Source organism: Solanum stenotomum, chromosome 6, assembly GCF_019186545.1.
Source record: "Solanum stenotomum isolate F172 chromosome 6, ASM1918654v1, whole genome shotgun sequence".
NCBI lineage: Eukaryota > Viridiplantae > Streptophyta > Magnoliopsida > Solanales > Solanaceae > Solanum > Solanum stenotomum.
The window spans coordinates 22,737,619-22,809,707 of NC_064287.1; positions in this window are offsets into that span (position 1 = coordinate 22,737,619).

Consider the following 72,089-nt stretch of genomic DNA (forward strand, 5'->3'; position numbering starts at 1 on the left):
CCACTTGATGATCTCCTTTTTAACTACCTCTTGCATATAAGGATTTAATCCTCTCTGGTGCTCAATATTGGGCTTATGATCTGGCATGAGTTGGATTTTGTGAGAATAAATACCGGGGGAATCCCAATAATATCTACAATAGTCCACCCAATAGCTCGCTTGAACCTCTTTAACATCGTCACCAAGCACTCTACTTGCCTTGCATTCAAATCTACTACAATGATGACCGGCAAAGTACTCTTTTCGCCCAAGTATACATACTTCAAGTGTGGTGGTAGAGCCTTAAGCTCCAATTTCGGTGCCTCCACAATAGATGGTCTTGTGGGTGGGGACTCGCGATTCTTCATGTCTAACTTATACTTCTTTGGTTTGGACCGATATTCACACTTGTTGAGTGCTGCTACCAACTCATTATACTCTTCAATACCATCACTGTCGAAATTCATCATAATTGCTGCTAGTGCCTCAACACCTAGTCGCTCTTCAATTTGCACTTCTGACCCACTCTCCACTCTGTAAGTTATAGCAGATACTATTTGGAGCTCACCATTCTGCTTCATGGACCTACAGATGTTGAAAGTTACTTCTTCATTGTTCAGTCTGAACTTCATCTGCCCCTTTTCCACATCAACCAACACATGCCCTGTGGCAAGAAATGGTCTCCCAAGGATGATGGGAACCTCAAAATCGACCTCACAGTCAAGAATCACAAAATCCGCCGAAAAGATGAAAGACTCTACTTTTACTAGCACGTCATGGAGTACACCAATGGGCCTTTTCACAGTTCGATCGGCCATTAGTAACCGCATTGCAGTGGGTTTTGGGTCCCCTAGACCCAATTTCTTGTAAATAGACTAGGGCATGAGGTTAATTCTAGCACCAAGATCACACAATGCCTTAGCAAAGTGTAACAACCCTATAGTACATGGGATCGTGAAAGCACCAGGGTCTTTTTTTTTCTGCACCAGAGATCTTGTAGCAATAGCGCTACAATGCTGCAATCTATCATCATCTTCAAAACTCACAGACCTTTTCTTTGTCACCATATCTTTCATAAACTTTGCATACCCAGGCATTTGCTCCAAGGCTTCTATCAAAGGGACATTGATAGAAAGCTATTTCAACATAGTAATAAACCTACGATATTTACCATATTCAGTCTTCTTCACTAACCTTTATGGAAAAGGTGGTGGAGGTCTAGGTATGAGGACCACTTTCTGAGATATCTCCGTTTCTTGCTCTGTCGCAGTCTCAGACTCTTCTCTAACTTCCACCACATCATCTTCTTTTCTAATCTCAGTATCCACCACAGATGGCATAGGTGGATCTATGGTTTGCTTACTCCCTCGAGTAGTTATTGCCATACAATGACCATCATTCTTTGGATTCTGGATGGTGTTGCTAGGAAGAGTGCCAGGTTGACGTGGGTTCACTGTAGTAGACAACTGAGTCATCTGCTGCTCTAGATGCTTAATTTACACTGCATGGACATCAACCTTTTGACCAATACCAAACAAGTCGTTTCTCATCTCCTTCACATTCTGATCAGTTGCATCAAAGCTTCTTATTATCTTCTGTATCATAGCTTCAATACGCGCCATATTACCCTAAGCTTCCCTAGCACCAACTTTTTTATCTTGAGGGGGAACATAGGGTCCAACCCGATCATTTCTTTTGCCATAGTTGTTCTTGTTGTAGTTGTTGTCGCGATTGAAGTTCCCATCCCGGACGTAGTGACCTTCTCAGTTGTAATTTCCATAGTTTCGACCTTGATTCCCTTGACCTTGGCACCAATTTTCCATGTTGGATCCTTGGGCATTTGGTCGGAAACCCCTCGTCTGATCATTCACAACATAAGTATCCTCTTCATAGTAACACTCCTCAACTGGTGGTGGCGTTCTAGTTAAGTAGTTCACAACATTTACCTTATCTGCTCCTCCGCTCACATGCTTCGGTACCAACCCCAACTCTGTCCTCATCTGGGCCACGTCCTCACGAATATCATCTGCAGAATTGGTAGTTGTATTATGAACAACAAATGTCTTTCTCGCAGTATCTGACCTCCTAGTGCTCCATGCCTTATTGTTGCGAGAGATCCTCTCTAGTTTTTCAGCAATCTGTGCATATGTACAATCACCATATGAACCTCCAGCAATAGTGTCAAGTACTGCTTTATTGTTATCATCCTGTCCTCGATAGAAATATTCCTTCAGCGACTCATCATCAATACGGTGATTTGGAACACCCCTTACGAATGCTGTGAATCTGTCCCAAGAGCTGCTCACAGACTCTCCAGGTAATGCTACACAGTTGTTGACCCTATCCTTGTGATTACGCTTCTTGGACACTGGATAGTACTTCGCTCGGAACACCTCTGCTAGTTGGTCCCATGTAAATATTGAGTTATAAGGAAGCTCAGTGAACCATATTGCAACATCGCCTGTGAGTGACAGAGGAAACACTTATAATCCAATGACATCCAGATCCAAGTCTGGTCTACCTACACAACATTTGCAAACCACCCTTAGCTTGGCTAAGTGAGCATGTGGATCTTCCGATGGCGATCCTGAGAATAAGCCTCTTGCTGTAAGCATCTGCATCAAACTACTAGTCACCACAAATGTGTGCCCTGGAGGTAGAGGGGGTAAAACAATAGGCCCATCAGAGTCTTCAATATTCATGTTGCCCCGATAGTTGTCATGTTGTCGTGGGCCTAGTGGATCTTGCGCCCTCAACGCATCCCCCACTTGATTTTCAGGTGGAACCTGGTTGTCCCTACCAACTACCCTCTGTTGTTGTAACTCAACTGCATCATCTACATTTCCTTCGATAGGATCAATTGGACATCTTGGATTGTTCATTCTTCGCAAAGTGCGGTTCAACTTTGGATCGTAAGGAGTAAGTGGTTCACGCTGGCTCCGTGTACTTGGCATACACTAGAGTGAGAACCTAAGAGAGACAAAAACAAAGAGAAAAAGTAAAATTAGGAAATATTTGACTAACATTCAATAATGTAGTTAAAATAAATCTAAAAGCCAAATTCCTCGGCAGCGGCGCCAAAATTTGATACGCTCAAATTACACCTCATACAGAAGTATAAGCGATCGTTATCAAGTAAAGAACCCAACTTGTAGGTTGGGGTCGATCCCACGAGGAAAATGGTTTAGACTTTACTTTAACCTATAATTATATTTAATTAGTCAAATTACTTCGAGAAACAGGTAATTAAAGGGGGGGGGGTTTGTTTGTGTGAAACAAATAGTAAGAATTTAATAAGTAATCAATAATCAAAACTCAACTTTGGTTGTTATCAAGATAAGATAAATAACTAGGGTATACGTGTTCCCCACAAGCTCATAACGTAGTAATCCTAGTAACAACAATCCTTTCCTAGTGTATTACATGCAAAGTGATTAGGTATCTCTAAATCCTTGGTCCGACATCTAGAGAATTTCACCCCGCACCTTGGTCCGGCTACGTGTGTATAATTTACTAACCCTTACCTTTACCTCATATTAGACATCATAATCGATGTTTGACTTAGTTATTACTTCGCACCAATCGACACTAGCCTTTTAGATAGTATCACACTAAATCTATGTTGATAATTCTTTTCTTGTTGATTACCTCCTTGGTCCGGAAAGTAGCAACAAGGCGAGTTCTAACATGTGCACTCATTAAAAAGACTTCTAAACGAAAGAATTATCAATGCATGCAAAACACTATTCAAGAATTGCTTATGTACTATTCATACTTTGTTAATCGCTCATGGTTCCCACAAACCTAGTTGTGGATTTAGTTACCCATATTAGCAAGAACACACTTCATATTTTTAGATGAAGAAATCATGAACTTACGTAAAAAGAATAATAAACCCAGAAATTCAACTTGAATTGCAAAACCAAAATCTTCAAAACGCACTTAGGAAATCAATAATTGCTAGAGTTGCAAATTAATCTCCAAAACGACAAAGTAAAACTAGAATAATAATGTCTAACCCCAAAAAATGAGGTTTACATGCCATATTTATAGAAAACAAATCCTAAATTAAAAGGGAAACAAATTAAGGAAAGTTTGTTCAGGCACGCGTCTTCATTCCACGAGACTGACTTATGGACCGTCGATGGATCTACGGTCCGTAAGTCCCTTCCGTCAGCCAGGACTTAGAAAATATTTTAGCTTCCAAAAATTAGATTCTCTGAAGCAAACGACGGACTTACAGTACAGACCGTAGATCGATCTATGGTCCGTCAATCCCCTCAGTAGCTTCACACTTGGAATCTTCAAAAATCAGGTACTGGAACCCTCGTAGTTTCATTCTACGGATCAATCAGGACGGTCCGTAGATTAATTTATGGACCGTCAATGGCCACCGTGGTTCCACACTTGGTCAGATTTCCTTGATTTGTCATCCATGCCTTGCCTGCTGATCTACGACCATCACCCATAGACCGTCAATGGACCTACGGTCCATAAATCACCTCCGTGAATGCCCTTTTTCTGCATTTCTTTCAGCTATCTCGATACCTCCGCGCCTGAACATCTTTCCTGCAAAATACAATTAAAACACATAAAAACCAATACAAAAAGGCCCTAGCACACACAACTTGTAAGTAAAATGTATTAGAAATACCGTAAACTCACGGTATATCATGATGTCACTCCCTCATGGATAGAGGCAGGGGTTGTGATTGAGAAGGACTTAAATGTTGCTTCTTGATATTGGTTTGGGTTCATCTCTAGCACCTTGATGCCTTCACAAAATGAGTCTATGATCCGGCATCCAAAGGATACATTACTGGTGTGTATTATTGATCAGGAGTGGCTAAATCTCAAGGTTATAATTTCACAAGAGATGGCGATGAGGGCGAAACAAAACCAAACCTCATTGTCATTTCCAGTTCTTATCAGCGATTTGTGCCGTCCAGATGACGTGCCTTTTGTGGAGAAGAGTAATGCTGAGGTGAGTCCTACCTCGTCCACTAATATTTGGAGAATAGAAGCTGAATATACAAAGTATGAGGCTGAGCGGAGAAAGAAAGCCCTGGTAAACACATCCTCAGCTGTGGATGTAGATTCCATAGAGGCCGGCACTACTCAGCCCACTCAAGCAGACGAGCATTTAGGTATACCTACGCTCTCACCTTCTATTTCTCCTTCTGCTACTTCTACTTCCAGTCCCCCATTGATGCCGGTGTGCCATCTATGATTGACCGAGCGATAACTGCGACATTGGGTCCCATTTAGAAGGAGTTGAGAGTACATCGAAAGATGATCATGGCCCATGGGTTGGCATTGGATGCCCTCACTGCTCAGGTTGAGGTATGTAAGACATCTGACTATGGATCTGCAGATGTGACAGCTTTGAAGGTTGATATTATCGGTTTGTGTCGAGATATGGATGAGCTGAAATCCACCAACATATCGATGTTGTGGGGCAATGTAGATGTTCCCAAGGACCCTAGTTTAGATATACTAGCTGTTTCTGAGATCCCTTCGACTACTATGACCGGAGATGCTGCTATAGTTGATGATGATGGAAAGTCCGATGTAGTTGAGACATATAAAGAGGAGCTAGGGGCTCGTGATGAGGAAGTGTTCGAGAATTTAGAGGATCTAGAAAGTGACTTAGTATAGGTGGCTACAAGGGCCTCACTGCGCGACACATCCAAATTGGCCCACAAAGGAGATAGTTGCACAAATCTCCATAGCTGGAGTCGAGCCTGGCACTGGTGCCCAGGTTGAGGCCACCTTAGATGCACAGAGTTCACCTCAGGCCTAGCTTGATAGGGGTATTTTTACTCTCCATCCATTATATTGACTGTTGATACATTTAGTTTGTGTTTTACATTGAGGAAACTGTTTAGTATTTTGGTGGGGTGAGGGTATTTTTATATATCCTCTTAGGTGTATTTTATTTTTATTTCGTTATTTTGGATATTTGGTGTTTTGTTGTCTTTGTTCACTCCATGAATGCTTTAATTGTAAATGTTGACTTTGAATCATTAGTCTCTCTCTTGATTTCTTGATCGTGTAGTGATTGTTGTTATCTTATGCATTTGTGTGTCGGTTACGATCAATACTGATGACTTGAATAGTGCTCATGATGAACGATATGTTTGCGCAAGTCCAACGGGGCAATTTGAGTTGCATAAATCTTATGTGAACTCTTAGCATCTCATTGTGACTAGTTGGATTGTCGATGTGGGTCATGCAATGACCGTTGCACGCGAGCTTAACTTGTAGAGTCATGATCGATGATTGTGTTGAATGCCTTGTATGGTAAGGTTTAATTGAACTATGTACATGGTAATACCTAGAATTTACGTCGTTGGTCCAATCGACTAACTTTGGTGAATGACGGAAATGATCTTAGGCATAAATTTTTGAGAGTGAACCTAATAGTTTTACCTTTGTGTGACCACCTTGTGAGTGTGTGAACCCAGCTAGGCACCATTTGAGCCGAACATTTTCTTTGGACACAAATGGCCTTGTCCTCCCCACCTAAAACCTTCGTGAATCATTGGTTTGTTTGAATAGCCAACTTAGGCCAAATGCCTAAGTTGGGGTGTGGTAAGAATGAGGAAAGAAATCGATCAAGAAGTTTGTGAAATTCATCCTTGGGAACTTGTGGTTAAGAAAAAGATGGAATCCCTCCATATAAAAAAAAGGAAAAGGTTGAAAAGAGAAAATGAAAACATGAATTTATGTCGATTGTGCAATGTTGTGGAAATAAAATGGGTGTCCGATGAGCTATAATTTTTTTGTGTGCTATGAATAGGCCAAGGATGAGTTTTGAAGATGAAAGAATAAAATAAAAAGAAGAGAAGTGAAATTTGAGCCATGCTTCATGAATGTAGAAGTCACTAAGCCAAATTGATCATACATGTACACTCAGCCCTATTACAAGCCTTGAAAGACCTTTGTGATCTTGCATGAGCCTAGTGATGTGTTGGTTGGAAAATATAGGCAAGCCTATGAGTAAAATCACGCATGTTTTTCTTATAGGGAGTGTGAGAATTGATTTCAATTCCTTATTTGTGATTCTTGATTGGATTTTTAAGAGCATGAAATCATTCTTTATGTGAGGGCATTCGAATACTCTTGTTGAGCATAAATTTACATTTTGAAGTGAGCATTGTGAGCTTGAACTCTATTTGATGATGGCTAGTCATAGTTTGAAACTTTTAGTGCACAATTGAACATTGCATGTGTGGATTGAACCTTGTGTGCATTCATGTTGAGTCTCCAGGAGCACTATTTGTAGACATCACTTTTGGCCTGATTGATCTTGTATTTTACTTGAGGACAAGCAAAAGTTTAAGTTGCGGGTGTTGATGAGTCAGAAATTCCGACTCATTTAAAGCTTATTATTCAATGAATTGGTGTCCTCAATTCCTATTTTGTTTTCATAACTGATATTAATGTTTTGATATGGAGCAACTCGGTGGATCGCAGAGTCGATTGGTGATCCTGAATAATTTTCCGAGTGGACTCCGTGCTGAGATTTTGGGAAGTTTTTGGGATCGTATAAATTCTATTTTTGAAAGGAGAAAAGGGGATCCTAGACAATGTATTCCCCAGTTTTTGAGAGCTTTTACATATTTTACTTTTTTTTGAATATTCTTGGAGGAGATTTGGATCTTGGATTTTAGCTTTAATTTTGGCATTGAGTACTGCAGATTGTCGACAATTCGGATGGATAATTTTTTGGTAACGATTTCTTACTTTTTGCCATGGTTGGCTAAAACCCCTTACCTTGGGGGTGTGATCATGTAATCTAATACCTAAATAAGCTTGTGGGTATTGTTAATTAATGAATTTAATGTTGTTTTGAAATGGGATTAATTATTTGTTCATGTTTTAATTGATGAACTGAAGTTGCAAATTCGGTTCTAGCTTAGCTCTCTATTCTTGCTTGAGAAAGAGGTATGTGGTAGAATGAATGATTGATAATTGTATTGATTTGCATATTTACATCCAGCTTGAGAAAGTGGGTTAATTAAGGAATTGAGTTGTTTGGAATTGTTAAGCTTGTTGAGGTTCGAGAGAACTCACTCGAAACATGATATGTGTCTATTATATTCAAAACTTTTCCTACCCATTGAGACTCAACAACTTAAAGCAATTAATAATTATCCATAAGCAAAATTAGTATTCGATTGATCACATTCCTAAGATCCTCCCTCTAATTGTTCAAATCCCGTGTTAATTACATTTTGTTAAAAATTGGTTACTACATCCCCCTTTGATATTGATAATTAAAACTTTGTGATTTGTTTTGTGTTTCGTACCCTTTTACTTCTACAAAAGATTAGAACACGTTTTAACTTCATAATTGAATTCTTTACCATATAACTCCTTGTGGGATCGACCCCAACTCATCGTTGGGTTTATACTTATTAGAGACCACCTACACTATGAATCGGAAGAAGTTTAGTTGAGCATTATCAAAAAATTAGAAACAAAATCCTCCATTGAAGTTTGTGATGCTCAACAACAAGTTGCAATAGATGAAAAAATACATGTTCTAATTTCTTCCCCTACAACAGCACGAAATGATAAATCTATGTAGAATGGCCATGATGAGGTAATGTAGTTTTAGACAGTGTAAAAATATTTTTCATTTTTCATTATCTATATTATGGGAGCATCATAATAATAGTTGAAATCAATTATGCCAAAAACTACCAAAGGAATAAAAGAGCTATATACTTGAGCAATCAGGTGCAAAATTCAAAGAAAGAAGCTCCCAAGATTTCAAATATTACACGTCAAATAAAAATATGAACCTAAGCAGAGAATCAACATAATTCAACTAAGCAAAGCATCCCAATTCTTGTCAGACAACAATAAAATGAAGTACTAAAAGAAACAAAATTAGCTAGTTCTGACTATCAGTCACTTCAATTAAATAAATATATCGTATAATAATACCTCAAGACTTAAAACATATCATAAACAAAAATACAATTAAGAAGATATGAACTCTTAATTTCAAATACTTTCATGAAGCAAATTATTATACCAAATCAAATTGATATGTATATTGGATTTTGCAAATGATGTTTGCCCATATCTCCCATTTGAATCTCACTACCTTCGGTATACATGGCATGAAGGAATATCATTTTTACTATTATGTCATGTGTGCACTCATGTTTCATGCCGTAAAAGAACATTCATAAGAACATACTAAGCAGAGGCAAAAAAAAAAAGTTGAGGTGAACCAACCCAGCCATAAGCCATTCTTTTTTTAAAAAAATAATTTGACAGCATATGCTTCCTCTTTCCAACAATCAAAAATTAATTAGTGAACGTGCTTGCTGACACAAGAAAGAGATCTAACTGAGGCACAAAAAGATGTAGTGCAATATGCACCAAGTTGCATTGACATATTAAATAGAACATACCCTACATTTCTCAATACATATGAACATATAAACTCGATATTTTGATACATACACTTGCTCACATGCATGAAGGAATCTTTAAGACCATTATTTTCCAAATCAGCAGCAGTCTTTCACTTTAGTTGGACAAATGTTTTCAATAATACATTTCTTCATCTCGAAAGAGCATTACATTGTTATATAATTACTTAAATTTTCTGAGTTTCTTTGTGCTTACTTCAATAAATTTTCATGAACAGCTCTTTAGAGTTATCATATATGGAGTTTTATAATGTATTTGTGAAATACGTTGACTGGTTAGATTCATAAGGAAGAAGCATGATATTTCAAGTTTCATTTAAAAACTGCTTGACAAATTAGGTATACAAGTATAAAACTATGGGATCTTACAAGAAATGACACCAATTCTGGAGCCTTCTTAGATCCCAAATAGGCAAAAGCCTTACTGTATAAGTCCTGTTGATATAGTTAATTCAGACTTATCATGGATGGGGTTACTGCAATACATTGATATTTTTAAAACACATTTTTTGTCTCTTTAAGCCCATATTTGTTCATGATTGTGATTCAAAATTTCGTTGAACAGGTCTAGAAGCACCAAAAAGAAAGATTCACGTACAAGATAACACTGACTTACAAAGTTTTTAATTCACATATATCAGTAATTTCAAAATACAAGCAGATCAACTACATTAATAGAACATTCATGTCCCAAATTGGGTAACCAAATAAGAAAAATATATTTTCAAAAGTTGCCTCTAACCCAAATCCAACTGTTTGTATTTTTCATTAAATAGTAAAAATTAGAATCACGGGCCTTACTTATTTAGGGGGACTTGATTTTGAAATAGAATGATTGATAAAATCGATATTTCAAATTGACCAGAAAAACATTAGTTAATACAAACATAAATGTGAAATCAGTTAACAAAGATCCAAAGACTCAGGAAGTTGCACAATAATATTCAATAAATGAAGTTCAAACGCAAGGAAGCCGCTTCCATCCCTTTCTAAGAGCAGTTTAGTTATCTTTCTTTTCTTTAATATTACATGCATATTTTTGTTGGAAGTCAGTCAAAGAAAGAAAAGAACAAAAAATATTAGAGACATATATGTCGAAATCTATCCTCTGAAGGAAGAGGTTTCTTATTCAATCGTCACTATTGATCAATGAGTTTCAAACCTCTCACTATCTTCCTTGAAATGAGAATTCTTCAAACACCAATTAACAAAATTAGATTAACATCTTAAATTTTTAATGAATAATAAAGTGAAAAAGTTACCCACATGCAATAGTTGATGGGCAAACGAAGAAAGAACATAGAGAAGAAGAGGAGAATAAGAAATACCCACTGGAAGAAGAAATTAATCATAGGAAGACTGGGAGGAGTTAAGAAGGAAGCAAATACAAAATGGAAAAACTAATATGTTGGGCATACATGTGGACAATTGGATTTGTATGTAATGACCACGTATATGTATCAATACATGAGCTATTATTTTCGTACATCCTGTGTTGCTTTTGGTACAATCTTGTAGTGTTGTGTTCGTCCTATAATTTTTCACCTATATATAATGGTTTCTTTAATATTAAAAGCATCTTTTTGTACGACGTCAGTAGAAGAAAAAAAAGAACAAAACCTATTAGGGACTGATCTTAGGCATATTTATATGCCAAAGTTGCCAATAATTGCCCATGTTGAGATTGAATTTAAGAATAATCTTGAGCCTATTAGCTTTGTTTTGTTTAACTCGCGATGATTGTGCATTAAAACATATGATTAGGTGTTTCAAGAACTTTCAAGAAAAATGGAGTCGATTCGAAGAAAGGAGAAGCAAGGAAGCGCAAAAATAAACTAAGGAGGGAAGCACCAAGGTGTGGCGTACTGCCTGGCGCGGGGCGCCAAGGCAGGAACTACAGAGGCCTTGCCTAGGCACACTGCCTGGAGCGAGGCCCCAAGGGCCTCACTACAGCCACACTTACCAGGCACACTGCCTGGCGCGGCGCGCCACAGGGGGAAGAAAACAGGGTTTCCTAGCGCACTGTCTGGTGCGGCGCCCCAACCCAGTTCCAAATTGTCCAGCGAACATTGATTAAAAAAGGAATCCTTGTTGAATTAGATTTAGACTCTAGTTTTCCTAGCTTCTATAAATAGACCCCTAAGGCTATTTTGTTGGGTGTTCGACTATATTTTTTGTGTGCAAGCGCAAGATCCAAGTTTTGTAATATGTTTCAATTTTCTAACTCTTCTTTATTTTGGAAATAGCATGAACAATTATATTTTGCGGTGTTTGAATATTATGAGTGGCTAAATCCCTTGTTCTGGGGCTATAGCTACATATTGATTGTTGAATATCGAAGGCTTTGAATTAATTCTTGGTTATCGTTTAAGTTACTTTTATATTCTTGTTTTAGTATTTCATGTTTGATCACCATAGAAATAAATCTCTTGTCTATTCTTAAAATCGAGAGAGGATAAGGTTAATAGATCAAAGAAAAACAAAGCTTGATCTTCCATTGAGTTGGTTTGTATTTAGGAGTGACCCCTAGACGAACGCTAGCTTCGTTACAAGATGACATATAAACACTCGCCAATTAGGACTGCCTATCCCCACTCAATGATGTAGTTAGACAACTAATTGGAGTAGGCGACTAAAGGTCAAGAGACCCTACTCATATAATTAACCCTGTAAATAGGTAACTTGATAACCGAAATTAGTTCATTGCCTAAGATACGAAACATCAAGTCCAAAGCATGTTGCAGCCCTAGAATTGTCTTTTACTTTCTTGAAACATACATTTGAAGTCGTTCAAATTAGTTACTTTTATTTATTGCAGAAGTCGTAGTAGTAATTAACAATCATCAAACTCTTTTAAAAGGTTACTTTTGTCGAGTTATGGAATTGAGTTAATAAATATAAGTTGATCATAAGTCTTGGGAACGAAAACTCATTTCTAAAAGAAACTATATTACTTGAGCAACCGCGTACACTTGCGTGTGCATTTGGGAGCAACAAGTTTATGTCGGAATCTGACCTATAAAGGAAGAGGTTTCTTATTCAATCGTCAATATTCATCTATGAGTTTCAAACCTCTCACTATCTTCCTTGAAATAAGAATTCTTCAAACACCAATATAAAAAATTAGGTTAAAATCTCAAATTTTCAATCAATAATAAAGTTAAAAATGTTACCCATATGCAACACTTGATGGACATATGAAGCAAGAACATAGAGAAGAATAGGAGAATACGAAATAACCATTGGAAGGAGAAATTAATCAAAGTAAGAGAGATAGGAGTGAAGAAGGAATTAAATACAAAGAGGAAAAGCTGATATATTAGGCTTACATTTGGACAACTAGATTTATATGTAATGACCACGTTTATGTATCAATACATGAGCTATTGTTTTCGTACATTTTGTGTTGATATTGGTACAATCTTGTTGTGATGTGTTCATCCTACCCTTATTCATTTACATATAAGGGTTTTTTCAATACTTGAAGACTTTTTTTGTCGGAAGTTAGTAGAAGAAAAAAAACAAAAATATTAGGGACTGTGTCAGAATCTAACCTTCGAAGGAAGAGGTTTCTAATTCAATCGTCACTATTTATCTATGAGTTTTGAACATCTCACTATCTTTCTTGAAATGGGCATTTTTTCAAACACCAATTTCAAAAATTAGGTTTAAATCACAATTTTTAATGAATAATAAAGTGAAAAAAGTTAGCCACATGCAACAGTTGATGGACAAATGAAACAAGAACATAGAGAAGAAGAGGAGAATAAGAAATAACTATTGGAAGAAGAAAATCAGAGGAAGAAAGATAGGAGCGAAGAAGGAAGTAAATATAAATAGAGTGGAAAAACTGATATGTTGGGCTTACATGCGGACAACAGAAATTATATATAATGACCACGTGTAAGTATCAATACATGAGCTATTCTTTTCGTACATCTTGTATTGGTTTACAATTTTGTAGTGTTGTGTTCGTCCTACCCTTCTTCACTTATATATAAGGGTTTCTTCAATATTAAAAGCATCTTTTTGTTGGAAGTTAGTAGAGGAAAAAAAAGAACCAAAAATATTTGGGATTATGTCGGAATCTGAACTCTGAAGGAAGAGGTTTCTAATTCAATCGTCACTATTCATCTATGAGTTTCGAACCTCTCACTATTTTTCTTGAAATGAGAATTCTTCAAACATCAATTTCAAAAATTAAGTCAAAAGCTCAATTTTTAATGAATAATAAAGTGAAAAAATTTACCCACATGTAACAGTTGATGGAAAAATGAAGCAAGAACATAGAGAAGAAGAGGAAAATAAGAAACAACCATTGGAAGAAGAAATAAATCTAAAGAAGAAAGAGAGGAATGAAGAAGGAAGCAAATACAAAATGGAAAACTAATATGTTGGGCTTACATGTGGACAACTTGATTTATATGACCACGTGTATGTATCAATACATGAGCTATTGTTTTCATACATCTTGTGTTGCTTTTGGTACAATCTTGTAGTGATGTGTTTGTCCTACCCTTCTTCGCTTATGTATAAGGGTAACTAGAGGGGCATGACTCGTGCTCAGCAAGGGCCCAACATGTATGGTTTCGATTTCTTTTCGTCATTGTGACAATACAACAGTCCAAACAAACTAAACATGATGCCGACCTTGCTTCAAGTAACATTAGAAAAATAATTCTTGTGATTGTTTACATCAATCATTCTTGTTGTGGAAATTATAATTGAAAGAAACAGGGAACTTTTTAGGTAAAAAGAAGTCTAACAGATATACAATTGAGTGTTCCCTTTTGCAGCCTATCTTATCTAGTTCGCAAAGTTCAAGTTTACAATATTTTTACCATCCATAGGCTACCTTCACTTTTAATCTGGTTATATGCCATGAGCACAATTCAACTCATTCTTACATAAAGAATGATTCAATTAAATCTGCAAAAAGAGAAGATCAAGTCAATTTACAAATGCCAGAAAAATATACAAATGAAAAATTTAGTGAATTACCAAATATAAGCACACACTACCACATGTATGTCTTTTAAAATAAAAAAATTCTAGTGAAGTTATTATATTCTAATAGATTGAAGTTGTCGATCCAAAAAATAAAGAAAGAAAAAGTAACATTATCTAACAATCATTGATTTCAGATTTGATCTCAAAAAATGAGAATTGTTTTTGCAGATTTAGAGTCACATCGATTGCTTCGTCGACTCTATAAACTTTTCCCCGTTATTCCTTTCATATAGTAAAAACAGTAAGTTAAGCTTCTGGGAAAAATATTTATCATCAACATTTGATGATTGTTGTGAAGTCACAAAGTGGACACAATGTAAATACTCCCATTTTTTTACTCGCGGAGACAAAAGTGAATTGGTTCAAGTCGCACATGTTTTCATTACAAAAAATAATTACAAAGAAGAAAAGATTTCAAGGACATAAGCAGATAACCCATTTTGAATTACATCAAAGTAGTGTTGCCTATCTCCATAGTACCTGAGAGCAAAAAAAATTATGTTACAAATTGGCAGGAGTTGTGAAGCAGAAAACATTTTAAAGTTGAAATTGTTTATCTACTCTATCCAAAGAAAGCTTGTCGTGTTTAATTCATTTACTACAAAGTACTCATTGACTGAGTTTCTTTCGGTATCAATGCCTTAATCAAAGCAACTACTACAATAAGTGAACAGTTGTCCACTCTAGAGATTTAAAAGACACAAACCAAGCAAGTTTTCACACTACTTAATCTAAGAAAAATTACAACAAATATAAAAACTACATAGAACTCACTATTATCAGCTAAATATTATGACGACAAAGCAGAACATTGAATAATTCAGTTTTCCGAAATAGGAACATTCAATCAGGTGTGATATGATATAATTTCTATAAATAACTCAAAAATTTGCAGTCATAGAGGGTGATGGAACTACAACATATTATCTGCAAAATCATATACTAAATATCTATGTTTAGAGTTGTAACGACCCGTGAGCACCCCCTAGTCGTTACCGACGTATTCGACCTCGAAGAGGTCTTATACAAGCCCTTAGCATTCGTCATAACATGTATCATAGAATAAAATCACGGAAAATTTAAAACTTTTACTTTGGAAGTTCAACTTCACTTCATATATGAAACATAGAATCTAACTTCGTCACAATGTACCATCTAGACATAGAAGTATCGAAAATGGGACTTAGCCCTTACATCAATAAGAAGTCTTGAAATAGGATAGTACAACAATGCCTTTCAACATAAGCAAAGAACTAAACATAGAAACTAGATCATAGGATCTTGTCCTTAGACTTGAGGACTCACCAACTTGGGGAAGCAACTCCAAGTGTCTTGAGAAGTAGGCTTGAATCCTCAATGGTCCGAACCTAAATGCTTAGAGAACAGGGAGAAAATATGGGTTAGTACAACACACGTACTAAGTATATCTACTATGCATAAAAACCATTGAAACATGCATAAAAAGACATTTAGACAAAACATGCTTTTTACCAAGTAAATCCAATATGCACACAAAGTAAGCATCATAGTCCAACCCAACATAATATCATCCCAACATGTAGACAACCCAACCAATACTAGTGCAATGCAAAGAATAGAACCCCATAACCCTATTCAAATCCAAGTATCACATTTAGCAACCAACTTCATGCATACATTCATAAGATCATATTTCGTCATAACTTACCATATTCATAATGATCACACATAACATAGCTTCAACATACATAAGTCATAATCATCATAATCATAAGAGAACACTACTACAAGTATCTCTTAGGATCCCACAAGTGCAATGTGCAAGAGAAGTCCCATACCCTCCCTTACACTATGCAGAAACCCTTAAGAAAGCCCTAGTAAGATTTCACACCTTTCATACCTTCATTTACTTTTACATTAGGGAAATATTGCAATAACCGACATAGAGAGCTACATGGAATCCAGTGTTCTACTCCCACACCGAAAAGAGAGGGTTAACACTTGCCTAAGGTGTAACCATTCGTACATAGCTATCTAGGTGGATCCACTAAGCTAGAGTCCTATGTGGGCACATAGTTAAGGGTCAAGGAGATTGCCTCTAGAAACCCTAACTCACTGAACGTGGGGATTCCCATCTCATGAGACAACACATACCGTGGATAATTCGGACTTGCTAAACGTGAGGAAACCCATATGCGGAGCCCCACTTACTAAACGTGAGACCCCCATCTCCTTTACATGCCCTTTCGGTTCTAAGCATCTAATTCCCTTTAGCAATCATCTTTAGTCATCACATAAGTTCACATTAGCCTTTAGTAGACCCTTATGTAGACATCTTACCATAATAGCTCATATGAGTTCATAAGTGAGTAAAAATCCTGTCACTTTAGAAACATTTCGCAAGTAAGTAAACCTTTCAGTTTACATTACACTATAATCATGAAAACTACCTTTCAATCATATAGCAATCATACCATAACATACATACATACTTCATAGCTAATTCAAGTGTAGAGGGTTAAGAATGAGGAAACTAGGTCGTCAACACCACAACAACAAATTAGGTGTAGCATCATTACAATCTAAGTAATTCACCTATCATACTTGAGTTCAAAGAAGAACCAACCTTCATACCCTCTTGCCCTTCTTGGGACATCCATACTTCAATTACCAATTAATTCATAACCAAGACATAATACAAGGTAATTCATGAAGTAATAACATAATCAATATCAATATAAGCAATTGACATATTCCCTTCATAACCTTCAAGGTTTCATTCAAAGACTCAACCCTAATTTCATACAAATTATACATAAACTATGGTAGAATCATCATACAAACATGAATTAGATAACATCACATTCAATTCATAGCCTTCAATCAATATCCAACACAAACTAGGGTTAGCATTAGGAAAAAAAGGAGAAACATGGGTCTCATGGGGAATTATTCTAGAAACCACCAATACAACATAAATTGATCCATAATTGTTCATATAACATCAATAAAAAATCAGTTTATAACATCAATTTCACTTTAGAAAGAAGACCTACATTTTTGGATTGAAACCTAGAAATTGGAGATTTTGAAATTCATCTTGAAGGGGCCTCTGGGGGAAAGGAATCCCAAGAGTGATAAGCAACCATACCTTATTGACGAATTAACTACGAAAATCCAAGTTGAAACGTTGGAGAGTTGGTCTTCTTCTTGAAGCTCCAAACTTCTTCAATGGAGTTCTTGAGAAGAGAGAAAGAGAGTAGAGAGAAGGAGGAACTTTAGGTTTAGATCTTTGGGGTTTTGTGTTTGAGTGATAAAAGTGAGGTAAATTGACTTAAAAATCATTATATACACGTCCCCTAAATTACCCTAATACCCCTCACTTAGTTGGACTCTTTAATGAATTAAAATTTGATTTCTAATTTTCTGCATTTTCGTCGCGGAACAAGTCCGCGACGCGGAGCTGTTCCCTGAAGATATTTGGAATTAAATTTCGAGACCGTAGAGTCCGCGACACGACCACGTAACGAACTAACTTTTTGCTCCTTGGGGAGCTAGTCCGCGACGCAGATGGATTCCCTACAAGTGCAATTTGTAAGCTGCCTTGGCAACTTCCTTGGCCAAGGTTGGGGTTCTTTTCGGGACCCCTTAGGGTGGCCCCGGGGGGTCGTATTCGAATGTTTAGACCCTATAAACATAAATTTACCTAATTTAAACCTTTTTACAAGATTATACCATCATACGACACTCCCAAACCTGGCCAAAACCTAAGGACACACTAGAACACATTCTTCTCTAGTTTCCGGATGTTGTGGTCGTTTCTTGACGTTTAGACTTTTACTCTTCCAAACTATGTCAATTTCATTAATTTAGGTTTAGAAACGTCATTTTAACTATTTTTAAGTCATTATTCACAAGATGAGGCTCTAACTTAAGTCATAGAATTTCCGGAGTGTTACGATATCCCCCCCTTAGGAACATTTGTCCCCGAATGTCACTTGGACTTCTTTCTAGGGAGACAATGACTCAAACTAGCAGCACAACAACCTGGCACATCAACAACATCATATCATCATATCATATAGGAACTTAATCCGCAACATCACTATGCTCAAAACTCTTTACTTAACATAAACTATAAGAGGAACTACCTTCTCCATATTCCATGAGCATCAACATATATATTAAGCAATCAACAAGACATTTCTTTAACCAGACAACATCAAGTATGCTCATTACAACTCTCATGAAGACAACATCACACAACATCTATGCGTGCAATTTCAACCATGAGAAACAAAATTCATGAAAACTCAAAATACAACTTAAGCATGAATTTTCACAAAACTATGCACATACAAGGAAATCATGTCATAATCATCAACACACATGATGTTCAATTTATACCTAATTAAGAGAGACTACTAACCTCAATTTTGGCTAGGAGTAGGAGGAAAAAGATGAGGGTAGCGGTACTTCATGTCGGCCTCAGCCTCCCATGTTGCACCCTCAACTAGGTGGTTTCTCCATAGGACTTTTACGGAGGCAACCTCTTTATTCCTCAACTTCTTAACTTGACGATCTAAGATTTCGACCGGAACCTGTTCATAAGAAAGGTTCTCATTCACCCCTAAACCTTCTAGAGAGAGAATGGACACCGGGTCACCTATACACTTCTTTAACATAGAAATATGGAACACCAGGTGAACCGGGGCCAATTCGATGGGCAATTTCAACTCATAAGTGACCTTTTCGACACACTTCAAGATCTCATAAGGCCCAACGTACCGGGGGCTAAGTTTCCCCTTCTTACTAAACCTCATCACCCCTTTCATGGGTGAGATCTTCAAGTAGACCCAATCACCTACTTCAAATTCAAGATCCCTCTTTCTATTATCGGCATAAGACTTTTGCCGACTATGAGCCATTTGCAACCTATCCCTTATAAGTCAAACTTTTTTCGTAGCCTCATAGACTACCTCGGGACCAAGAAGAGCAAATTCACCCACGTCAAACCACCCAACCGGAGATCGACACCTTCTACCATAAAATGCTTCAAAGGGTGCCATAACAATACTCGAGTGGTAGCTATTGTTGTAGGAATATTCTACCAAAGGTAGGTGGTCATTCCAATTACCTTTGAAGTCAATGACACACGCTCTCAATATGTCCTCTAGGGTTTGGATGGTGCATTCCGCTTGACCATCTGTTTGAGGGTGAAATGCGGTACTAAGTTTCACTTGAGTACCAAACCCACTTTGGAAAGACCTCCAAAAATGGGAAGTAAATTGGGCACCTCTATCCAAAATAATCTACAGCAGGGCCCCATGCAACTTCACAATCTCCTTAATGTACAACTTAACATAATCTTCCGCTGAATAAGAAACCTTGACGGGAAGGAAATGGGCTGATTTAGTCAATCTATCCACAATGACCCAAATGGAGTCATGTTGCCTATGGGTTCGAGGTAAACCTACCACAAAGTCCATATTGATCTCTTCCCACTTCCAAGTGGGGGTGTCAATATTTTGAGTTAGACCTCTCGATCCTTGGTGCTCGGCTTTGACTTGTTTGCAATTTGAGCACCTAGCCACAAAATTTGCTATGTCTCTTTTCATTCCGTTCCACCAATAAATCTCACGTAGGTTACGATACATTTTGGTGGCTCCTGGATGGATGGAGTATCGGGACCCATGGGCCTTCTCTAAGATTGTCTCTCTTAGGCCATCCACATCCGGCACACATAACCTCCCTTGGTGCCTAAGCACTCCATCTTCTCCTTGAGAGAAAGTTTCTATTGCTTTGTTGAGATCCGACTCTTTTTGTTCTATCAAAATAGGGTCAATATGTTACTTAGACTTCACGTCAACAACAATCGATGACTCGGAATTATGACGGACCATGACACCTCCTTTTGGGGAATCTTCAAGTCGAACACCCAACCGGGCTAGCCTATGTACATCACGAGCTAACTCCCTTTTCTCTTCTTCCACATGTGACACACTACCCATAGATACACGACTCAAAGCATCCGCAACCATACTTGCCTTTCCAGGGTGGTAAAGGACACTCATATCGTAATCTTTTAAGAGTTCCAACCACCTCCTTTGTCGGAGATTCAATTCTTTTTGGCTAAAAACATATTGAAGACTCTTGTGGTCGGTAAACACATCTATATGTACCACATAGAGATAGTGTCTCCAAATCTTTAAAGCAAAGACTGCGGCCGCTAGCTCAAGGTCATGAGTTGGGTAATTCTTCTCATGCACCTTGAGTTGTCTCGAGGAATAAGCTATAACCTTACCATGCTGCATGACGACACAACCCAAACCCACTCGGGAAGCGTCACAATATACTACAAACCGTTCGGTGCCCTTCGGTAAGGTCAAAACCAGAGCGGAGGTGAGCTTATCTTTCAACAATTGGAAGCTCTTTTCACAAGATTCCAACCATTCGAACTTGGACTTCTTTTGAGTTAAGGCCGTTGATGGAGATGCAATAGATGAAAATCCCTCAACAAACCTCCGGTAGTAACCGGCCAAACCCAAAAAGCTTCGGATGTCGGAAGGACTCAAAGGTCTAGGCCAACTTTTGACCGCATCGGTTTTCTTTGGATCAACTTCTATACCCTCACTAGAAACAATGTGACCAAGGAAAGAAACCGATCTTAGCCAAAACTCGCACTTGATAAACTTAGCATAGAGTTGGTGATCTTTGAAGGTTTGCAATACTATCCTCAAATGATTCATGTGATCATCCTCACTTTTAGAGTATATCAAGATGTCATCAATAAATACAATAACAAATGGGTCTAGAAAATTTCTAAACACATGATTCATAAGGTCCATGAAAGCCGCCGGGGAATTTGTAAGACCAAAGGACATCACTAAGAAATCAAAAGGACCATTTCTTGTTCAGAAGGCTGTTTTCGGAACATCAACACCTCTCACCCTAAGTTGGTGATAACCCGACCTCAAATCAATTTTTGAAAAGTAACTCGCTCCTTGAAGTTGATCAAATAAGTCATCAATCCTAGGGAGTGGATACTTGTTCTTAATGGTCACCTTATTTAATTGTCGGTAATCAATACACATACGAAGAGATCCATCCTTCTTCTTCACAAATAACACCGGTGCACCCCAAAGAGATATAATAGGTTGGATGAAACCCTTATCCAACAAATCCTTGAGTTGAGATTTTAATTCCTTCAACTCCGCCGGGGCCATCCGGTAAGGAGGGATTGAAATGGGTTGTGTATCCGGCAATAAATCTATGCCGAAATCTATTTCCCGTTCGGGAGAAATCCCAAGAAAGTCATCGGGAAAGACTTCCGGAAAATCCTTCACTACGGGGACCAACTCCAAAGGAGGAATCTCGGACTCAAGATCCTTGACCCTCACAATATGATAGGGACAACCCTTAGAAATCAACTTACAAGCTTTTACACATGAAATGATCCTTCCCATAGGAACAAAATTTCCTTCCTTCCATTCTAAAATGGGTTCATTAGGGAATTGAAACTTTACAATTCGGGTCCTACAATCTATGGACGCAAAACAAGCGTGAAGCCAATCCATCCCCAATAAAACATCAAAGTCTAACATATCAAGTTCCACCAAATCAACCAAAGTGACTATATTGGGCGAAGATATGGGACAACCCCTATAAACTCTTTTAGCAACTATGGAATCACCCACTGGGGTAGAAACCAAAAAGGGTTTATCTAAGACATCGGGAAACATATCAAACTTCATAGCCACTAAAGGGGTTACAAAAGACAAAGTGGCGCCGGGATCCAACAATGCATAAACATTAATCGAAAATACTTGTAACATACCAGTCACAACATCTGGAGAGCTCTCTTGATCACCTCGGGATTGGAGAGCATAGAAGCGATTCTTCTTAGGAGCATTGGGATTCGGGCCACTTGCTTCCTTGAACCTTTAGCATAGGGCAGTCCCTCCTTATGTGGCCGCTCTTACCACAACCATAGCAATTACCTGTGCCAACTAGGCACTTGCCTTCATGTTTTCGACCACACTTTGAACAAATAGGATTCTCAACATAAGGACCACTACCTCTTGCTTCTTGAGGCTTGGGGGTAGACACTTTACCTTTGTTGACCATTGGAGTGTTAGGAGGACCTTGGTTGGAAAACCTCTTTTTGAACTTTGTCTTATCTTGGATATCAAACCTAACCTTAGAAGAATTTCCATCATCGGCCCTTGACCTCTTCAATTCTCTACCAACTTGCTTAAGCTTTTGCTCCTCAATTTGTTCGGCATGAACCAGAAGACGAGAAATGTCCATGCTTGGGATTAGCATAGCCGACCTACATTCATTCACCACAAGATCGGATACCCCCATAAGAAATTTGTTCATTGTAGCTCTAGAGTCCGACACCAAAGTAGGAGCATGTTTGGACAATTGAGTGAACTTGAGGCCATACTCCTTCACACTCATACTCCCTTGATAGAGGTTGATGAATTCTTGCATTTTCCTCTCCCTTAGTTCCAAGGGGAAAAACCTATCAAGAAAAGCCGTCTAGAATGTAGCACAACTTATCGAACCCTCTCTAATAGGTCTCCCCTCCTTCTATTGTTCATACCACACTTGTGCCGCATCTTTGAGTTGCTAGGCGGCTAACTCCGCCTTTTCTTGGGAGGACACACACATAGCCTCTAGAATGTTAAACACTTCATCAATGAATCCTTGCGGATCCTCTTCCACTTTGGAGCCAAAGAAAGTAGGGGGATTCATCCTTGTGAAATCCCTTATCCTAGAAGTGGTAGTGCTAGCATTGGGGTTCAATTGCACCCTAGCATCCCTAGCAACTTGAGTGGCCAACACTTGAGTCAAATTATGAATAGCCGACCTTATCTCAACATTAGACATAGCCCCTTCTTCAATAGGAACTTGAGGGTTTTGAGGATCTTGAGGGGGAACCGCCTCATTCACATTCTCCTCACCGGCCCTCCTTGCATTGTTCCTTCTTGTATTCATTGCCTATAAGCACAAGAAAAGGATTAGAAGAAAAGGACCAAATAGAGTTAAGACTCTTTGACACGACTATGGAATAACAAAAGAGTGAAAGTTCCTAAGCATCTCGTAGCCTCTCATTCATAAGTGTGTCGCGCTTCACACCCATGAACAAGACTCTACTTGACGTGGTATCTTGTGACATGAATCCTACATTATTCTCAACCTTATGCTCTGATACCAAGTTTGTAACGACCCGAGAGCACCCCCTAGTCATCACCGGCGTATTCGACCTCGAAGAGGTCTTATACAAGCCCTTAACATTCATCATAACATGTATCATAAAATAAATTCGCGGGAAATTTAAAACTTTTTCTTTGGAAGTTCAACTTCACTTCATCTATGAAAAATAGAATTTAACTTCGTCACAATGTACCATCTAGACATAGAAGTATCAAAAATGGGACTTTGTCCTTACATCAATAAGAAGTCTTGAAATAGGATAGTACAACAATGCCTTTCAACATAAGTAAAGAACTAAACATAGGAGCAAGATCATAGGGTCTTGTCCTTGCACTTGAGGACTCACCAACTTGTGGAAGCAACTCCAAGTGTCTTGAGAAGTAAGCTTGAATCCTCAATGGCCTGAACCTAAATGTTTGGGGAAAAGGGAGAAAATATGGGTTAGTACAACACACATACTAAGTAGGGCTACTATGCATAAAAACCATTGAAACATGCATAAAATGACATTTAGTCAAAACATGCTTTTTACCAAGTAAATCCAATAGGCACACAAAGTAAGCATCATAGTCCAACCCAACATAATAGCATCCCAACATGTAGACAGCCCAACCAATACTAGTACAATGCAAAGAATAGAACCCCATAACCCTATTCAAATCCAAGTATCACATTTAGCAACCTACTTCATGCATACATTCATAAGATCATATTTCATCATAACTTACCATATTCATAATGATCACACATAACATAGCTTCAACATACATAAGTCATAATCATCATAATCATAAGAGAACACTACTACAAGCATCTCTTAGGATCCCACAAGTGCAATGTGCAAGAGAAGTCCCATACCCTCCCTTACACTATGCAGAAACCCTTAAGAAAGCCCTAGTAAGATTTCACACCTTTCATACCTTCATTTACTTTTACATTAGGGAAATATTGCAATAACCGACATAGACCATGAGAGCTACATGGAATCCGATGTTCTACTCCCACACCGAAAAGAGAGGGTTAACACTTGCTTAAGGTGTAACCATTCGTACATAGCTATCTAGGTGGATCCACTAAGCTAGAGTCCTATGTGGGCACATAGTTAAGGGTCAAGGAGATTGCCTCTAGAAACCCTAACTCACTGAACGTGGGGATTCCCATCTCATGAGACAACACATACCGTGGATAATTCGGACTTGCTAAACGTGAGGAAACCCATATGCGGAGCCCCACTTACTAAACGTGAGACCCCCATCTCCTTTACATGCCCTTTCGGTTCTAAGCATCTACTTCCCTTTAGCAATCATCTTTAGTCATCACATAAGTTCACATTAGCCTTTAGTAGACCCTTATGTAGACATCTTACCATAATAGCTCATATGAGTTCATAAGTGAGTAACAATCCTGCCACTTTAGAGACACTTAACAAGTGAGTAAACCTTTCACTTTACATTACACTATAATCATGAGAACTACCTTTCAATCATATAACAATCATACCATAACAAACATACATACTTCATAGCTAATTCAAGTGTACAGGGTTAAGGATGAGGAAACTAGGTCATCAACACCACAACAACACATTAGGTATATCATCATTACAATCTAAGTAATTCACCTTTCATACTTGAGTTCAAAGAAGAACCAACCTTCATACCTTCTTGCCTTTCTTGGGACATCCATACTTCAATTACTAATTAATTCATAACCAAGACATAATACAAGGTAATTCATGAAGTAATAACATAATCAATATCAATATAAGCAATTGACATATTCCCTTCATAACCTTCCAGGTTTCATTCAAAGACTCAACCCTAATTTCATAGAAATTTTACATAACCTACGGTAGAATCATCATACAAAAATGAATTACATAACATCACATTCAATTCATAGCTTTCAATCAATATCCAACACAAACTAGGGTTAGAATTAGTAAAAAGAAGGAGAAACATGGGTCTCATGAGGAATTATTCTAGAAACCATCAATACAACATAAATTGATCCAAAATTATTCATATAACACCAATAAATAATCAGTTTATAATATCAATTTCACTTTAGAAAGAAGACCCACATTTTTGGATTGAAACCTAGAAATTGGAGATTTTGAAATTCATCTTGAAGGGGCCTCTTGGGAGAAGGAATTCCAAGTGTGATAAGAAACCATACCTTATTGATGAATTAACCACGAAAATCCAAGTTGAAACCTTGGAGAGTTGGTCTTATTCTTGAAGCTCCAATCTTCTTCAATGGATTTCATGAGAAGAGAGAGAGGGTAGAGAGAAGGAGGAACTTTAGGTTTAGATCTTTGGGGTTTTGTGTTTGAGTGATAAAAGTGAGGTAAATTGACTTAAAAATCATTATATACACGTCCCCTAAAGTACCCTAAATACCCCTCACTTAGTTGGACTCTTTAATGAAGTAAAAATCGATTTCTAAATTTCTGCATTTTCGTCACGAAACAAGTCCGCGACGCGAAGCTGTTCCCTGAAGATATTTGGAATTAAATTTCGAGACATTAGAGTCAGTGACACGACCGTGTCACGTACTAACTTTTTTCTCCTTGGGGGAGCTAGTCCGCGACGCGGATGCATTCCGTACATGTGCAATTTGCAAGCTGCCTTGGCTGCTTGCTTGGCCAAGGTTGGGGTCCTTCTCGGGACCCCTTAGGGTGGCCCCGGGGAATCGTATTCCAACGTTTAGACCCTATAAACATATATTTACCTAATTTAAACCTTTTCACAAGATTATACCATCATACGACACTCCCAAACCTGCCCAGACCCTGAGGACACACTAGAACACATTCTTCTCTAGTTTCCGGACGTCGTGGTCGTTTCTTGACGTTTAGACTTTTACTCTTCCAAACCAAGTCAATTGCATTAATTTAGGTTTATAAACATCATTTTAACTATTTTTAAGTCATTATTCACAAGATGAGGCTCTAACTTAAGGCATATAATTTCCGTGGTGTTACAAGAGTAGAGATCTAGAAGACACAAACCATAAAACAAGCTCACTCCTATCAGCTAAGGTTCAACATGATATATAAACTGTCACATATCTACTCTAATATAATCAAATTTCAAAATTAGAGGGGGAAATGAAACCATAGTTGCCCAGACAATGACATCAAGCTGTCCACAAATATAATACAGATAAAAACCTCAAAAAATATTCATTACTTCTCTAAAATAGTCACACTTCAAAATCACAGAGAGTCATCACACTATAGTATTCTTGAAGATCACCTTAAGTCATCCACGAAGACAATACAGATAAAAAACCTCCAAATAGACACTCAATTGCTCTGTAAAATAATTAAATTTAAAAACCATAGAGAGCGATGGCACTATAGTATCCTAAAAGGCCACGTTGAGCTATCAACAAAGACAACACATATAAAAACCTAATAAAAACTCAAGTTGCTATATAGTAATCAAATTACAAATCCACAAAGATTTTTTGCTATACAGTATCCTAGAGGATCTAGTTAAGGTATCCTCAAACACAATTAAACCTCATATTGTTCTAAATAATTACATTTCAAAATCACGTAGATCGATGACACAACAGTACTCTAGAAGATCACATTAATCTATCTTTGAAGACACTAAAAAAACTTAGATTTCTCTAAAATATTTAAATTTCAAAATCACAAAGAGCGTGAAACTACAATATTCTGGATGATGATGTTAAACAATACCAAAGAGAGTATATCCAAAAACACTGTGAGACTTCCATCGGAAGAATTGCTGATGAGTTCACGGAGAAAGATCTCCTTGTAGTTGTAGAAAGTTTTGATAATAAGACTAAGAAGTTGATTAATCTCATCCTGGAAAGCAAACGTCTCTGTGTTCTCCATTTTTTGTAGATCTAAAGATTTGTTGATACTACGAAAAAGAATCTCAGGCTAAGTGAAACATAGAGGGACTCAAAAGCAAGAGAGGGTTTATGGGAAGTTTTTAGCGACTTCATATTGAGAGCAACTTACTTGAATGCTTTTTGAACCATTCAATATGTCTTGTTATAGCCTAGTTAGTTAATTTTACACTCATTCACACGTAGTTCTCTCTTTACCAATGTCCAATAGTAAAAATTGATGATTGTCTGTGAAGTTATGAACCAGACACCACGTAATACTTCCATTTTCCTACTCCGAGAGACTTATACAGTATGTTCAGGTTGCACCTATCTTCAATACGAAAGAAAATTAGAAAGAAGAGAAGATTTCAAGGACATAAGCAGATTGTCCATTGAGTATTACATATTCTAGAGAAATTATGAATAAGAATCCTACAAAACTTGATAATCTAAGCAAAAGAGTGTTTCCTATCTCCATTATCTAAAAGAAAAAAATCATGCTAGATTGGCGAGGAGTGTTGATAACGCTCAAATGTACCCTTTAAAATCAATTAAAAGAAACACCGATCATCGTCAATAAAAATATGTAAGTAAGAGTCAGGGTCCAACCTCACAGAGAATGGTATAACATAGAAAATTCTATCAAGAAATTTGGATTGTAAACAACCTAAAAAGGTGGGTGCTAGAAAAAGGACGGACATCATGTCCAAATTGGTACAACCTTCCTCTACTCAGCACATGTTTCTCGTGTTCTCCAGGTGATTGCTTAAAGGTTCCTCAACAGTTTGAAGGCTTCTGGAGAGCATACTATTCTTGAGGAGAGGCAATTCTCAATATATGGTTACATGAGTAACTACTCGGTGATATGGGACACCATCAAGTTTCATAACTTTGAGGGGTTTACTAAACCTCGAAACTCATATGTTCCCACTACAACAAAACAACTTTTAGTGGCAATAGATAAACACATTAATAAATAGTCCTAAAGTCTTTATCGGTATTAGTTAAGTTCCATTAGATCCAATGTCACAAAAGGCTTTAGTTACATATACAAAGAGTGATAATTGCCGCTAAAAATACATATATAGCAGCAATTGAGCTATTGTCGTTAATTGATTACCGCTAAAGATCATTTTTAATGTAGTGTCCAGCTTAAGTAAGAGAATTTGACACTGCTTATGCAAAAGCCCTACCAAAGAAAAGAAAGGGTATAGTGTGGAAGACCTTTGAGGAAGTTGAAGTGTGTGGCAAGATAGTTCAATATCACACGCGTGCCATTAACACTCGTTTAGGAACCCCGTCCAATCATAGTTATATGTTTACAGTGTGCATGTATCATGACCTTCATTTTCTTAAGGGTTTTTTTACACCACTGATCTATGACATTTCTCCGCCTTGGATGGATGACGGTGTGAGAACAGAAAAGGACTTAAATATTAGGCTCGATATTGGTGTAGGTTCAACAGTAGCAATATTATGTAATCGAAGAACGAGTCTCTTCAGCATCCCAAGGTTGTGTTAGTTGGCACAATCATTGATAGAGAAAAGATCAATGTGGGGTAAATTGTTGTTGAAGAGATGTTAATGAGGGTCAAACAGGAGCAAACATCTCTACCTTTCCCGATCTTAATCAAATAGTTGTGTGAAGATGCTAGAGTTCCCTTTAGGGGAAGAATGATGTCAGGATCACCCTTGAAATGACCCAAAAGGTTCTAAAAAAAATGTGCTTCGGAAGTTACCGAAAACTTGTTTAGCTATATCAAAAAATCTGTTTTGTTTTTTGAAAATCCGACTTCATATTCTTGTTTAGGGGGTCATATTGAGTGGAAAATGGGTCTAACCCAAATTTTAGAGCAACCGTATCAAAATCCGAAATTTCCAAGTGAAGCCTTTTTCGAGGGTCTACTTTGGAGGGTCATATCTCCTAGCACACAGATAATTGGGTGGCCTATAACATATCCATGTAAAGCCCTTTGAGTTATCTACCTAACGCACTTCGTTTCACCTCATTCGGAGTTTGGACGAAGAAGTTATGCCCATTTTCGTAAAATCTGTCCGGCAGGAAATGCAATTTCCAGTGAGCGTTTTACTGTTCACCCGCCTCATTTTTTTTCTAAGTGTTGGACCATTTTTCCAAAGGGCATATGTTATTTCCTATATACCATTAGTTCAATTCCCATCTCTAAAACATTTCCCAAAACACCTCTCCCATACTTAGACACATTTTCTCTCAAGTTCTCTCAAGAACCCTAATCCAAAACCTTCCTCAAGATTGAAGAGACTCTTGCTCCAAGTTCCAAGCTTCCATTGAAGACACTCTCAAGACCTTCATAAAAACTCAAGGTATGTGGTGTTGAACTCATGGGTCCTTCCACCCATAGTGCCTAGACTCTATTCTACTCACTAATTCATGGTTTAAGTTAAGATTCATAAATTAGTCTTGTTCTTTGTAATAATTTCCTGCACATTGAATTTTAAACATGAAAAGTGATTGTTTTGAGCATGTTGTGACTCTAGAACTTGAATCTAAATTTGGAATGGATGTGGAGATTTTCATGTGGTATTGTGGGTGTTAAAAGGTGTTGTTGTAGGTTGTTCACTGGTTTGGCTGCATAATTACTACCCTATTTTCCATGCTCTTTGATTCCATTACATGCCTTCAAGGTGTTTGACAAAATGTCCAACTATGGAGAATTGATGAATCGATGCTTTAAAGCTTGAGTTATGAGATGTATGGCAATCCAGAGATGTGTTGATGACAAACTAAGCTTGTGTATATGTTCATTCCATACGTGAGATTGCATTAGAGCCTAATGGGAATTTCCTATATAAAGTGTTGCATGACCATGCCCGGTCCGGGGGAAAAGAACCGGACAACCATGTGAGAGGTTTATATCTCACCACCTAGGATGCTTGGGGTGTGACCAACATCAACCATGTGAGAGGTTTATATCTCACCACCTAGGATGCTTGGGGTGTGACCAACATCAACCATGTGAGGGGTTTATACCTTGCCACCAGGGTGTCCGGGTGTGAACGGCATCCCCCATCCTAAGTTGGGGTTATAGATTGGTTGGATCATGCATACACATATGATATCTACTATTAGTATAGATTTACTTAAACATGTTTTGACTTCACTTTGATCATGCATCCTCATATTGTTATTCATAATGCCTATGAAACTATTTCTTGTATTTCGATTGTGTCCTTGTCTATTGTTGTGTTGCACCCCGCATACTTAGTACATTCCAAGTACTAACGCATATTTTGCCTACATGATGTCACCATGTAGGGACCGGAGCTACTCTTGATCCTTCTCTCCATTCACGTGGCTAGTACGGTGCTTATCCGAGTTTGTTGGTGAGTCCTCAATGATTCGAGGGCTATGTTATGTTTCCTACTCCTATGTTTTGAGACTTTAGCTTGCAATTGTATTTTGACTATGAGGGGAGCCGGTAGTATGTCATGGCCCCCGTCCTATCTATGTATGTAGAGGTGTGCGTTGGACAAGTATTTTGTAAATGAGCTTGACTCTTGTTCTATGATGTCATTTTGAAATGGTTTGCCCTTAGTCCCTATTTCCCGTTAATTAATGTTGATTGTACTTCCGCGACCGATGAAGTGTGATGACAAGTTTGAGAGGCTTGTTTGGGGTTCCTTCGGGTTCCTCATTCGCCATGTCACGTCTAGGCCCTAGGCTTGGGTCGTGACAACCCTGGCCTCCTCCAATGACATTCAGAGGATTGAAGCCTACTATATACGAGATGATGCATCTCAGAGGAAGCCGCCACCACCAAACAATATGCTCGCGGTTGATCTACACTTGCTATTGAGGCTACTCATCTGCTCCTTCTGTGGAGCAGTCATGTATAACCCTATCATCCTCAGTACCTTCTAATTTCACTGCTACTGCTTCACCTACCACCGCTTCTATCTCCCATCTCTCTAGACCTAGGCCATGATTTATCAAATTGGCAATCTTTCCCAATTTACTGATGTGAGGGCTTGAAGGGTTGAGGCTGATTTGCCTGAGATACTTGTTAAGGATATTGAGGCTGCTTTAGCTCCATTAAGAGTTAGGTTAACTCAGTGTGAGGATTTGATTGAGTCCCATGGTGTGAGGTTGGTTGACCTTACCGCTAGGTTGGAAGCCTGTGAGAAGGCTGAGGATAATGCGACTCTGCTATTTGATATGCGGGGTAGGATAGATACTCTAAGGGCTGATGTACACCAACTGAGGTCTACAAACATATTTAGGTTGGGGGCGAGGTTCCCCTACCTAATACACTTGTGTATGTGCCCTTAAATATGCCTAGAAATGAGCTTCCTTAAAGCATGATTGTGTAGCCGAGTGGGGATGTTGAGAGAGTTGATACTGCAGTTGTTGGTGATAATGCTGAGAGAGAAGAGGATAGGGCCAAAGATAATTTGGCCAAGGATACAGATGAAGAGGATCTGAGGAGATAGGTGGTCAAACAGAGGGTTGCATTGACACTGACTAAGTTGTAAGACATAGAGGAGATAATGGTCCACGCGACATTGAAGAGATCTCTTGCCGATACCTCCACCATTAGCACCAATGGAGTCCCTTGAGCGTGTCAGGGTGACATTTTACCTCTCCTCCCGTACTCTTTTATTTTCGCATTGAGGACAATGCTATTACTATTTTGGTGGGGTAAGGGCACGTGTGCCAATATTGTTACTTTTAGTTTTGGATGATTGTAGTATTTTGTTTTTCTTATATTATTGTGTTTTGTTTCGATTGATTTATTGTATTTTGTCTCTTTCCCTCAAATTTTCAAATTGCACCATGAGTTTTGGAAATTGTGAAATGCTTAAGTTTTCATTGATAATAATTTGAGGATCATTTGCGTTCAATTTCAATGTCTTGAATACTACTTATGATGAGCATGGTGTCTAGTATTTGTATTGCAAGAAACAAATCGATGTGGTTGCACTTTTGAGTGATCTTTTTGAATATTGTGTTGACTAGTTGTGTTTTGATGTGAGCCTTGCAATGAATATTGTACGTAAGCTTTTGATCTTTGTGGGTTGTGCTAAATTATTATGTTTGAAGTGCCATTTGTGGTGAGATTTTACGTGGAAGAATGCTTGTTAAATCCTAAGATTTTCCTTATTATTTCAATTGTATATCCTTGGTAAGTGTAAGGAATGATATTAGGCAGAAATTTTGAGAGGGAACCAAAATTTCCATATCCTCATGTGACTACCTTTTGAGGGTGTGCATCCATTTTGGCACCATTTGAGCCTAAACCATTTGTTGACAACCATATTGCAACCTTTTGAGTCAAATTGCCCATAACTTCTCACCCAAAATCCTTTTCGAAGCATTGGTTTATTTGAATAGCCAACTTAGGCTAAGCCTAAGTTGGGGTGTGTGAAAAGGAAGCAAGAAGGAAAGCCAAGTGGAAGAAATTTTTTTTAGATGAGACTCAACTTTGAAGTGTGTTACAAAAAGAAGGAACCCTATATCATGCCCCCTTAACCTAGACTATTATCATCAAATTGGAAATCTTGCCCGATTTACGGATGTGAGGGCTAGGAGGGTTGAGGCCGATTTGCTCGATATGCTTTATAGGGATATTAAGGTTTCTTTAGCTCCACTAAGATTTAGGTTGACTCAGTGTGAGGCTTAGATTGAGTCCCATGGTGTGAGGTTCAATAACCTTACTGCTAGGTTGGAAGCCTATGAGAAGGCTGAGGGTAGTTCGACTGTGTTATCTGATATGAGGGGTAGGATAGATCCTCTAAGGGTTGATGTAGACCAAGAGAGGTCTATAGACATATTTATATTATGGGGCGAGGTTCCCCTACCTGATACACTTGTGTATATGCACCTGACTATGCCTAGAAGTGAGCTTCCTTAGAGCGTGGTTGTGTAGCGGAGTGGGGATGTTGAGAGAGTTTATACTGCAGTTTTAAATGATAGAGCTAAGAGAGAGAATGATAGGGCCGATGATGATTTGGTCGAGGATAGAGATGAATAGGATCTGAGGAGAGAGAAGATCGAGTAGAGGGTCGCATTGACATTGACTAAGCTGTAGGACATAGATGAGACGATGGTCCACGTGACATTGGAGAGATCTGTTGAGGATACCTGTGTCGTTAGCACCAGTGGAGTCCGTTCAGCCTGTCTGGGGGATTTTTACCTTTTTTCCCGTACTCTTTTATTTTTACATTAAGGACAGTGTTGTTACTATTTTGGTGGGGTGAGGGCACTTGTGTCAATATTTCCCTTTTTATTATATTTTCTTACTTTCAATTTTTGGATGATTGTAGTATTTTTTTTGTTTCTATTATAGTGTTTTGTTTCAATTGATCTATCTCATTGTTATCTCTTTCTCTCAAATTTTGAAATTGCCCCATGTGTTTTGGAAATTGTGAAATGCTTGAGTTTTCATTGATAATAATTTGAGGATCGATTGCGTTCAATATCGATGTCTTGAATAGTACTCATAATGAGCATGGTGTATAATGTTTGTGTAGCAAGAAATAAATCTATGTGGTTGCTCTTTCGAGAGATATTTTTGAATCTTTTGTTGATTAGATGCGCTTTGATGTAAGCGTTGCAAAGAACATTGCACATAAACTTTTGATCTGTTTAGGCTGTGCTAAATTATTATGTTTGAAGTGCCATGTGTGTGAGGTTTTACTTGGAAGCATGCTTGTTAAATCCCAAGATATTCCTTGTTAGTTCAATTGTCTAGCCTTGGTAAGTGTAAGGAATGATATTTGGCAGAAATTTTGAGGGGTAACCCAAATCTCCATATCATCTTGTGACTACCTTTTAAGGGTGTGCATCCATTTTTTGCGCCATTTGAGACTAAACCATTTGTTGACAACCATATTGAAACCTCTTGTGTCAAGTTGTCCGTAACTTCTCACACAATTTTTTTCCGAAGCATTGGTTTGTTTGAATAGCCAACTTAGGCTAAAAGCCTAAGTTGGGATATGGAAAGGAAGGATGAAGAAAATCCAAGTGGAAGAAAAATAAAGAGGAGATGAGACTCGACTTTGAAATGTGTTACAAAAAGAAGGAACCCCTACTAATGAAAAAAATATATTGTGATGAGAAACTCTTGAAAAATTATAATGAAAAAGAGAGTTCGGTGAAATAAAAAGGGGTTCCAATAATAAGATTGACAAATCATTGTTTGAGTTCTCAAATGAATAAGAATGAAAAGAACTTAAGAATAGGTGATGATCATTGCAACAATGCTTTGAAAAGGTTGAGTCACTGAACCAAATTGATCATACCTTAATTCACAGCTCCATGACAAGCCTAAAATACCCTTGAGATCTTGCATGAACTAGGTTATGTGATGATTGAAAAATATGTGCAAACCTACGAGATGAAACTTGCATATTTTTCTCTCTTTGGAGAGTGAGAGTTGCGTTGATTACTTACTTATTTATTGATTTGCTTTGTGAGAGCTTGAAAATGTTCTTGATGAGAGGGCACTTGAATGCATTTGTTGAAACATGGTCTTGCATTAGAAAAGAATATATAGTCAGCTTGAGCTTGGTTTGATAGTGGCTATTCATCATTTGAAGCTTTTTTTATCATGATGGAGTGTAGCATGTTATTGAGAGTAGTATTATAATGGCACTTACATGTTAGCTCTCATTGAGAGTTGTTGTAGACACCCTTGTTGAACTAATTGTGTTCTTGATTTACTTGAGAACAAACAAAAGTTTAATTGGGAGTGTTGATGTGGTAGATTTACACTCATTTGAGGCCTATTTAGTTCAATAATTCATGTCCTTAATTCCTAATTATGTCCTATTATAATGATATTTTTATGATTTGTAGTTCTGAAGGCTAAGGGATAGGGCAAGGATGAATGTTTGAAAGAAGGGCCAAAAACATGAAAAGAAGTGTAAGCTCCACATGGTTGATCGCCTAACAAAAAGGGCGGATCACCCAATGGGTACGACCTCGCCCAAATTAATAGTGCACAACAACTAAATTAACTAAGGTAGGTCGGTGAACTCGAAGAGGAATAGCGACTCATCGACTACAAAGGGCGAATAAGGTGACCATCACTGAATGCTACAATACTTAGAGAAAAAATTAAAGTCTTGAAAGTTGAACAAAGGTGGTACTCAGTGATCCGCCTAATGTGAAAGGCAAACTAAAAAAAACTCATTGATTGAGGTTTAAACACCGAAAGCCTAAAGTAAGAGAAAAGCGATATAACGAGCAATGGTGATTCACCAAATATTCTTGGCGAGCCCGACTAGCGTCGCTAAATGGGTCACGCATTGAGTTTTGGGACAAATTTTAGAGAAATTATAAAAAGTTCAAAGGAGAGAGAAAATAGGGAGTTTTAGAGGTCCAAATCCAGAAAATTGATAGAGAGATTTTGAACCTTATAGAGAGAGAAACACTTTTACTTTTTGAAGAACACTTTCGTAGTTTTGGGGTTTATCAACTTTGCTCTTGAAATTGACAAATTGAAGTTGAAATCGACTTGGTTATTCCTTGTAATTGCTTAGTTTCATGTTACACATATCTACTTCATGCAAGGTATAATTTCTTTACACTTTGTGAAGGGTGGCTAAAACCCCAAAGTCTAGGGGTGCAATTTTGGGGTTGGGTGTTGATTTAATGCAGTGGATATTGTGTTATGATTTGTTTTGTTATTGTTCATACATAGATTTGGGCTAATTAGTATGGAGTTAATTTATGGGTTAATGTTGCAAACTTAATTCCTACTTGTGATCTTTGATTGATTCTCGAAAGAGATTGATTAAAGTGGGTAATTTGTTCAATAATTGCAATTTAGGTGTGATGTCTCTAATTTGCTTGAAAATAGAGATTATGGGTCAGATCTATTTTCCCTATTTATGCATCGAAAGAGAGAATATATAGAGTAATGTATTGGGTTGTTTAGTTATGCATTTAGTTGAGACCAAAAGGAGATTCTATGAAATAGAAAGAAGATTAGTGTAATTAATTATGAACCAGCCTATCCATGAATGTTCACCACTATAGAACAACACAATTACCCCTATGTGACATTGTATTCTAATCTACGCACCCCTACATTACTTGTTACTTATTTGAATTTTTGAAATTTTGGTTTAATTGTGACTATTGATAACCAAACCCTTTTCATGAATTTGGTGTAATCATCCACTCAATTGTTCTTATTTCTACAAATGAATGGATTTACTTACCAAATTTCTTGATAGAATTTTCTGTGCTATATTATTCTATGTGGGATTCGACCAAACTCTTAGTTAGGTATTTATATTGTCGATGATCGCTTACTTTTTGGATTGGTTTTAGAGAATAGTTTGAGCACTATCACCTATCACAACCCTGAGTAGACTGTGATCTTGGTCGTGGGGAACGGAAGAGGGCGAAGAGGTTGTTGTGGATCCTAAAGGCTGAGTTGACTCACCTCTACTCAACCACAAACACTGACTAATAAAATGTCTGATCTGGCGCAATGATAACATGCACCTGAAGCATGTCTACATTGCCCAATGTGAGGCTTACAACACTGTGTACATAGTGGAGTAGGATGCATTATCTGGACAAAATGCTCCTAGCGACGGCCCTAAAGCTGGCCTGAGCTCTGACCTAATCTTGACTAACTATAACAATCAAAATATTTTCCTTGCATCTGTGGTGCGACATTAACTGCTGGTCGAGGTAGATATCGATAGAGTGGGGGCCTTAAATACCCATGTGGCTCCCTATAAGACCCCACAGTACGGTCCTTCTCTGCTCCTTATCCCTGCAGTTATCACGAATTCATCGAGAAAGTTCATCTGTAGTCTTAGTGAAAGCTTTTATATGGGAAATATCTACATCAACTGATAGGGATGCTACCCAACAATCTCTGGTCGGATGATCTTGCCGAACCATTAGCATAATGTTGAAATCTGGCTCTCATGGTACATACAATATCTGGTGCATATTTTGCCAAAGAATTAAGCAGGTGGCTATAAATCGTCACACTCATGTTCCCGTTGCTTTAGATTGATAAACTGGTCAAAACAAGTCTCTCGAACCTCCCATGTCAAATAGTGGGATAGGAAGGCTTCAATATAGCCGGAAAGAAACCAATTCCACATGCTCAATGATGGAGGCATGCATCACTCTCAATACTTTGTATATATTTTCTATAAAGTCTTGAGGATCCTTAGTAGAATTGGATCCCGTAAAAAAATGGAGGGGTAAAGTGAAGAAACTTTCGTACCTTCAAGCTCTTGACTGGTCTCTCCGAGCATCTGCTCTTGATTCTAGTTGTCGCTCATGAATAGAAACCATCATAGTCATCAACAAAACTGCCTCCCTTATCTCCTGCTCCCCAATCTCTGGTTAAGGGACAACAGGTACCGAAGGTCCTGTGCCCCTAACTTCCTCGAGTACCAATGGAACTTGTGAGGATAGGGGTGCTACGACTCCTCAGACTTGAACAGGTGTTGGGGAAGCTGGCACTAAGGGTACCAGAGATTCACTACGTGCCTCAAAGGGAAATCTATCCCTTGGACCTGGTGGGAAATGACTACTACCTTCCCATGGACCCACAAATATCTCTCTTTGTGCCATCTCTGAAGCATGTGTAGCCTGTTAGATAAAAAACATAAAACACAATTTATATTTCATATGTTCTTATAATTTTGCACTATAGCACAATCTATCATTTAAAAGAAATGTAACCATTCCTAAATGCCCTGTAGCTTCTTGATTATAAGTGTGGTGCTCAATACACACATAAACAAGACTCTAGTAGACACGACTTGTAGACCATCGGGATACGACATGCTATAATACCAAGTTTTTCACACCTCAAAATAGGGAGGTGCGACTGGCACTCAATACTATATTCGATAAAGTTCCACTGAAACATACTAGCTAACTAAACTTTGGTCCCAAAAGATCGAGCAACACAACATCTGAAATACGAAACCTGGACCATAAAGGTCATGACTTGAATAACAATAAGCCATATAAACAAACATATATAAAATACAAATAAAGAAGTACTAGCTAGCCAACGAGACCGCAACTGAAAACATACATACACACACATTATATACATGCCAAGCCTAGGGGTTGAAGTTTGAAACCTACAAATGAAACCCAGAATAATGTGTCTAGAATAGCCTCTACGAGTGACAAAAATTATGTCGGGACAAGGTTCGGACTATACCCAAATTGTACAACAAAAGTAAATATTCTTTAATAGCCCCAGAATATTATGGAGCTTGCCAACTCACAGTTGAACCCGAATCCTAGCGAGTGGGTCGATCAGAATCCCTACTTGGACCTGTTTGCACGAAACAAAAAAGTAGCATCCCTAGGAAATGGGATATCACTACGTATAAAAATGTAACGGTATGTAAGGCGGAAAATAGAATCATAAATAGCTATAAAAAGGGTAATAGAAATACAACTTGAAACTGAAACTAGAATAATCTCGATGGTTGATATTTGACTTTCTTTTACTCAAATATACATAGTATGATCATGTAATCGTATATCGTGAATACATATATTGTAACACCTTGGAATCTAGTAAGCTAAACTATTGATAAATGAGAGGGCAAGAGCCAAGGAAGAGGACTTGGGCAGTCTAACCTTCATCAAGCACTGCCCACCTTCCCACGACCACCTTAATGGCTCGTGGTGGGGACCACGGGTCGTGGTGGGACTTATGAAAGGCTAGGAAGTAGCTAGGCTACACTTGCCCAAAACAGCCTCCTTCACACGAGCCACTTCATGGCTCATGAATTCCTTGGCGGGTCGTGGGAGGGGTCGTGGTGATGAGTTAGATTTTTAAGGGTTAAGAGTGGTTTCCAAGCCACTGGTTCATGACCACGGAAGGCAGCACGGCTAGTGGTAGGAACCATGACTCGTGGAGCCTCACGTGAGGATGAGGCAGCCCCCTGTAAGTTAGGGGCTAATTGGGTCTTTTACGGTTTTAATTAAATCAAAGCTATGTCATTTTACCCAAGTATAGGACCCCTATATAAGTCATTTTAACCCCAAAACTCACCCATTCAAGTCATTAATTCCAAAACCCAAAATAAATCCCAAAGTTTTCCTCTTAAATATATCTCTCTCTAAAACTTGAAGAAGAAGAAAGAGTTGGAGCTAGAATCAAGGTCAAGTCTCCATGCCTCAAGCATTTGTGGGCTTTGTAATCAAGATATGATAGTTTTCGTCCATGGATTCCTTTCACCCATGGAGTTCCCAAATTCCTCTATTTCAAAGATTAGAATTCCCCAAATGAGTTAGGATTTTCTTCAATTGTCATGGGCTCTCTTCAATGTTGATTTAAATGATTGAATCTTGATATCTTATGCATGAATTGATGAAATATGATGGTTTTATGATGATTTCCCCCATGAACCCCTGTAACCCCTATGTTTTCAAGTTACGAATCATGTGATATGAGATTTTGATTGAAAAGGAAGATTTTTATGAAATCAAGCATGTATTACTAGTTTTACATGAATTTATGATGAAATCCATATCTAACCCATGTTTTCTAAGCATTGATGATTGAAAGTGGGTTTTGAACCTGAAGAGGTAAATTATGGACTTATGCATTTTCTTATGAAATCTATGCAAATGTTTTAGGGGTGCTTTGACAGTAAAGTACCAATGATGATGTTGTTGTTGTGTTGTTGAAAGGACATTCTCATAAACACATAACTAGCATGATGTCAAAGGTTTTCTCACATAGAAAGGATTCTTAGGTCGAAGACTTCTCACCTAATTGAATCAAAGAGTAAGAGGTATCCTAATGAAACTATCTTGGGTTGGTTATCCTAGGGTACCTTTCCATGAATAATGAGGTCAAGTAAAAAATGTCTATTTTGTGGGATTTAGCTTAGCACCGAGAGGACATTGAGATGGAAGCTCTCCCGAGTAGATGTCGGGTGTCTAGAAGTAATCTATTTATCCCTTACCTATATGCCCCCATAGGATGATTGTCTAAAATAGACATTAGCTAGTGGATCCACTTAAGCTAGAAGTTCATGGTTCTACCTTGGCAAATAGGACAACCCATTTTGGTGTGGGAGACACCGGGGGATCATGTTATAGCTCACACGGTCTCTATGTCGGTTAAGGCTAATCCCCCACAATTAATAAGGAACTAAGGTTACTTCAAGAAGTATTACATAGGAGATTAAAGGTTTTAAAGATCATATTAGCTTGCATTGACCATGGTTTTATGACTTATGTTTTCTAACTATATTATATCATGTTTTAGCTTGGTCAATTGAATGTCATGAAATGAAATGTCCCTTTTAGCATGTTATAAATGTTTTTATGCATGGCTATCATACTTGGTACATTGTTGTACTAATGCATACTCTTTTCTACATTTCCCCAAATGTAAGGTCGGACAGTCAAGTTTTCGAGTTTCGTGGCTAGAGGTTGACTTGAGATACTTCGAGCTTTGGTGAGCTCTCATGCTTCGAGGACGGAGTTTATTTTTTAGTCTCTTTCATGTATTTTTCTTTTGGACATGATGTATGGGCTAGGCTTAATTTCATTCTATTGTATTAGATGGCTATGATGACACAAGCATTTTAGACTTCCGGTTTTCGTTTATAAAAACTATTGGACTTGGATGATTGTTTTACCCTTATTGTTCTATTTCATATGTTATGAGAGCAAAGTGGCTTGTATCGAGTCTTTCGGGGTTCTATACGCCATGTTACATCTAGGGGATACCCCTGCGTCGTGACATATATATAGATGCAAATGCATGACATACCCAACCAAATGCTAGCAATAGTGGTGCCTCTCGATAGCCAACAGACATCATATTTACCAACTTGTGGTCATATGTATCTCATACGTATAAATATAGGTAATAGTCCCCATACTTCAAAATTATAGCTTAGGGAGTAAAATGTATAGCATGTCATGGATTCATAATGAATTTATGTTACCATAATCATGTTGCCAATTGTGGCTCATTTGTACGCTTGTCCTCATGATTCCATAATCACTTTCGTATAACATGTAAATGTCTCATGGAACCTTATATGTTTTTACGAATGTGCTTGGACACTTATCTCAACTTTTAGAAATCTAACCTTGAAGAGTTTCATAAAAGGCTTAAGGTGATTCACTTAGTTCATATTCCTTGTTCCCAGATAATTTATAAAAGAAAGTATTTAAGAATCAAGTGTTTTAATAGTTTAAACATCTAAGTTATATTTGAGTTTGAAAATCGTGTGTTACTTTACAGAGTTTTCAAAGTATACTTTAGCGGGTAAAGAGGACTAGTTGCAAATACTAAATATCTCCCATAATATTTTTAAGTCACACCACCCAAAAAAGAATAAGAATTCATACATATGGACATATAGTCAAGGAAGCCGATAAAATGACGTGTACATGCCGAATACCTTATTTATCCAAACAAGTAGAATATCAACATAATAGTATCATGAAAATAATTCAGTTGCGATTCCAATGCATTTCACAGAAGGTCTTTTGAGCAATTGAATAGTAAAATATCGCATTTGGCATTTTAGGAATTTTCTAGGAGTCATGCTAAAAGGAAGGACTAAGCTTAACCTTAACATATCTTTCCAATGAACGTCTAAAAACCTTTAGTTTCTTCACAAAAGATTTTTCTAACGTTCTAAGCTTCACAAACACAATATATACACATATGGTATGCACCTATACTTTTAATCGAGCTTAAATCTGCAAATTTTCCATATGGTCCTAACTCAAAAAAATGTTTGTAGAACTTTATAGAAATAATCATAAAAGAGTTCCGAGATGATTACCTAACCAAACCAAGTGTAAAACTTAAAGAAACACCAATAACTACCAAGTTATATCTTCCAAAATTAGCTTCAAATGTAACTAATAGAAAGAGAAATTGATTGTCACAAATAGAGATCACGTTTCTAGGCACGAGGGCAACCTTTAATGGTAGAAATTGCTAAAAAAGAACCTTAATCATCCAAGAACACCATTAGAACCCTCTCTTAAGCTTTTTTCTATATAGGAACTAAAAAGAATTTTTTTTATATTAAAATGTTGAATAGCCGACATACCATATTTTTTTACCCGACCCAGTTTGCTACCTAGAGTCTGCCCAAACAGTTCGCTGTAAAATACTCCTAACTTCTTACTTCGATGTCAGTTTGATGTGAGGTTTTTTGAGTTGTAAACTAGACTCATAGACCTTGGATTTGATAGTTTATGGGTCTTTAAACTTCTTATATATTGGGAGAAAACATCCAAGACATTTGACCCAAAGTTCAGAAAATTTTATTATTCGATAACTTTTGCCGAAGTTTGTTTCGCTAATTTTCTTGACTTCAAAACTTAACATACAACCATTGAACTATTATAATACCTCCTAACATATTATTCTTAGTGTATTAGACACTCATAGTCTTATCTCACAGGTATGGGTTAATTTAAACCTTTCAAACAGGTGAGGTGTGAGTTGAGTCATTTCTTTAACCTCGAACCTTTGTTTGACGGATTCCTTTAACCTAATACTTTAGTTTAGTTCCTTGGTATTTCTACTTATTTGCAATCTTATTTTGCAATGTACTATACCAAGTCATATAAACCTCATATAACTATGCCACGCTACACCACATATATTATGCAATAATAGAATAAAGTATGGGATCTCATAATTGGTATGGCCTTAATGGTTGTGGGTGTTGCCACAAATGTGGTGAATGTTGATTATGACCGTGCTGCCTAGAAGCGAAAAAGAAGTTTTTCTTTCACTCTTTACTCATGTTTTAGTTGTTGCACTAGGGACGGTGCACTATTTAAGTGTGGGGTGGGAGATAGACTTCCATGTTAATAATTTACTATTTTATCGAGTCTTTTTAATTTTTAGGATGGGTTCCTCGACCTTTTTTCCGATAATTTTTGTAAGGATAGTCTCATTGAAGCGATTAGGACTAGTTTTTTTTTGTTTTCCTTTGTCTTTGATTATTTGGATTATTAGTTGAGTCTTAGGGTCATTTTAGATTGCACTAGGGACATAGCACTATTTAAGTGTGGGGTGGGAGATAGACTTCCATGTGACTTTATCGAGTCTTTTTAATTTTTAGGATGGGTTCCTCGACTTTTGTTTTCGATTATTTTTTTTAAGGATAGTCTCATTGAAGCAATTAGGACAATTTTTTTTGTTTTCTTTTGTCTTTGATTATTTGGAGTGTTAGTTAAGTCTTAGAGTCGTCTTACAAGTGATTGTACCCTATGATGAATGGATGACGATCGTCTTAAGAAAAATTAGTCATAAGTTGGTAGGTTGTGAAGTCGTACCTTTGGTTATTCGAAACCTTTCTTAGAAGTAGCACTACATCATGGATAATTCGCACTTAAACATGCAATATAATGAAATAAGTAACCTTGAGACACACAAGTTCTTTGATTTGAATCTAAAGTGATAAAATTGTGCTTAATTGTGTTGGAAGCACTCAAAATTATTTGTATGAACATGCTAATTTGTTTATTTCCTTGGGTGTATGTCAAGATGCCATGTGTGGTGAGTATTGACTTGTTCTTACATAAAGCTTCATCTAGAACTTGCTCTGTGTGTTCTTAACAAGTAGCTTGTATGAACTATGGAATAGGATTGAGGCATTATTCTATTTTTTGCCTCCATGATGATTATCCATAGTGAAGCCCCGTTGAGCTTTTTAGCCTATAAATCTTTGATTAACCGCACAATGAGATGGATTTATTTTTGTTGATACCATTCCATTATTTGATCCAAATATTGATCCTTAATGCACTATGTCACGAAGAAAGAGTAAATTAAAATAATGATAGAAGTAAAGCATGTTGGGATGCTTATGTGGTGAAAATAAGAATTGAGATGTCAAGAACCCATAATAAAATTGCATAAGCACTTGTTATGCCTATATATATATATATAAGAGAAGTGCTTAAATAAGAGAAGAAAAGAAGGCAAAATTTTAAATATGTAAATGATGAAAAAGATGAATAGAGGGTGATTAAGAGGTGTGACCCAAAGAAGAGAAAAGTGATTGAATTGTCCAAATGATAAAACAAGTGCATTAAGGAGGAGGAGTAGTCACTATTGGTATCCTAAATGTAACCTCCCTATCTTGGAGACGACATTACAATCAAGTTAATTCATCTTGATTCCCTAATAAATGCATTGTGAAAGTTAAAGTACACTATGAGAAAACCTATGGTATGTTGTGATATGCAAGAACATCTTTTGTGAGAGTGAAACCTTATATTTTGAAAAAAATAGGCATTTGAAATTAAAAGGTGTGAACATGATGAATGTTTGAGTGAAAGGCTATACCAAAAATAGTGAGGGCATTCGTGGCGCACACTTAGGTGTATTTCATGTTGGTGTATTCTTATATGATTATATTGGCCCGGTAAGATTGGTGGCGAGTCATTCATTGAGGTCATATTTTGTCGATTGGTATATTAAATTTGTGAAATAATATGTTTTAATTCCATAAATGTGAATTACAAAAGCATGATTAAATCTGTTTGGTCGATTCTAGTGCGGGTAGATAAGTGCTTAGGTGTTAATAATGAGCTGGTAATTTGGAGATTGTTCGAGGACGAAAGGTTTAAGTGTGGGGTGGTGATCATGGACATATTTATATGCCTAATTACTACATTCTACCTACACATACCTTATGTTTCAAGGACATTCTTGATGCTAATTGGTATGTTTTGATGAAGTATTGCTATGATTACACACAAACCTACATGATTAGCAATATATAGGGGTTCCAAAAGGAGTACGAACACAATGGGAGTTGGAGAGGACTTTATGGAGCAAGGAAAATGAGCACGACAAAATAAAAATTGCACAGGGCAGCAGTGGCGCACCTCCTCACCCTTTAAGCAGCTGGGGGCTCTTCCTAGTGCACCGAAAGTGCTTCGTGGCAGTAGCCTAGTGACTGCTACCGGTTGTTGGCGCCTTGTCCCCAAATTCTCCGATGAATTTCCAGATTTTTGAGGATTTCAAATCCAATTAGGAGAAGGACTTAGTTCCATAAACTTTGTAAATAGGACCTAGGTATATTTTTTAAGGGGACTTATTCTTTTTAAAGTGCAAGAGAAAAACATTACAATTCATCATGGGTTTCAATCTTGTACTTTTTCTTTTGTCTTGAATTACATGAAAACAATCTTATTTATGTTTTTTATGATTAAGAGTGGCTAAAAGTCTTTGTTCTGGGGCTGTAGTCATGGATGATTATTGAACATCAATTTATATGGCTTAATTTGGTTATCCTATTAATTACTCTTGTATTTTTATTTTAGTATTTTATGATTGGTCACTTTGACATAAATTTATTATCTATTCTTGAACTCGATAGACGAAGAGGTAGATAAACCAAAGAATACAAGAGAGCGATTTTTTTACACACCACTTGTTTATATTCATGTTTAGGATTGATACCCAGACTAACATCGTGCTTGGTTAAGAGCTAGGATTATAAATAAATGCTCTTCAATTGAGTATGCATATCTGCACTCAACGATATAGTTAGGCAATTAATTGAGGTAGTTGGTTAGAGGTCGAGAGATCATGATTATAATATCAACCCTATAAATCAATAATTCGACAACCACAAGAAATCCATGAAAGAGATGTGATACATGAAGCCTTAAGTATGTTACAACGTTGGAATTGTCCCTTTAATGTTTAAACAACGAAATTGAAGTTGTCTAGTTAGTTAATGTTTAAAGCTTTAATTATTTGCAAACTTAGTATAGAAAACACAGGTTTCTTGATAACACTTTCTTTAATTTTTGGGATTAGTTGAATTGAATCTAAATTGATCATTAGTCATTTGGGTTCGACAATCTAAAAGAACCATTTATTACTTTGATGACCACGTATACTTGTGTGTGCATTTGGGAGAAGACTAAGGTTATTTAGGAGACTGAAAATAGTGGAAATCTCTGAGCAGAAGAAGTGTATGAGGATGGACGGTGAAGATGTATGTGAGAATGAAGTAGGTCAGGCAAGTAGTAATGGGGAAGGACTAGATGGTCCAGTGACTAACAAAAGGGGAGTGGTGGCTAGACCATTTTACAAAGGGGAAAATATGGGTGACCCTGTAACTTTTTTTTAAAAAAAAATTTCGTCTTTTATTGATACCAAAAAAGTACAAGTAGGGGAGGATAATTCTTGATACCTACTTAGAGTGGGACAACCCCCAATCTATATACCAAAGTAGGATTTCTATGTAAGCTCTCAAAAAATTATTAAATGAGGTATTAACCTCAGCACAACAGTTCCTTAAGGAACAACAAAAGTCAAAATTCTATACAAGTCTCTATCTAGGGAGAAAGAGTTCTTTTTGATAATCGTTCTGAGGTAAGGCACATTCATTCTATTCAAAATCAGTTCTCCTCTTGCCTCACTTGGAAATTGATGATGATGAGTGATCCATGTTCTGTTAGCGCACTGGAGACCCCAATAGACGAGGCAATTGGCCATCTTGTTTCCTTCTCTGAAGCAATGTTGAAGGCGCCAATTGTCCAATCGTTGAAGGAGATTCCTGATGGTGATAATTTTATCCTATAGGATCCATGGATTATCTTGAAGGATGAGGATACAATCCACTAGAGGTTTATAATCAACCTCCACTTCCAGGTTTCTAATTCCATTGTTGACACACCACTGAATACCTGTTTCCAAAGCCACTGTCTCAGCCATGTTGTGGTCAGTGCTTCCATAAACCTCTGCGAAAGCAATCTTTATCCTGCCTTGATTGTCTCTAATTATACCGCCTCCTGTACTTAGTCTTGGATTTCCTTTGGAGCAACCATCTGTGTTGAGCATGTAGAAGTCTAGTTTTGGTCTTAACTATAGAACAAGAACATGACTGATCTTATCTCTAGCCATTTCGACGATGCTGTAAAACTGCTCCCAATCAATGAATGGATTGATGCTTTGGAACTATTTGTGGGCTATAGTAATAATTTGACTATTAGTGTTGTAGGTGATGCTCTTGAAGTTTATCTTTATGCCTTTGTATCTATGCTTGCATCTTACTTTCCACACTTGCTAAATTATAATACTAGGAAGGATTTGAAGGAAAATTTTTTGGACCAGATTCTTCTCCATTGAAATCCACCAGTTTATCAATAGTTTTTTCAAACAATTATGATTCTAGCTGATCTCAATTAGTTTGTTATAATGTCTACAAACTTGTTGTGCTATCTGACCTTTGTAGAATAAGTGTTCAACTGTTTCTTCTTCATAAATCATGTAACAACAAGAACATCTAGAAGGTAGGTGGACCTTAAATTTAGTGAGATTTAGATCCACGACCATCTTGTTACGCAACACTTTCCACAAAAGGAAACAGATTTAAAAAGGGTTCTTATTATGCCAAATCATCTTATTAGTAAGATTGACATTGCCTTTTTTCCTAATAACATAGTTCACCTACTGAGCTTAAGGAGGCAGTTGACATGATTTTTAATATGTAGTTTTGATGATTTGACAAACCATGGGATCTGATAGGGGACTTGATCCCATGTGAGAATGGTGGTCTTGTACGAGAAAAAGACTGCTGGAAAAAGTACTCTGCACACCCAGCCATCAATAGAAAGTGGTGCGCGTTTGGTGCAGAGTTGTAGGGTCATCAACCAATAGCATTGCTTCTAGGGTTTTGTGTCCATCGTATATAAGTTTCATATCAAATGGACACAACCCAGTTTTTTGCATCCTGAAAGTTTGAAAAGAGCAAAAAGCCATTTTATCTAGAAATATTCTCCTCAAGAACAACAAGGAACCTGATAGAGTTGTCATTGTTCTTAGTTGTTGTAGGTTTATATTTATGTGCTTATTCTTGTAGATCTATTCCTGTGTTATAAAGGAATCAGATCAGTTCATGTTTTCAATATTGATTCTTAGTTGTAGCTAGAATTAGCTATGGTGAGTTAGTGAAGTCTAAATTGATTAGTGTTAGTTGATTTAGTGGGCAACAAAGTTGTTGCTTTGAAGCTTGTTCATAACAGAGTTGTTATAATGAGAGGGAAGGGATTTAGAGTTAAACTTCTAGATTGCAAGAGCTTGTAATCTAAATCTTTGCTTTGTTTGAATGATAATGGATCTGAGTTGAAATCTTGTACGACATGTCGTGGTTTTCTCCTCCCTTGAGCAAGGGGGGTTTCCACGTAAACTGGTTGTGTCATTTATTTTGATGCATTTATTTTAGTTACTGTTCTTACTGAGTTAAGGGACCTGGTATATTGATGTGTAATGGACGTATACATTCTAACAATTGGTATCAGAGCCTGGGCTCTTTAACTAGTCAACACCAAGAGAAAATCCTATGGAAGAATGGTTGCTCCACTAAATTTAGAGGAAGGACAATCATTAACTAGGCCACCTCGTTTTCATGGCCAGTTCTATAGTTGGTGGAAAACTAGAATGCATGATTTTCTTATGGTTGAGGATAGTGAGATATGGGATGTTATGCTTGATGGTCCCTATGTTCCTACAACTGAAGTGAAAGAAGGAGACATTACTAGAGTTATTCCCAAAACTCGACAACAGTGCACTGAGACTGATAGAAATAAGATTGAGAAAAACTACAAGGTAAAGAAATTATTGGTGTGTGGCATAGGAGTTGTGGAATACAATTGAATCTCCGCATGTAAATCAGCTAAAGAAATCATGGACTGTCTCAGAACTGCTCATGAAGGGACTGAGAAATTGAAGGAATCAAAGGTGGACATGCTTACTACTCAGTATGAAAACTTCACCATGAAGGAGGGAGAAACCATTCATGATATGCACACTAGATTCTCGTCTATCAAAAATGAGCTACGTTGCCTAGGAGAGCCTATTCATCCAAGTAAACAAGTTAGGAAGATACTGAGAATTCTTTCTAAGTCGTGGGCAAGTAAAGTGGATGCTATTACTAAAGCTAAGGACCTGACAATAAATGCCTTGATTGGAGATCTTCAAACTCACGAGATGAACAAAAATCAGGAAACTTCAAAGAAGGAAGTAAAGAGGGACAAGTCACTAGCACTCAAGGTGACATCAAGTAAAGTGTCTAAAGAAGATGAAGACATGGCTTATCTCACTAGAAGATTTCATAAAATCGTGAGGAAACATGGAGGGTTCAGGAAGACATGAAACTCTAGCAGGGATGCTAATGCAAATGATTTGTGCCACAAGTGTGAAAAATAAGTGCATTTTATCAGAGAATGTCCTAGACACAAACTTGAATATAAAGACTATGTCAAGGTTGGAGGAGACAAAGGCAAGATAAGGTATCTAGTCCTTGATAAGAGAGGCAGAAAACTATTGATGACTATGTTGTGAAGAAGGCCCTTGCAGTCTCGGGAAATTCTTCAAGTGACTCAGAAGAGTCCAAGCACCCTGAAGATGCCTCCATGCTTGTAGTAAAAGATGATGAGGATGTGTTTGATGCAATGTTTGCTTTCATGGCAAAATCTGATGATGAAGAAGCTGAAGAAGAGGTAACTCTTTCTGACTTTAAACAGAACTTTCATGTTTATTCTACTAAGAGGTTGAGCAGTCTAGCAGCTATTTTCATTAACTCAATCACTGAGTTGACCACTGAAAAGGATTTGATGAATAACAATCTAGATTTTTTCCATGATGAAAAAGTCGCTTTGGTTTCTCAAATGTCAGTAATGGGAGAACAAATGATGTTTCTGGAATCTGAAAATCTAGAACACAAGGAAAAATTAAAGAAGTTGAGTAAGAACTTTGTTAGAGGAAAAGGTGAAGTTAGAAGTTTACAACTAGAGCAAGAAACTAGCTTGAATACTATTGAAGTGAAACTAGCTATGGCCTTGGAGAGAAATGATCAGTTAGAAAGGGACCTGGTCAGTGTCAAATAAGAACTGAACAAATCTCTGAAATGGACTAGTTCTTCAAAATTGCTTGCAATTCTTATTAGTCAGGGTCAAAATGATGGGAAGGGCTTAGGAAGCTTCAGCATAAGTCATCCATATAACTCTCATAGCAAATATGTTTCAGTGTTTGACAATATTTTGTGTCTTCATTGTGGACGTAATGGTCATTTGAAGAAGGAGTATCCATCTTGGAGAAGAACTCAAGAAAGTTTTTCAAACTATTCCAAACAGGAAGTCATATAGAACAAGGGACCTGGTCCTAGTTCTGACTCTTTTCATAATATGAGACAGACTGTCTTGCCATACTGAACGAGAAATTCTCTGTAATGGGTTCCCAAATCTAGCAAATAATCTATGTTGCAGGGGAGTGGAGGAAGTAGTCGCCAGTATTGGTTCATGGACAGTGGATGCTCAAAGCATATGACTGGAAAGATTGAAAGCTTCCTCTCACTCAAGGCATTTTAAGGTGGAGGTGTCTCATTTGGAAATGGAAAGATAGGGTACATTCTGGGAATTGGGAGAATTGAAAAATCTCTTGAGCACTATATTGAGGATGTATATTATGTGAATGGGCTGAAATAGTCTACTTAGTGTTCACAAATATGTAATAAAGGTAATGAGGTTAGATTTTTATCAGAAATTTATATTGTTACAAATCTGACATCAAAGGAAGTAATCCTAACTGCAAGAAGGTGCAAGAATATGTATGTTGTTGATCTGGATACTTCCCAAGGATATGATCTTACTTGTCTTAGTTCCCAAAGTGAAAATTCTGACTTGTGGCACAGGAGACTTGGTCATGTGAGCTCGTCTCTGATAAACAAACTTGTATCCAGAGACCTGGTCTATGGATTACCAAAGTTAAAATTCAGTGATGACAAAGTATGTGATGCATGTGTCAAAGGAAAGCAGATAAGATTTTCTTTTAAATCAAAGAAGCAAGTGAGTAGAACAAGACCTCTTGAGATAATTCACAAGGATCTTTGTAGCCCTGTGAAGATTCAAAGTAGAGGTGGAAACAATTATATACTTATAATTGTGGATGATTATTCAAGGTACACTTGGACTATGTTTCTGAGGTCAAAAAATGAAACGTATGATGTGTTGATGATATTTGTGAAGATGATTCAGACAAAGCTGAACTGTAAGATTGCAGGGATCAGGTCTATTCATGGGAATGAGTTTGAAAATGCCAAGTTTGATAATTTTTGTGCTGAAAATGGCATTCATCATAACTTTTCAGTTCCAAGGACACTTCAGCAAGATAGTGTTGTTGAGAGGAGGAATGGAACTCTGGTTGATATTGGCAAACTATGCTCATTGATTCAAATCTTCCAAAATATTTCTTGGCTGAAGTATATAACACATCTTGTTATGTGACTAACCTGTGTTTGATAAAGTCTATTTTAAATAAAACTCCTTATGAGCTACTCAACAATAAAAAACCTAAATTGAGTTATTTAAGGGCTTTTGCAAGCAAATGTTGTGTACTGAACAATGGGATAGATGATCTAGGAAAATTTGATCCTAGAAGTGATGAAGGAGTGTTTGTGGGATATTCCTCTTCAAGTAAAGCTTATAGAGTTTACAATAAGAGGACTATGTGTATTGAAGAAAGTATTCATGTGATTTTTTATTAAACTGGTGATATCAAAGATCTAAAGAACAAGGATTATGATGAGCAGGAAGAACTACTTAAGATTCAGAAAGATAGTTTGAATGAGTCATAAGCTGAAAGAACTCAAGATCCAAATACTGTTGAACCTGATTCAAATGAAAAAGTCAATGAAGATGATGAACTTAAAAAGAGACCTGGTTTGTTTGATAATGTTGAACCATATGATGCAATTCAACCTGAGAATGAAGATTCTAAAAATGAAGAGGAAGAAGCAGATGAACTCCAACCCTTGACAATTATGTTTGGGTGGAAACATAGGTCTTCTCATCCTCTTGATAATCTTATTTCTCCCTTGAAATATGGAATACATACTAGATCCAAAACTAGAAATCTAGTTGCATTCTCAGCATTCATATCAAATATTGAGCCCAAAAATATCAAGGAATCCTTGAAAGATGTTGATTGGGTGAATTCCATGAAAAGAGGAACTTCACCAATTTGAACGAAGTAAAGTATGGCACCTGGTCCCTAGGCCCCCGATAGAACTGTAATAGAGACCAGATGAGTCTTCAGGAACAAGATGGATGAACATGGTATTATTACAAGAAATAAATCAAGGTTGGTGGTGCAGGGATATAACCAAGAAGAAATCATTGACTATGATGAAACATTTGCCCTGTGGCAAGGATGGAAGCTATTAGAATTCTCATTGCTTTTACAACTTTCATGGAATTCAAATTGTTTCATATGGATGTAAAAAGTACATTCTTGAATGTTTACTTGAAAGAAGAGTTTTATGCAAAGAAACCCCCTGGATTTGAAGATGTTGATTATCCAAATCAGGTGCTTAAATTGGATAAGGCTCTTTATGGTCCTAAATAGGCTCTTGGAGCTTGGTATGAAATGTTGTCTAAGTTCCTTCTGGAAAATGGTTTCAAAAGAGGAAAAATTGACAATACTCTCTTCTTGAAAACACGAGGTAAAGAATTGCTCATTATCCAAGTGTATGTTGATGATATTATCTTTGGAACAACTTCTGAAGTCATGTGTGAGGAATTTTCCTCACTAATGGGCAGTGAATTTGAAATGAGTATGATGGGAGAATTGAGTTTCTTCCTGGGGCTGCAAATCAAGAAAACATCAAATGGTACCTCTATTTGTCAAGAAAAATACATCAAGGAGATGCTTAAAAAATTTCATATGATGGATGCAAAGTCTATTGATACTCCCATAGGAACAAACTCAAAACTAGATGCAGATGAACCTGGTCCTATAGTAAATGAAACTATGTATAGAGGCATCGTTGGTTCATTGTTGTAATTGACAGCAAGCAGACTTGATATTGTGTTCAGTGTGGATATGTATTCTAGGATTCAAGCCTGTCCCAAGGAGTCTCATTTGAAAGCTGCCAAGCGAATCCTAAGGTATCTAAAGAAGATAGGGAACTGGTCCTATTCTATCCTTCAGGAGACTCTTTTAAATTGGTGGGATATGCAGATGCAGATTATGTAGGGTATTAAGTTGTTAGAAAGAGCACCTCAGGAATGGCTCACTTTATGGGGTCTTCACTCATCTCTCGGAGAACGAAGAAGCAAAATTCAGTAGCTCTTTCTACACCTGAAGCAGAATATATAGCAGCTGCATCCTGTTGTGCTCAACTTCTATGGATAAAACAACAACTTGAAGAATTTGGAGTGATCATTCACACTATCCCACTCTTGTGTGATAACACAAGTGCACTCAATATCGCAAACAATCCAGTTCAACATAAAAGGATTAAGCACATTGATGTGAGACACCATTTTTTGAGAGATAATGTAGAAAAGGGAAACATTTGTATGCAATTTTGTACGACTGAAGATCAAATTGCTGACATTATCACCAAAGCCTTGAGCAAAGACCAGTTTGAGAAAAATAGATTGAGGTTCGGAATGTTGAAGCTTGACTGAGCTGATCCCATCTGAAGCATCCAACACTCATTGCCTATGATTAGGAGGTAGGTATACTTGGTATTTGTAATGGTTGTTTTGGTAAACTCAATCTTATACCTTTTGCAGGTATACACTCATAATGATTTGCTGGAATAAAGGAACGACAAAACAATTATGGGATAAGCATCTTCAAATTGCAGAGAGGGACCTGTACCTATCTCAAAAGGTTAGCACTCTTTACATTGTATTTAAATTGCTAATGAGAACCGTTGTGACTGCCACGTGTCAGTCATTCATCATCTGACCGTTGTCCCATTGCTTTAAATCAAAGTGACGCATCCTATCAAGAGACATGACACACCTTGTCATTTCTTTTTATACTCTCTTCCCTCAACTCTCTTCAAAAATATTCGAACTCTTATCTTTTTTTCAGAAACCCTAATAACTTTCTCTTCTTTTTCTCTTCCTTTCTCTATAAAATTTCTCAAATTCTGTCCCCTTCCCTAAAGATGCTGGACATTCTAAATGAAATAAACCCTATGGCCTTCTCCTCATCCTCCAGTGACCCTATTTCAACACCAATCTCAACAATTCCTCTGGTTGAAGAATATCATACCCCAACCACTGAGGTCATTCCATATTCTATTGACAACGCCTCTCCAGTGTGATCCCCCTCTCTAGATCTAAATGAACCACAAAATTCCTCTCCTGACAAGGCCATGCAGTCCAAAATGGGTCAAGAAAGTGAAGCCCCTTTGTCTCCATCTCAACCTGGTCCCATCTCTTCCTTGTGTCTGAACTTCTCTTTGAGGGAGACCTTCCTGAAGAGAAAAACTTAGAGTCAAATATTTTGGCTTCTAGTGAGGAGTTAGTGGTGGAGAGCCTCACCGAAATAAGGGAAAGCATAAGAGCCCCATTTTCTGAGGAAGGAGATAGAAATCCAGAGGCTTCTCTTGAGACCTTTGAACCAAAGTTCGACAAAACCCCAGGAACCGTTCTATCCTCTACTATTATTATGATGAAGAGGATGAGGACAATCGTCATTTGTGCTGGGCTGTGAAAAGATGGATGGTTCCCATCTGTAGTAAGGGAAAAAAGAAAGTGACTGAAGAGATATCCGCACAGCAAAACCCTTATAGTACCAGTGGTTTAGCAAGAAAGTTAATGAGTGACGCAATGAAGGAGAATAAGGTTAGCACTACTGAGAGCAGGAGAAGAAGAAAGACTATAGTAGAAGAGAACACGGTCCCTGAGGAAGCAATGGTTGAATTATCAAATGAGCAGGATGAGAGTGAAACTGTGTCAGAAGATATTGTTTTTGTAGTGGAAAAGAGGTATTAAGAAAGGAGGAACCCAAAACAAGGAAAGCACAAATTAAAAAGAAAGTTGATTTGAAGAAGGAGTCGGTAAAGAGGAAAGTGAAAGAGACCATGAAGAGAAAAAGAGAAGTGTCACCTGACACTGAGGAACTTTTTACAGAATCTAAGAGAGCAGGTTCAAAGAGTAAAAATATGAAGGTTGAAAAGGAGTTGACTCGGGATGAGAAAATTAACATTTTGAACAAACAAAAGGTTCTAAATGGAAAAGTGTTTGACCCTGAGATAATCACCAAGCAAGGAATGTGTAATCTGGCAGACTGTGGAAATTCAAGCATGGACTCATCTGTTTATAGATCACATTCCAGTGATACATGCGCCTCAAGTAAGGGATTTCTACTATAATACTGAATTTACCGAAGATGGGAGTCTCAATACACGAGTAGGTGACAGAATTTTTCACTTGAAAGAGGAAAGGCTGGGAAAGATTCTAGGTGTACCCATTTAAGGGATCATGTTAGTGGCTGGACAACTTTGCTCCAAAAGTTTTGTTCAAGAATGTGGTAAACTCCCAAAGCTAAACTGTGCTGGTATTCCCAAGAAACTTCTGAAGGGGGAATATCATTTGCTTTTTGAGTTTGTGAACAAAGTTCTTCTTCCTCGATATGAGAAGTAAACTGTTGCTTCTATGGCTAACCTGTATCTAATGGAAGCACTGAGCAAGTTTGATCCCATAAAATTTCCAACCATCATGCTAGAACATATGCACAAGACTCTTACAGTGAAAGATAGGAAACATGACATGGGTTATGGCTATTTCTTAACAAAAGTGTTCAATCACATGGAGATTCCTCTTAAAGCAAGTGTAAGAGGAACAATGAAGAAAAATTTCTCCATTAACATCCTAGTTGAGTGTGAGTGTGTGGAAGGAAAAATAGGGCACATGAGTAAAATATTTGAGTTGCTAGTAGAACAGAGTCAATTGAGGCATGAGCTAGAGGAAATGACAACACTGTTTAGCAAGAAAGATGCAGAGATAGCCTTGTTGAAGGTATTGTTGGTAAAGGCTCAAACTGAGAGACCAGGTTCGGCTGAAGTCACCGAACTGAGGGATAAAAATGAAAGCATCATGGCTCAAAATGTTGAATTCAAGGTAAAGTCGATCAAGACCCATGATGATGCAAATGTTCGTCTCACTCTTATCCTACAATCCCTCACCCAAAATCCTCCTCCTTCTTAGTTTCCTATCTGTCTTCCCTTTATCTTTTTTTCAGTGGGTATTGTCTCGTTGTTCCCTTAGTAGTTTGTTTATAATGTTTTCAATGCACTCTTTGTATGCAATGTAATTAATTCCCTGTTTTTGTTAATGACCTTTCTTAATTTTATGCTTATTATTAATGCTTCTATTGACGAATGGCTATGGTTTTACCATACTTTCTTACTTTTAAACCTGGTTTACTGGCTTTACTTTTTTATGATGCCAAAAGGAGGAATATTGGTATGCATAGGATAGATTCTGCTAGTTCACTGGGGATAGTTACCTGATGTGGTTGAAAGGGGGAAGAACTGTGAAGGACAAGAGAAGTCATTTGTGATTAACGTTTCAAGCATACGTCATCCAATTCTAGGTGCTAAGGATTGTTAACTAGTATAATACCCAACAATGAGTTGGGGTCGAACCAACAGGGAGTGCTACGTGTTCATATTCAACTATGAAGTACAAACGTGGTCTAATTAGTTATAGGAATAGAAATTATCGAAAAATGACAAGTAAACAGGGCAAAGAGGATGAGACGAATGTCAGATGGGGGGTTTTGGTTTGCAAATTATCAGCCACAACACAATAAAACCAAGAGAAACTATCAATATAGAGAGGAATTCTCGGAATGTGATCGACTATAGACAAATTTCACTTTATGGGTAATTGAAACTATTAATAAATAGCTAAATATCAGTGGGTAGGCTAGACTATGATTGAAATAATTTTCTCTCGAACAACTATCACGTTTCAAGTGATTTCTTTCAAACATCAACAAGCTTAGCAGATAAGAACAACCCACAATCTTAATACATCCTCTCTCTCGAGCAAGATGGGGAGGATTGGGTTTAGGATTCACTTTTTCGACCTGAACCTATATCAACACAATACCTACAAACCATTAATCAAAAGCTTTAGTTCCAAAACCTCTCTCTCAAGCAATCTAAGAACTCAAAATTAAAATTGCATTTGTAATGACAATAAATAGATTAAAACACAGCTAATGATTAAACCACTTCAATTGAGCATTTAAATCAGTAATTACTAATATCCATAAGCTAATTCAGCCCATAATCACATAATCACACCCCAAAAATTAGGGTTTTATCTAAACATCATAAAAAAGTAAAAACAATTACCAACTATATTAGCTATCAACTGGGTATTAGTATCCAACCCTTTAAAATGTTCCAAAAATCATGAAATTGAACAACCCAAATCCAAATTTATGTGAAATCTACTTGAAAGCTTCAAAATTCTACAAGAACAATGCTTTTTAGTTCTGGGTAAAAGTTTCTCAATGTTTTTCTGAATACCTTCTCTCTCTTCAAAAGATCAATTTATATTGATTCAAAAGTTGCCTTTTTGGGGTAAATCGGCGGTGTAAGTCGGGCTTCGCCAACTGATCGGTGATTCGCCGATCTCCTGTCCATCGCCTTTCTATTTCGAGTATTCAGCTAATATGCACTGTAACCTTAGGCTGTCGAAGTTGGGAACGTCGAAGGATTCGGTGACGTTCCATTTGCTCTTTTGGATCGCCAATTTTCTCGCACCTCCATTGAGAATCTTGTAAATTTGAGCGATCAAGGTTACCTTCACAGAATCATTCGGCGATTCACCGACTGCTCACTCATGTCTCCAAGTTGGTTCTTTCTCAGGGCTGGCATACTGGAACTTTAGGCGAGCTGAAGAGCCACTCGGTGGTTCACCGAGTGGTCTTGGCGATCACCAGGATCACGTTTTCTCCACTTCTTCAGCTTGTTTTGCTCATTTTTGCCTGGTAGTGTCCTTGCCTTGTTCCTTGACTCATATACTTGAAAATCAACGCTTTAACATCAATTTATAGCACAAATAAGGCATTTGAGGACACTAAAACTATCAAAACAAAGCCCTAAATGAGTCAAAATCTCAAACTCATCAACACCCCCAACTTAAACTTTTGTTTGTCCTCAAGTAAAACTCAAGATCAACAGTTCAATAAGGATGTCTCAAATAGTGCTGCATAAGACTCAACATGAATACACACAAAAGGTTTAAACTACATATACAATGCTCAATTGTGCACTCAGAGATTCAAATTGTGACTCACCATTATCAAGGACACTCAAGTTCACATACTTGCCTCAAATGTAAGTTCAAGCTCAACAAAGGTACTCAAATTCCGTCGCAACAAAGATGACTCTACATTCACACAAAATTCTTCAACAATTTAAAGTCCCAGAATCACATACAACTTTCACACTCAAAAAGACGAATGCATGCATGACTCCTCCCATAGGCCTGCCCTTATTTTCCAATTAACATTTGTTTCAACTCACTAAAGATCACAAAGGTCTTTTCAAGGCTTGTAACGGGCATGAGTCTGAAGGTATGGTCATTTAGGCTTAGTAGCTTCTACCTTCATGAAGTATGGCTTGAAAATCACTCTTTTTCCTTCTCTTTCACATTCAAACATGCTCAAACTCCACCTTATTATTCAACTTCATATGAACCATCAGATACCTAATTTCTTTTGCAATTTTTACTACTTTATGTCACAATTATTTTCTTTTTCATTCGTTTTCTTTTCTTTTCTTTCATTTCCTTTCTCACTTTTTTTTACATGGAGGGGTTCCATCTTTTTTAAACGGGGAGTTATTCACACTTCTTGACTTTCCCTCTTTTTCACCACACCCCCAACTTAGGCTTTTGGCCTAAGTTGACTATTCAAACAATCCAAAACTTCATGAAGGTTATAGGTGATGGGATAAATAGGTCAAAGTTATTCAAGTTTCTTCCAAGAAAAGGATAGGCTCAAAAGGCGCCAAGCAAGGGTCACACATCTCACAAGGTTGGACACAAAGACGTATATTGTCAAATTTGGCTCACTCTTCAAACTTCTTGCCTAAGATCATTTCAATTGTTCGGTTCACTCAATCAATTGTACTAACGGGGCAAGTTCTTTGTGTCATCAAATACAATGTTCAAGACGACCTCACCACACAAGGCATTGGTACCAATATCAAACAAGACTCCACACTTTCTAGCTAGCATGCAATATTCACTGATTTAATGTTTCAAAGACACTTCATCCAATTCTAAGTGTCAACGATCGCTAGTCAGTATAAAACTCAACTATATGAGTTGGGGTCAAATCCCACAGGGAGCGGTACATATTTAAGATTCAATAGGAAAGTGCGAATATGATCAAGTCAGTCATAGGAATAGACATTATCGAATAAAAACATAATTCAAATTAGGGGGTGACACAAATGTCAAATAAGGGGGTTTTGGTTGTAATTATCAACTACAACAGCAGCAAATAACACATAAATGACAATAATGAGACGGGTTCTTGGGATGTGATTTGATTATAGGCTAATGTAGACAAATGGGTAATTGAAAATATTAGAAAATAGCCAGATATTAGTGATTAAGCTAGACTATAGAGGAGGTAAACTTTCTCTCGAACAATTTACCCTGAATCATGTCAATTTCTCTCGAACATCGACAAATATGCAAAATAAGAACATCCTATGCCTTAGTTCATTCACTCTCCCGAGCTGAAGGTGTGGAAAAAGGTTTAGGATTCACTCTCTCGAGCTGAACCCATGACAACCCAATACCCACAGACCATCAATCAATAATCTTAGTTTAAAAAGCTCTCTCTCGAACAAGCCAAAAACACAAGGGTAGAACTGCATTTACAACTACATTTCTTAAATTAAATCACAATTAATGATTGAAATCACTTCTAAACAATATTTAAACTAACAACTAGCAATATCCATAAACTAAATCAGCCCATAATTACATAATTACACCCCAAGAATTAGGGTTATGGTTTGGCGGGAGGATTTTCTCGATTCTTTAGATCAATATCTAGCTTCAATGGGTTCTCTGAGTATTCACCTAATCCTGACAGAGCAGCTACCACTTCATCATAACCTTGAACTTCAGTCTCATCATAATTTGTAAGAACAACCTCAAGAAGCTCACTCATGCACATTAGATGGCACACACTAGCCACCGCTTTATCGATTACATCAATCATCGAAACCACATGAATGTCACTCGGATGTTTCATTGACTTCTGCACATTAAAGGTGACCTCATCTTCATTCACCCGGAACTTCAATTCTCCACTTTCAACATCCACTAGCGCTTGCTAAAAATGGTCGTCCCAAATAATAGGAATTTCAGCATTGATCTTACAGTCAAGAATAACGAAATTAGCCGGAAAGATGAATCGATCAAACTTCACCTATATATCATAGAGTATCCCAATGGGGTGCTTGATCGACCGATCTGCCATAAGCATCCGCATTGTTGTGGATTTTGGTTCGCCCAGCCCAAGTTGTTTATAGATTGCATAGGGCATTAGATTTATACTTGCACCCAAATCACATAGAGCTTTAGCAAACTGAAGCATACCAATGGTGCATGGGATGGTGAATTCTCTCGGATCTTCTTTCTTTGTAATCATCTCACTAGTCATAATGGCACTACAATTATGAGAAACTTTATTGTTTTGAAGTTCATGCTTCTCTTCTTGGTGACTAGCTCCTTCATGAATTTGGCATAACCCAACATCTCCAACAATGCTTCCATTAACGGTAGATTTATAGAGAGTGCTTTGAACACAGATAAAAACTTTTTGAATTTCTCGTCCTCATTCTTCTTCTTGAGACGTTGAGGAAATGAAGGAGCTATTTTGGGAAGAGGTTGTACTATCTTTGGAATTGAAGTGGCCTTTTCTTTAGCTTTTTGCAATTCTTCATCGAGGCTTTGCTTATGACTTTCCTCCTTCTCTTTGAGTATATCATTTTCCGATGCTTGAATGAGCTCTTCTTCCTCATCAATGCCTTTCTCTTCTTCACGAGCTCTCACCCCATCATTACTATTCACTTTACCAACCACTATCTTTCCACTTCGAGTCACCACCACCAAAATTTTGTCATCATCAACCCTAAAAGTTGTTCTGCATTCAGTTTCACCCCTATCAAATACCTTAGTTCCAGTTGTGTTCAAAGTTGATTTAATTGACCCTCAAGTTGCATGATTGCATCAGCGTAAGAATTCACTCTATTATTTAGTGATGAGAAGCCAACTTTCATCTCTATTAGCATGTCATTCGAGCCTTCAACCTTGTCTAGGATGCGAGACAACAAATCATCCACTCGTAGGCTACTCGAACTTCCCTTTGATTTTAGGTTGTCACTCGATTGCATGTGGTCCTCTTTATGATCATCTTCTCATCTCCAATGGTCATTTTGTTCGGCCCATTCTTGATGGTATCGCCTCCGCTCTTCTTCTTTGTGAGAGTTCCAACCTTGATTCCCACCCTGCTTTAAGTAGCTTGGGTGGAAACCCTTCTCAACCTTGTGAGATTTCTAACCTTGATTCCCCCTGGCTTTGAGTAGCATGAGTGAGAACCCTCATTAACTCTAAACACTCCCCTTGCTTCTTTGTGTTCACCCACATTTTTAGCACTTGTTTTTGTAGCAGCTCTATTTGGGACAAAAGTTTGCTAATATTCTCATCCATCTCTTTATCCTTGTCAAGCTGTTCTTGCATCATCCTAAAACAAAAAGGTGAAACTCGGTCCTCTCGAGTGTACCATACCTGATTTATCTTTGTTATTTTATCAAGAAGGAACGAGGCTACCTCAAATGATTGCAACATTATTCCTCCTTGAACCAATTGGTCAGCTTCTCTTTTATTCACTGAGTCAAGACTTCTATAGAAGTATTGTAGCAGCACGTTTCTTAGAAGTCCGTGAGTTGGGCATTGAAGTGCCAACTTCTTAAACCTCAGCCACATCTCGTGGATTGGTTCACCTTTCAAGCGCTTGAAAACTTGGATGTTATCTCTGAGTATCATCATCCTAGACGGGGGAAATAATCTCCATTTAACATTGTGGTAAGCTCATTCCAATAGGTGATGGAATCCCTCGGTAACTCAGCTAACCTTTTGCTAGCTTCACCCATCAAAGAGAATGGAAACAACCTGAGACGAACTAATTCTTGTGGTACGTTCTTGAATGAGAACGGGCCTCAAACGTCCACGAAGATCTGAATATGCTCATGTGGGTCTTCGTGAGCCAATCCTCCATATAGACCATTTATTTGGAGGAGTTGTAGGGTTATGCTACTAACATGAAAGATATCACTCCCTTCGATTGGAGGTATATATATTGCAACAGAACCACTCAATTGGATTGGGTCATTCACATCATTAAGATTGTCAATATTGTCTTGCTGGCCCACTTGGCTACCATTACTCCCCTTCAATCTCATATCTTCTTCTGTTCAACACAAACAACACAACCACAAAACAAATTAAGTCGATTTAACTATACCACAAAAATATCACAATTTAACTTCAATAATATAATTTTAAACAACACCACTCCCTGGAAATGACACCATTTTGATTAACGTTTCAAGCACACCTCATCCAACTCTAGGTGCGAAGGATCGTTAACTAGTATAAAACCCAACAATGAGTTGGGGTCAACCCACAGGGAGTGGTACATGTTCAAATTCAACTATGAAGTACAAACGTGGTCTAATTAGTTATAGTAATAGAAATTATCAAAAATGACAAGTAAACAAGTCAAAAGGGATGAGACGAATGTCGGATAGGGGATTTTGGTTTGCAATTATTAGCCACAACACAATCAAAAGAAGAGAAAATAACAATATAGAGATAAATTCTTGGGATGTGATCGATTATAGGTAAATTTCACTTTATGGGTAATTGAAACTATTAATAAATAGCTAAATATCAGTGGGTACGCTAGACCATGATTGAAATAGTTTTCTCTCGAACAACTATCATGTGTCAAGTGATTTCTTTCAAATATCAACAAGCTTAAAAGATAAGAACAACCCACAACTTTAATACATCCTCTCTCTCGATCAAGATGGGTAGGATTGGGTTTAGGATTCACTCTTCCGAGCTGAACCCATAGAAACCAAATACCTACAAACCATTAATCAAAAGCTTTGGTTCCAAAACTTCTCTCTCAAGCACGTTAAGAACTCAAAATTAAAATCGCATTTGTAATGATAATTAATCGATTAAAACATAGCTAATGATAAAACCCACTTCAATTGAGCATTTAAGTCAGTAATTACTAATACCCATAAGCTAATTCAGCCCATAATCACACCCCATGAATTGGGGTTTTAGCGAAACATCATAAAATGTAAAAACAATACCAACTAGATTAGCCATCAACTGGGTCTTAGTCTCAAACCCTTTACAATGTTCCAAAAATCATGAAATTCAACAACCCAAATCCAAATTTATGTGAAATCTACTTGAAAGCTTCAAAATTCTACAAGAACAATGCTTTTAGTTCTGGGTAAAAGTTTCTCAATACATTCTCTCTTCAAAAGATCAATTGTACTGATTCAAAACTTGGCCTTTTGGGGTAAATCAACAGTGTAAGTCTGGCTTCTCCGACTGATCGATGATTCACCGATCTTCTCTATTTATCGCCTTCCTATTTTGAGTATTCAACTAATATGCATTGTAACCTTAGGCGGTCGAAGTTGGGAACGCCAAAAGATTTGATTAGTGTTAGTTGATTTAGTGAGTTAATAAAGTCTAAACCGATTAGTGTTAGTTGATTTAGTAGGCAACAGAGTTGTTGCTTTGAAGCTTGTTCGTAACAGAACTGTTACAGTGAGGGGGAAGGGATTTAGAGTAAAACTCCTAGATTTCAAGAGCTTGTAATTTGAATCTTTGCTCCGTTTGAATGATAATGGAGTTTAGTTGAAATCTTGTGAGACCAGTCGTGGCTTTGATGCGTTTGAGATTTTGACTCATTTAGGGCTTTGTTTGATAGTTTAAGTGTCCTCAAATGCCTATTTATACTCTAAATTGATGATAAAGTGTTGATTTGCAGCTATGAAGGCTAAGGAGTAAGGCAAGGACATTACCGGACAAAAAGGAGCAAACAAGCTAAAGAAGTGAACAAAAGCGATCCTGGTGATCGCTAAGACCACTCGGCGAATCGCCGAGTGGCTCTTTAGCTTGCCCAAAGTTCTAGCGTGCCAGCGATGGTGAAGAACCGACTTGGCAATAGGAAATGGTAGTCGGCAGATCACCGAGCGACTCCGCGATGGCAACCTTGATCGCCTAAAGTCATAGAACCCTGAAGACAAATTTCCAATGCAAACCGGCGATAGATAGGAGCCAATGGCAGATCACCCAGTGATTTGGCGAGGCGCAACTTACTACGTCCAATGATCTTTCAGGCCAATAATTGGGCAACTATAAATTGAAATTTTAAATAAACTTTCAGGAGTTCTGATTCCTTAAGTTCGAGATTTTGAGTTTTTGAGTTTCCATTGTAGACTTTGAAGCTTGATTTTGAGGATTTGCAAGTGGGTTTTCGAATTTACTCATTTTAGACCAATGTAAAGACTTGGAAGCTTTTACCCATCTCATGGCTAACATAGTTGGTAACTGTTTCTCTCTTTTTATGATCTGTATCTAAAACCCCAATTCTTGGCATGTGATCATGTGTTTATTTATCTAATTAGCTTATGGGTATTGTTGTTTAATGATTAAATTGTTGTTTTAATATGGGTTTGATTGATAGTTGAGTAGTAATTTATGAATTGTAGTTGCATATACAATTTTAGCTTAGTGTTTTAGGCTTTCTCGAGAGAGAGGTTCTAAAACCAAGATTATCGATTGATGATTGTAGCATGTGGGTCGTTGTGGGTTTATCTCAAGAGAGTGAATCTTGACTTATTCCTACTTATCTATCTCCAAAGAGTCGGTAAATTAAGGTTTTGGTCTAGTTTGTAGTGCAAGCTTGTCGAGGTTCGAGAGAACTCACCTAAACCGTAATAGTTGTTCGAGATAAAACTATTGCACTTATAGCCTAGCCTACCCATAATGATTCAGCAAATTATTGTTTACTTTCAATTACCCATATAGCGTAATTAGTTTATAATTGATCACATCCTGAGAATTTCTCTTAATCTTGTTGACACCCCTGTTTAAGTGAGTGTTTCAGTTGTTAATTGACAAACCAATCCCCCATTTGACATTTGTTGTCACCCCTTTCAATTCAACCATATGTTTTTGATAATTTATATTCCTACAACTAATTAGAATACATTCATAACATCGTAACTGAATTCGAACTTGTACCGCTCCCTGTGGGTTCGACCCCAACTCTTCGTTGGGTTTTATACTAGATTATGATCGCCCACACCTAGTATTGGAGGATGTGTGGTTGAGCATTTATCAAAAATGGTGCCTCTACTGGGAAGTGGTGTTGTTTAGAATTCTATTACTGAAGTTTGAATTGTAATCTCCTATGTTGTAGTTGATTCAACTTACTTTGTTTTGTGTTTGTGTTGGTGTGTTTGAACAGAGGAAGAAATGAGTGTGAACGAGAGTAATAGTAGCTAAGTTGGCCACCAAGATGATATTGGAAATCTGAATGATGTTAATGACCTAATTCAATTGGGTGGTGTTGGTGCAATACGTCTACCACCTCCTGAGGGGAATGTTGTATTCCATGTCACTAACACAATGCTACAACTTTTACAAATGAAATGGTTATATGGAGGGCTAGCTCATGAGGATCCCCATGAGCATATTCAAAACTTCGTGGATGTATGTGGTCCGTTCTCATTCAAGAATATCTCTTAAGAATCAGTACGTCTCTAGTTGTTCCCATTCTCTTTGATGGGTGAAGCTACCAAATGGTTAGCTGATCTATCGAGGAACTCCATCAGCACTTGGGATGAGCTTACCACAACGTTCCATGTGAGATTCTTTCCCCCGTCAAAGATGATAACGCTCAGAGATAGTATCCAAGGTTTCAAACACTTGGAAGGTGAACCAATCCACGAGACATGGCTGAGATTTTAGAATTTGGTGCTTCAATATACGACTTACGGACTACCAAACCACATATTTCTACAATACTTCTATAGGAGTCTTGACTCGGTGAACAAACGTGTTCCTGATTAATTTGTTCCCGAAGGTATAATGCAACAACCATATAAGGTAGCATCTCAACTCCTTGATGGCATGACCAAGATCAATAGAGCATGGTACACTCGTGAAGAAAAAGTGTCTCCTCTCACATTTAGGATGACGAAAGAGAAGATTGAAAAGGATTAAGAAAGACACCAAAATAGGCCAAAATTATGACCCAGATGGATTTATTGTCGAAAAATATGATGTGTAGTGGGTTGAAGAGTATAAATGTTGTGGGTATTGGTGGAGGAAACCCTGAAGAAGCACAATTTGAGGCGTTGTACAATGAGGAAGTGAACTTCCTTGCAAATCAAGGAGGGTTTCGTTCAAACTATCCAAGGCCGGGTGGAAATCTGGGTTGGAATAGATATGATGGTTATAGAGACCATGACAAAGAATGGCATGATCCTAATGCAAATTAAAAGGCAAGGGATGGTGAAAAGGAAAGATATGTCCCCCTTCATGAACACCAAAACCCTAAAGAGCAAAGAATTGACCCAGAACTTCTGTACAGAAGACATGCTTGCACGCATTCTAAATAAAGTAGAAGGGTCAGACAAAGTATTGAAAGAGATGAAGGAGGATGTCTCAACTGTCAATCAGACGGTGAATTCTCACTCAGTCTCTATTAAACAGCTGGAGACACAAATGGGTCAAATCTCGACATATTTAAATCCAAGGCCAAAAAAAAGGTTGCCTATTGACACAATAGCCAACCCCAAAAATTAAATTTGAATAGGTATTTCCATCGTGCCCCGATGTTAAATAAGGCGCTTCTTGGGAGGCAACCCACGTTTTTGATGTTTTAAAATTTTCTTTCGAAAAAAGTGTGTTGATTTTGCAGGCTAAAAAGTGAAAAGTGTTGGAAAATGGGCAATGTGCGAGCTAAATGTCCAATCAATGACACGCCGAACAGGTCGGCGTGCCCGATTTGGACCGCAATTTGAACCACCCAACTTGATGGAGATTTTGTAAAACTCGGCGTGTCAAAAGCTCAGGCAGCGACACGCTGAATAGGTCGGCGAGCCCAACTTTGTCAGTTGTTTGAAACCCCAAATTGCTAGGAATTCTATTAAACTCGGTGAGCCAAAATACCACTCGGTGCATTGTCGAGTGGGTCGGCGAGCACGACTTACTCCGCCAACTGGCGCACAAACTAAAATGTTTTAAAAGGGCCAAACAGTTTTAAATTCAAAAATCCTTCATTTTCTCACCTTTTCAACTCCCGTACTCTCTCACCGATATTAGCTTTTTAGTATTCTTGCATTTTTACCCTCGTTTTGTTTGGAATCTTTGCTCGGAATGGATTTTGGAATTTCTTTGGCGCTTAGCTTTACAAATATCGGTATAAAAGGTTGATTTTCCGAACCCCGAACTTAATCGTTGGTTGAAATCAAATGCTTGTGATAAATTGTTGTTAAATATCATTGGTAAGTATAGCTGAAACATCGTGTGATTCTTTATTTGCATAATCTTAAGTGAAATCGTAATTAATCGGCCTTTAATCATGATTCTCGTGTCATTACTTGCTGAAATCGAGTTGAAATTGTTGGGTTGTGTTGTAAAACACATGGGTCTAGCAGGGTGAAGTCTGAGTAACCCCGGATTATGCTAATTATCATATTTTTCCCGATGATGGAGCGGTTGACATCATTCTTAACGAAAAAAGACGCCAATTGATGGCCAATTTTGGCCAAATCGGGGGAAGTCTGAGTACCCCGAGGGCATGGGTAGTATGGGTCTTGCTTTCATTTCATAATGTGAGTGTTTGATTTTGAAGTACGGGGTGAAAACTGGGACGTTGGGCCATTTGGCGAGCTTGGTAGAGCTCGCTGAGTGGTTCGACAGTTCAGCTAAATCCCCCTTTATTTCTCTAGTTTGTGAGTATATGTTCTGTAACTTTTGGCAATATGCCTGAGTTCGCCGAAAGTGCTTCTTGATCACCCTTTTGCGCCACTTTTCCCTGAAATTATTCTGTAACTTTTCGCGAGCTATTTCTAGTTCACCGAAAGGTGTCGGCAATATTCTGAAAGACCCTGGACATCGCCGAACAGCTTAGAATTTTTGTAATTTTTTCATGGTAACTTTTGGCGAGCCCGGCTTGGCTTGCCAAAGCGGTTCGGTGACTCGCTGATTGGTTCGGCGAGTCTTTCTGCAACTTTCTTTTCTGACATTTTTCTAAACATTATCTAACGTTTCCCACTTGTTCTTGCTGGAATGGCTAGACCCAAATACACTGGTAGAGACATGCCACCCCTGAAAGCGGGCACGCGGAGTTGTTATTAATGAGGACGCAACTACATCCCAGGAAAAGTTGACCAAACTACCTCCAAAGGGAGGTAAAGGCAAGGGGAAGGCGCTCGTGGTTGTGACACCAGAGGAGGCAATCTCAGACACTAAGGGGGTCTACGAGACACACCTCACCATATCTGACAGTGAGGGGGACACTCATGATTCTTAGGCTTCCATCTCTGAGCCTGAGGATGACTAGTTATTACAAGTCAAGAGAGCGAAGCTACACTCTAAGGCTATGAACGATTCATCTATGTCACACCTCGAGCTACCCCTGGATGTTAACACAGGACCTAGGATCACGAGTGACACCAAGCTAACCCTGCTGGCATATCATAAGCATACTTAAAGATAAACTAAAACAAGAAATACTATGTGAAAACTTAAAGCATGAGATCAACTGAAATGATGGGGAATACCCAATACTATCTTAATATATAACTGAGAAGAGTTTAAGATACTGAAATAAAACTCAAACGCTAAAGCTGAATTTATTTGTGCATGAAATAAGCCTCTAATTGACTAGGGATTATGGGACATGCCTCAGCTAGCTCTAGCTAATACTTAAAACTAAAATGAAAATACTAAGCATAGAAACATGCCTATTGTCCTCGAAATATGAGGACTTACCACTAAAGCTGCTGAACTAAAGATTGAGAACCGATCTATGCGTGATCTGAATGCTGAGGACCTGAACCTACACCACGAAAAGATGTAGCGCAGAGTATGCGTCAGTACTTGAAAGGTATTGAGCATGCAGGATAAAATAAAGCAGAATAAAACATATAACTGAACAAAGCAATAAAGTAATGATATAATCTGAACATGATAAATATGTTAAACATGCTGAATATGAACTAACGGAATATAGTGACCAAGTTTATAACATACTAAAATTGAAAACTGAATTATAACTGATAACCTGGTCAATAAACTAGAATCTTTCTATGGGAGCTACTAATAACCAACATAAAACCACATGAGCTAAATGTGGAGTCCGATGTATACGCTTCATCGAGAGGACCCAATATACCTTGCCAAGGGTATAGAGGCATGACTGGCGTGATCACTACGTATAATGCCCACAAAGGGGACTTACCTACGGGGGCACATAGTTCTGGGACTATGAGGGTAACTAACCCTTAGTCCACTTGATATTAAGCCTACTCCCAACTGATTATGTAATTATCACATTATGACTGAATTTCTGTAATACTGAATAGCTCAAAATACTGACATGCTTACTGAAAATGTAACATTTATATACAGATAATGAAACATTCTTCAACTGGTCCATGTATATCTAAATAATCTGACCTAACAAGTGTAATTCTTGGACTAAACTAATATACACAACTAGGGTTCTGAGTTTCAAGCAAGAACTAAGCAGCAATTCCACGAAAACATGACAATCTAATTTGGATTCGTCTAACAACTGAACCACAACATAAATTTTGAAATTCTAGAAACCCGAGGTCTAACATGTTGTAGAGAATCAAGAATGTGACTGAATTCTAGGGACCTAATGGGTGAAAGGAACCTACTAGTGAAATCCCACATACCTGGTGACAAAATTCACAGAGAAATCTTTCGATTTCGAGGCTGGAAGTGAAGAAAACTTGCTACGTTCTTAGAGAGGGGCTAGGTCGACTCTTTCTCTTTTTTTTTCGTTCAACTTGGATGAATTTTGGAGAATGAGTGACTAGGGTAAGTTCTAATTAAGTTTCTAGGCTAAAACTAACTAAAACGATGTAGTTTAGGGGTCCAACGCATAGGGAAAAGACTAACAACCCCTGACTTAAAAGTTGTCAAGGTCAACAGACGGACTGACCCACGGTCTGTCTTGTTCAACCGTCGTTTGGCTTCAGAGACTAGGTTCTAGGGTCTCGATCCACAGACCAGGACCACTACCCGTGGTCTGACCTATGGTCTGTGGGTCCGGCCGTGGGTGGTGCCTTAGAAGATTCTGTCTGAGTTTTCTGGGAGGGTTGCAGGTGGCCATCCACGAACCCCACCTATGGTCCGTGGGTCACCCTACGGTCCGTGGGTGGTGCCCGTCGGTGGCACCTGCAACTTTTGATTTTTGCAAACTGGTCTTTCTAGCATACGGGGTGTTACATTATCTCCCCCTTGGGAACATTCAACCTCAAATGAAGACTAAACTAGCTAAAAATGGAGGGAAAGAGCTGCAAACCCTACCACTAATTACTGGAAACTGAAATCTGACTGAACTAAGTTCCAAGAACATACAAATACTCTGAAAATGCAAGTATAGCTGAAGGAACATGATACTAAGACTAAATCTATGCATGAGTAACTGAAAGACTATAGAGGAGCTACTACCTCAAGCTGGAATAGAATCAGAAGGAAAGAGATGAGGATACTTGGCCTTCATGGTTGTTTCTGCTTCTCAAGTAGCTCCCTCTATAGACTGACTCCTCCACAAAACCTTTACTGATGTAACTTCTTTGTTTCTCAACCTTCGAACCCGGCGATCAAGAATCTCAACTGGCACATCCTCATAAGTCAGACAATCCTTCACAACCACACTTTCCAATGGTACTATGGATGCTGGATCACCCACACACTTCTTCAACAACGAAATGTGAAAGATCGGATGCACTATTTCTAGTTCTCCTGGCAACTATAACTCATAAGACACTTTACCAACTCTTTTGAAGATCTTGTAAGGGCCTACATATCTAGGACTAAACTTCCCTTTCTTGCCAAATCTCATCACCCCTTTCATAAGTGACACTTTCAGAAAAACCCAATCATTAATTTTGAACTCCAAGTCCCTTCTCCTTACATCTGCATAGGACTTCTGGCGACTCTAGGCTATCTTAAGTCTACCTCTAATGAGCTAAACTTTTTCCATTGCATCATGAACTGAATCTTTGCCTGTTAAGGCGCTTCACCTACTTAAAACCACCCAACTAGTGATCTACATCTGCGCCCATACAATGCCTCATAAGGGGCCATCTGAATGCTGGAATGGAAGCTATTATTGTTGGTGAACTCTATAAGAGGTAGGTGATCATCCCAACTACCATTGAAGTCGATCACGCAAGATCTCAACATGTCCTCTAAGGTCCTAATAGTATGCTCTGCCTGACCATCCATTTGTGGATGAAATGGTGTGCTAAGATTAACTTGAGTACTAAGACCTTTTTGAAATGACTTCCAAAAATGAGAGGTAAACTGAGGACCTCCATCTGAGATGATAGACAAAGGAACCCCATGCAACCTGA